The 72089-nt window shown below is 39.1% G+C and overlaps 4 protein-coding genes across 4 annotated transcripts; 2 read left to right on the forward strand and 2 right to left on the reverse strand.

The window, feature by feature from the left end:
- Positions 1-23353: 23353 nt before the first annotated feature.
- On the reverse strand, positions 23354-25244 carry LOC104235494 (uncharacterized). Its single transcript, XM_009789280.2, has 3 exons — positions 25047-25244; positions 24245-24571; positions 23354-23713 (listed from the first exon to the last, which is right to left on the reverse strand). Exons 1-3 carry the CDS (start codon positions 25114-25116, stop codon positions 23583-23585), a joined length of 528 nt encoding a protein of 175 aa, XP_009787582.1. The 5' UTR covers positions 25117-25244; the 3' UTR covers positions 23354-23582.
- A 2666-nt stretch (positions 25245-27910) lies between these two features.
- LOC104235493 (fructose-1,6-bisphosphatase, chloroplastic-like) lies at positions 27911-30624 on the forward strand. Its single transcript, XM_009789279.2, has 4 exons — positions 27911-28712; positions 29534-29758; positions 29852-30358; positions 30446-30624. The coding sequence occupies exons 1-4, from the start codon at positions 28275-28277 to the stop codon at positions 30515-30517; spliced, it is 1242 nt and encodes a 413-aa protein (XP_009787581.1). The 5' UTR covers positions 27911-28274; the 3' UTR covers positions 30518-30624.
- A 5994-nt stretch (positions 30625-36618) lies between these two features.
- Positions 36619-38864, forward strand: LOC104229474 (fructose-1,6-bisphosphatase, chloroplastic-like). The gene is made up of 4 exons (XM_009782128.2): positions 36619-37190; positions 37277-37501; positions 37972-38478; positions 38601-38864. Exons 1-4 carry the CDS (start codon positions 36747-36749, stop codon positions 38670-38672), a joined length of 1248 nt encoding a protein of 415 aa, XP_009780430.1. The 5' UTR covers positions 36619-36746; the 3' UTR covers positions 38673-38864.
- Positions 38714-42096, reverse strand: LOC104229475 (signaling mucin MSB2-like). The gene is made up of 6 exons (XM_009782129.2): positions 41880-42096; positions 41349-41550; positions 39417-40245; positions 39203-39309; positions 39053-39112; positions 38714-38949 (listed from the first exon to the last, which is right to left on the reverse strand). Exons 1-6 carry the CDS (start codon positions 42051-42053, stop codon positions 38921-38923), a joined length of 1401 nt encoding a protein of 466 aa, XP_009780431.1. The 5' UTR covers positions 42054-42096; the 3' UTR covers positions 38714-38920.
- Positions 42097-72089: the final 29993 nt, after the last annotated feature.

The raw sequence follows: 72089 nt of genomic DNA on the forward strand, positions 1-72089 counted from the left end.
TGCATTTTATCCTCTCCAAAACAGAACCTAAAACGTAGGGATTTCCTCTCAAACTACTCCCATCCATCTAGCCAATCATAATAACAATTTAGTCATCCTCAAGATAGAGAATACCATTGTAGCTTCGGAATCGTGAATTCTTCGGTGTTTCACTTTTCGTAGGAAAACTCCGCCTTGAAGTAATCTCGAATTTAAAGTAATTCTGGTCATACAAGGTATGATTTAACTTTCTCTTTGATCTTTGTAAACTTCTACCATAAGAATTCCTAAGAAATAGTTGAAACCTCTATAGAAATGTTCTTGATTTTTTTAAGAAACCTCTCTTAATATGACTTGATTGTTGGGGCTGTTCTATATGGTTTTATTGTGTTGTTTGGATCTGTGAAGACATGGATGGAATCGTGTCGATGAGAAGATGTAGTAAAGTAAAATTTTGGTGGTGTGTTGGGGGGAAATTAAACTACAAAAGATTCTACAAATTCATGGCCGCAAGTTGTTCGCGTAAATGTCTAAATGAAGAATTATATAAGATATGAGCTTGAATTTGATATTGAATGGTTCGTATTATGTAGGAAATCATTCCTAAGGCTTTCGAGGTCTCGGAAACCGTATATAACTCCATCGACAAGGTATGTAGGGCTTCCGCTATACTTTTCGGCATGACTAGAATTCGAATAAACGTTTATCAAATTGTTTTGTCGGATTCGAGTTATTTCACCTTCAACTTATAAAGATGCTTAGACCTGATCCTTTCTTATAGATTGCTTACTTCAGAGAATATCTATGAATTCTCGGTTTTCCTTGTTCCTTGTTTAAAAAGAACTCGAGCCTTTTTACTCGTTCTCCTTTCGACGTTCATATAAATCATGAATAAGTAACACTTACTTCAAAGGTACTCATAATACATAAATCTCTTGTTCTTAGTACTTGTTGGCTCATAGTTGAAAATTAAATATTTTAGCGACAACCATGATAGTCGGGGAATAATAATGATAGGCCACTTCGACTCTTCTTAGAATACGTCTTTTAAGGTTAATTTTGCATTGCACTTCTATAATTCATGATTTAATATATTTATGTATTTACTTTCATTACCGAGCCACACTATAGACGGCCGGGTATGACACCTATTGTGTAACCACTGATCAGTTGGGATTACCGAGTTTCATGTGGCCGGGTATGATTCTACCGAGCCTTATTATGGCTGGGTATGTTATGGATATTATAGCCCCACAGAGGGATTTATTATTATATAATGTGATATATTATAAGTAGCGATAGTGAGTGACTATTCCACGAGCATACATTTATATCCATGTTGAATTTTAGTTTCCTATCGAGCCTAGTTTCAGAATTCAAATTGTCTCTATATCTCTTCTCTTGTTAATTACATTTTTCATGTGACACTTGTCGCCCTACATATTCAGTACATATTGGGTACTGGCGCCTTTTTATGCTCTGTGTTCATGCCCACAGGTTTGGATAGACAGAGCGGCGTGCCTCCTCAGTAGGACCCCCAGGATCAGCGTTGGGTTTTGCACTCCACTTCTTCGGAGTTGCTGACTTGGAGTCCATAGGTACTGTTACAGATGTATATGTGTAGTTTTGGGCATGTCAGGGGCCTTGTCCCCGCCTGTTGAGATTGTCTTACACTCTTAGAGGCTTGCAGACTAGAGGTCATTGCATGTATATTTTTTTTTGTATGGCCCTATCGGACTTAATTGTACAAATTATATATATATATATATATATATATATATATATATATATATATATGTGTGTGTGTGTGTGTGTCATTTTTGGGCTCTTCTACCTACAAGTTATTATATTTCAGATCATATCTCATGGTTGGTTCGCTCGGGCATCGGGTGCCAGCCACACCTCCCAAGATTGGGGTGTGACAGATTCCTAGATTTAGTATTGTTTCGGGCGTTCTGAGGGTTCAAGCATGTGACGACCCGGCCAGTCGTCTCATGAGTTACCGCTTTGTTTCTCTATTTTTGCTTCTTTATGATTTTTTTTATCCGTGTTATGTGGTATCGGGTTGGGCGGATCAAATTGAGAATGATTTTGTAAGGTTTGAGACACTTAGTCTCTTTTAAGGAAGCTTAAGTTGAAAAAGTAAACCGGATGTTGACTTATGTGTAGAGGGATAGGATGTGAGTTCCGATGATTCGGTTAGCTTCGGGAGGTGATTTGGGACTTAGGAGCGCGATCGAAATGAGTTTTGGAAGTCCGGAGTAGATTTAGGCTTGAATTGGCGAAGTGGATTTTTAGTGATTTCCGGTTGGTAGGTGAAATTTTGATCTAGGGGTCGGAATGGAATTTCGAGAGTTGTAGTAGCTCCGCTGTGTCATTTGGGATATGCGTGAAAAATGTTAGGTCATTCGGACGTGGTTTGGTTGGGTTTTTATCAAAATCGGAATTCGGAAGATTTTTAGAAACTTAGCCTTGAATCCGATGTGTTTTAGTTGATTTTATGTTGTTTGAGGTGTTTTGAAGATTGGAACAAGTTTGAATAAGGTTTTGGGATGTGTTGGTGCCTTTGGTTGAGGTCCCGGGGGGACTCGGGTGGTTTATCGGGCCAATTCATGAAGTTAGAACCTGCAGAAAATTATAGGTCAGTGCTGCAGAAAAGAAACCTTCGTGTTCGCGAGAGGGTCCTCGTGTTCGCGAAGGGTCAGTCGAGGAAGGTGGAAGTTAAGCCTTCGCGTTCGCGATAAGGTCTCCGCGTTCGCGAATGGTTGGGCGTAGGTGCATCGTGTTCGCGGGTGTGTAGTCGCGTTCGCATAGAAGGAAAAGAGAGGCTGAGCTTCAGTAGAATTAACTCATCGCATTCGCGAAGGTTCGTCTGGGTAAAGCATCTCGTTCGCAAGGGTCTAATCGCAATCGTTTAAGAGGAAAATTGGTCAAAGTTAAGTTGTGCTTCGCGAACACGAGGCTTTGACCGCGTTCGCGGAGAAGGATTTGCAGGCTCGGGCAGAAGGTTTAAAAGGTCGTCTTGTCCGCGTTGGTCATTTTTGGAGATTTTTGAAGGAGATTGAAGAAGGATTCAAAGGGAAACATTTGGAGGTAAGAATTTTGGACTTAAAACTCAATTCTATTGTGAAATCTAACTAATAAATCATGGAATCTAAGCCCAAAATTGAGGAATTAGGGCTTGAGATTAATAGACTTTAAATGAGGATTTAAGGGGTCATTTGGACTCCGATTTCAGTGTTCTTGATATGTATAGACTCGTGGGAAGATAATGATTCCGGTGATGTGATTTTTATTGAGTTTTGAGACATGGTCCTGGGGGTCGGGTTGGGCCAATTTCAAGTTTTTTGGTATTATTTGATTGTTTTCGCTTGGGCTTCATTCCCTTAGCATGTTTTGACATCGTGATTCTGATTTTGGATAGATTCGACGTGAGTGGAGGCCGATTCGATGGGCAAAGGCATCGCGGAGTAGCATTTTCCCCGGTTTGAGGTAATTAACCATTGTAAATCTGGAACTGAGGGTACAAAACCCCGGTATTTGACTTGTTTTGATAAACCTGGTGATGCACATGCTAGGTGACAAGCGTGTGGGCATGCACCGGTAGAGATTGTGACTTGGTCCGTCTCGTAGCGACTATTAAGCCGTGCATTTGATTTGGAAATATTATATTATTCCGTATTTTGGATATTTATACTATATTATGGGTTGTATGCCATATTTGGGGCCTTGTGCCGACCTGTAGAAACCCTTAGGGGCATTTTGATTGTTTCTCCTCACTTTACTTGCTAAAAGTATGTCCTCAGTCATGTTTTACCTGTTTAAATGTTTAAAACTAGTTTTATCTTTCCACTTCTAAATGAGAGGACTATCTGGACTGAGTTCCTAATTTTCATTATTGTGCCCGAGAGGCTGTGAGGTTAATGACTGAGAGAGGTTGAGAACCTAGTTGTGAGGATATTTATATATATATATATATATATATATATATATATATATATATATATATATATATATATATATATATATATGAGTTATAGATCGGGCTGCACGCCGCAGTGATACTTATATGGATCGAGCTGCACGCCGCAGCGATATATATATTGGATCGGGTTGCGCACCGCAGCGATATGATACTTGGGCTGTAGGAGCCCCTCCGTAGTCTGTACACCCCCAGTGAGCGTAGTCGACTATAAATTATGGATCGGGCTACACGCCACAGCGGTTATTATGATTTCTATTATTACGAGATATTACAGAGACTGGGTGACGAGAGTTGAGTCACGAGTGACTGAGAGGCTGCCCGAGAGGCCATATTCTGAGTGATTCCTTGCCCAAGGAGGCCAGTTATGATGTTTTCACTGATTTCACTTTTCTTCTAAAGAAACCCCTGTTGGAAATATTGCTAAGTATATGATTTCAAGTGTTTAAACTGCAAATGTTGATTTTATGACGAAACTGATTTTAAACTGTAAAGTTGATCCGTTATTCTGTTGTTTATTCAGTTATATGATTCTGAACTGCTCGTCACTGCTTTCAGTCCTTATTTACCTTAGTTACTTACTGAGTTGGCGTACTCACGTTACTCCCTACACCTTGTGTGTAGATCCAGGTGCCCGAGTGGCCGAGTGAGGGTCTTCAGCTGATTCAGTATTTGCCGGAGATTTCCAGGTAGCTGCATGGCATTTGCAGCCCTGTTTTCTCCTACCTATCTTGTTATTTTTCCGCATTTTCTAGGCTTGTGATGTATTAGATGCTCAGACATGTATTAGAGGCTCTAGACTCGTGACACCAGATTATGGGGCTGTGTAGTTTCCTGTTTATTTAACTTCCGCATATTTATCTGTTGCTTCAAACGTTTATAATGAAATTTGGTATTTAAAACTTGTGTTAGGAAATGGTTTATTGTTAAAGGAAAAAGGATTGTGCTTAATTGATTGGTTGGCTTGCCTAGTAATGTGATAGGTGCCATCACGACCGGTATTTGGGGTCGTGACAGAGCAAGTCCGTTTTATGATTTCGAACTTGTCGGTATGTTTGGGCGGGACCCGGGGATCCCGAACATCAATCGGACGAGGCTCAGGTGAAGTTGGAAAATTTTGGAAGGAGCTGAAGCTCCAGGTATCTGTCATAACCACACCTGCGGTTGGTCAGTCGCAGATGCGAGACCGTAGAAGCGATCGAGCCCTCGCAGGTGCGGCCAAGGGGGAGGAGCCTAGGAACCGCAGATGCGCCTCCTTTTTCGCAGAAGCGGTCCTAGCCAGCCTAGCCCAACTTCGCATATGTGGACATTACCTTGCAGAAGCAATACCGCAGATGCGGTTCCCTAACCGTAGGTGCGAAAATCGCTGAAGGCAGTGCCTTCATTTAATACGGGAATGTGTCATTTTTGACATACTTCCTTCATTATTTGAGTGATTTGGGAGCTTTCAAAGAGGGGATTTCAACCTAGAATTGTGAGGTAAGTTATTTCTACTTAATGTGAGTTTACTACTTGGGTTTTAGGTTGATTAACACATAAAGATTAGTAAAAAATTATGGGATTAGAGTAAAACCTAGGATTTTGATAAAAACAAGATTTAACCACGAAATTTGTTATGGAATGAAGTAGAAATCATATATTCTTGATCCTTAGGTTATGGGTAACAACTTCCCTAAAAAATTCCGGAATCCGGGCACGTAGGACCAGGGAAGGATTTTAGGAAACTTGTATTTAGGGTTGGGGAATTACTTTAATAGTTAGAATACGAACTCTTGAGCTTGTATTGACTAGTTCTTACCTCGTTTAATCAATTTTGGATTGTTCGGCTCCAAATTGATGGTTTGAGCACGTTCTTGATATTGGAAGTAAGCTTTGAAGCAAGGTAAATCTCCTTTCTAACCTCGTAAGAGGGAAATTAACCCCTAAGTGAATCTAATAAATGTATGTGATTGTTTGTGGGGGCTACGTACGTACGTGGTGGCGAGAGTCCATGCGTAGCTACTATTATGCTAATTGTCAGGGTAGTTTAGGACCCGTGTCATGCCATACTTGCAAATATTCTTACATGTTAATGAGATCACATAGGACATGTTAGGGATTGGAAAAATACGTATGCACTTACTTGAGAACTTGTATGAATTTATTTGACTATGAATGCGCCTTTATGTGCCTTCTTGATAATAATTGTTATTTGTGGATCGGGCCGATCGCCTCGGTAGAAATAGATGCATCTATGGTTCGCGTCATTCGACCCTCTGGCAGTGCACAGTTTCTTTTATATTGGACTGGGCCGTACGACATCGGCATAATGTGCGCATGATACGTATGTGAAATCTTATCCATGACTTACTCTGTTAAATGCCTTGGAGTGCAACTATTATAAGACATGACTGAAACCGATATACTGTTCACTTTAAATTCTGAGCTTGTCATTATGTCCATGTTATCCATGCTTAGTGTAATCTTTAATTATTTTTTATATTGACCTTAGTAAGTGTCAAGTCGACCCCTCGTCACTACTTCTTCGAGGTTAGACTGGATACTTACTGGGTACATGTTGTTTATGTACTCATACTATGCTTCTGTACTTAATTGTACAGGATCTGAGGTAGGTGCATCTAGTTACCCATCTACTTAATTGTACTATGCTTTTGATCGAGATCTCATGGTGAGCTGCCCCCTCTTGAGTCGTTCAGCAGCATCCCGGAGTTCTCTTTTTTGTTATTATTGTGTATTGTATATCATGTTTCAGGCAGTAGGATAGTGATATTTTGTACATTCTACTAGTCGCCCCAGTACTTGTGACACTAATTACTGTCACACACATTGGTAGACTATTCTTTTAGGTTGTATATCTATTAATATAAGTTTCTAATTACCACTTGTTTTAAATTTAAGTTAAGAAAATGCTAGAATAGCTTTGGTAAAGTAAATGAGAACTCACTAATATCTTCGGGTTGGCTTGCCTAACAACGGTGTTGGACGCCATCATGACCTATAATGAAATTGGGTCGTGACAATTTTCATAATCTTAACTCATTATCAAAGGTTCACGCGCAACGCGCGTACTCTAATACTAGTTAATCTTGAAAAGGCTACAACTATAACACTTTTTCTTGAACTGAATGATACCTTGAGCAATATAGGCCATGCATAGCTTGAGAAGCTCAAATAAGTGAAACTGAAATACTTTAACATCCTGTTTGGCCATGAAATTTTTTTCACTTTATTTTTTGAAAAGTTTTCACTTTTTTTCGAAACCAGTGTTTGGCCATAAAATTTTCAATTTTCACTTGAAAATGAATTTTGAAATTTTTCAAAAATTTTGAAAAACTCCAAAATGCTGTTTTTCAAAATTTTCTCTCAGATCACTCACAAAAATTCAAAAACAACCCAAAATTATATTCATGTTCAAACACAACTCTAATTTTCAAATACCATTTTCACTTAAAAAAATTCTTTTTTACTTTTTTCGAAATTTTACAATTCTTATGTCCAAACGTCCACTAAGTTGTTTAAGATGAAAATCCAGCAGATGTGGAAAAATAAAGGTAAAGGATAAAAAAACGCCCTTAAAGTATACGATATTCACAACATTTGCCATCCGTTAATAGTTTGGCCCAGTCCTGCCCTTACCGCTACTTAGCTAGTGTTTGGTCACAGATTTCTAAATTTGTTTTGAAAAATCTGATTTGGGTGAAATTTGGTTTGAAGATGAAAATGTATTTGGACATCAGTTTTTAAAATATATTTCCCAAATTTATTTTGAAAAAACATGAAACATGAGATATGCCTACAAGTTTTAAAAACTATCACAAATACCCAACAACATCATTATCAATAACATTCATTATATTATCGCAAACAATAGTTCTGAACATAAATAACTTTGGTACAAAATTATTATTTTTATAGTGAACTACATGATACACTATCAGATGACCGAGAAGAAGAAGCAACATTGTTACAAAATAATAAATAGTGGGCTCTTTTATAAAATACAAAAGTTTGAAGCAATTTTTAAAACATATAATAATGATATTTTGGCCAAAAACCAGCTATTGAGCTGGTTTTGGGATTTAGGATTTTGCCAAAATGTATGCAAAATCTATTGCCAAATATGTGTTTGCCAAATAAAATCCAAATTTATTTTGGTAAAACATATGGCCAAACGGGTCCCAAATGTGCCATTATTTCATACGGAAACAAACCGAGCATAATTAAAAGATTAATTATGGCATATTTAAGCGTACACACATACGTTTAGGGAATATTTGGTCCAATTTAGTTCCAAACTACAAGTATGCAGCAAATTGTGAAGTTGCATTTATGAAGCAACTTGGCTAAACTATATAGTGAATTTTCTCACCAATTTAAGGCATCATGTAGACCATATTTTGTTCCCTTTTTAAGCACCTTATTAAATTAATAGTATGCATTTTACAAGTGGATGAACGAAGATATATAACCAATTAGGGTAAAAAGAACAAGAAACGGAGAAAGACTAAAGTGTAATTAATCAAACTTTAGTTTTGATATTAAACTAAAAAAAATCTTAGTTTTGACGAAAACTTAAAAATAAAAAAGGGAAGCACTTGATGGGTAATTGCATGAGAAGGATTTACCTAACATACATCAAAAAACATTCTTTACTCAAACTATTTGAGATGGAACTGAAATTACTCAAAATTGTCCAAAGTACAATACCCATAATCACAATTTAATATCAAAGTAAGTATGCTGACTATACACTAGATTAAGGATCTTTTAAGACATAGCGCTTGATTATACAGACAGAACAACCAAAACATGCAAAAGTCAGAATAGTGATGATAACAAATATAAAAGCCACTTCTAATCCACTTATATGCTTTGAAGTTGTGTCCTCGGATGTTGGACGAGGATCCTTGCGTTGTTCATTACAATTAGGAATGTCTTGTTGAAGATTATTGGAACTAAAATTAGGAGACGTCAATGTTGTGGGAATAGTGGTAATAGTAATATTTATATTTATAGTCATATTATTATTTGTGGATATTGTTGATGATAGGAGTTGTTTTGTGATGGAGAGGGCGGTGGAAGTGGAAGTTAGTAGTAGAATAACTACAACTAGTACTGTTATTTTGAGAAGAGAAGAGGGAGCTAAAGCCATTGTTTGTTGCACAAACAAATAGAAAGAAGCAGAGGAAAAATTGTTCTACTTTTACAACTAGAATCGTATTATTTGAGTCCGAAACCTAAATGCCAACTTTTTGGACTCAAAATACATTTTTACTGCCTAAAAAAAGATACTTTTTTATATGTAACGTGGTATTACACCGTGCTATATTTAACGGTGTTTCTGCCGTTAAAGTATAGCGCGATATAATATCGCGTTATATGTGTACCGCGCTATACCTGATTGTGGGCCCACCAATTAGTCTCATGTATCTAACTGACATAACTGTAATTCAAATATATACAGCGTAGTATTACACCGCGTTATACCTGTTTGTGGGCCCACCAATAAGTCTCCTAAGATTAACTGACATAACAATAATTCAAATGGGTATAGCGCGGTGTAATGCCGCGCTATACATCAAAAAAAATTCAGCCCCTCGAGCTAGGCATTGCCTTATTTAAAGGCGCTAGGATTTTATGAAAATCCATTCAAAAAATATTTTAACTTCCGTTGAAACTTTTCTTCTTGTTATCAAGCATTTTTATAATGTCTGAAGAGTCAAAAATAAGGGTTACATTATATTAGGGGAGTGAGGTTGTAGTGGAAATTCACGAGGCGCATGGAAGCGATCCGGCAGTTAGACGAAAGAGCCAATAATTGGCTGGTGGGACATGAGCTTCACAAGTGGACATTGCATGCTCATGGTGGCAGACGATAGGGAGCCCTGACTACAAATGTGTCGGAGTCATTCAACGGCTTATTGAAGTATGCACGTGTGTGTTGTCTTGTCGGTCTGAAAAGCTGACCGACTGCGAAAAAGCTGTTTTGTTTCAGAAAAATTAATATGTATAGCGCGGTTAAATACTACGTGTTGTGTGTTGTCTTGTCGGTCTGAAAAGTTGACCGACTGCGAAAAAGATGTTTCGTTCCAGAAAAAGTAAATATGTATAGCACGATTAAATACTACGTTTTGTGTGTTGTCTTGCCTATAAATAACGGGCGCATTCTAGTTATTTCCTGCGCCTAACAATAACCAATAGCAAATATTTCCATAAAAGCAAGGTTTTTTTTACGCTTTAACAAATGTCTGAACCCCTTTATATGTCAAGGTGCGAGTGCGGCAAAAAATGCATGATGCAAGACTGTTGGAATGATGGTGAAGTTGCACGCCGCTATTGGGCGTGTATGAAAAAGTATTATAGGGTTCTCGACGAACCTGTTTGCAATTTTGAGGTATGGATTGATGAACCCTGTCTGTAGGAATACTACAAAGAAAAGTTGCAGCATCTTCATTATTTGTGTTTGAAACAATGGAAAAGAGAGCGACAATCCAAACGAGAAGTTGCGGAGTTGAAGGAGAAACTCAAAGAGGTGGAAGAAGAAAAAAATAAGCTAGAAGAAAAATTTAAGTGGTTGGAGCAGAGAATACTAGGCGGTGGTGACTAAACAATGACATGTATGTCTTGAGCGTAGTAGTGTATCTTTATGTTTCCCGTGTCATGTGTTTTCATTAGTTGTACTGAATTTAAGTTATGTTACGTTTCTATATTTGTGTTTTTGTTGTACTGTTAAATAAAGAAGAAACGGAGTAATAAAAATATAATGCGTATATTATGTAAGCATAAAAATTATTATTATTATTTACATAATTTATTATTTACATAAAATACAAAAAAAAAAGAAATCAATGAGCCCCACAGCCTTTGTGCTTCAATGCACTTGTTGGCCTGAGGCGCATCCCCTCCTGCCCGGATACACTATCAGGATCATCCTCATCAAGTCACCTCTTTATATGAGGATGCGCTGCAGCATGATCGTCAGTTGGGCTGGCAGGGTCGGTAGAAGGGGTCGTCGGTCCATCATCAACCTACAAAACAATAAGTAAGCTCAGTATATGAAAATGTATATTAGTAATGTACGTGTTAAGTCAAAAACATTTTCTTACCATGGTCTCATCAGGCTCCTGAATATAAGCATTCGTGGTGTCCTCAGCATCGCACAAAGTGGCCTCGGTGACGGGCTGGGATGAAGCCTTAATAAGAAAATTAAAAATTAATTTATGGCAAATCATTGAGAAAAAAATAAATTAAAATTTAATAGTAATACAAACATACTTGCGCACGTGATAGATTCGTCGCACCTGACGACGAATAGCTAAAACTCAACCTGTGCCCACCATCCATGTATCGGGTCGGCCGATCCTTAGCTGCGGTCGATGGGCCTGGAAAGAGCTGCTCCCAACCTCCGGTGAATCTCATGCCCTTAATCAACAATGGATCTGATGGGGTCACCTGCGATGCTGGCAGCACCAGCTGAATGTTGTACGATGGCATGCTGCTGGGATGCTCGTCTGGATGAGGAATGTCACCCGGCAGATCAGCTCCAACCTCCTCATCAGGTGCCTCAACAGGTGCCTCAACGCCTCCTTGCTAGGTACCACCTCCTCGCCGGCCCCTACGACCCGATGGTGGTGCTCTGGCGTCACATAATCAATGTCGTGATCTAAGCGCTCACCCTCTTTGGCTCGCTGCACTGTCCCGAGAGCCAGCTCTGTCACCTGCCATCCATACTTAGCGACCGCAGGATCGCTGGCATTCTGCTGCATCTGTAGTCCCAACTGGTAGAATATATGATGACCAATAGCCTGCACAACATTTAAAATATTAATTACAGAACGCTATATCACAGTTATTAGTAAGAATTCCAAATAACATACTAGTAACTCGTGTCTCCTGGCGTATGGTCTGTACCGACCGTCAGCTTGATGAATGGGGTTTCCGATAAAAAATCAGGTAATGCGGCGGTACCAGGACGCATACATTTGAATAGTCGCCGCCTGGATCTGTGAAGGTGGGGGCGGAATCGGGTCCTCTCGCTGGTCCCAAGTATGGACATGTGCCTCTAGCCATGCTACAAATGCATTGTCCGCCCTCGAACGTTATCCCATTGATAATGTGTAGCCTGCCATGTAGGCCCCCTCGGTATAGTCTGCGGATGGCCAAACTGGCAAAGTACCCGCTCTGTGGCATGATGCTCCACAATATCGAGGCACATTAGCGGGATGAAAGTGCTCCAAATCAGTCGGCCGACCGAGTATAATCGGGCAGGCCACCTATCAAGTCGTCGATGTATGGCATCCAGATGAACTATCAAATAATAACATAAAAGTGACTATGCGCAACACAAGTGAATTTATAACAAGTAAGTTTAGGTACACATTTACTTGTGCACCTTCCAGTATATCCAACACATCCCTGACAAGGGGGAGATTATGATGAGCATCAATGGCTCGGTAATTTCCACGCCGGAGAACCCACCACTACCTTGAGGGAGAAATGAAGGTGCTACATCTGGAGGTAATAGTGGTAGAGGTGGCCGCAACTGCAGGATCCACTCCCAGGACCAAACCTAACATACAAGGTTGACGTAAAGTTTAAGAAAATTTTTGACTAGATAGAATTGAAAGTAATGAACGGAGTATTCGAATATGTTGTCACCTGTAGAAGTGGCAGAAAACTACATATGTCGCTCTGGGTGCCCATGCTCGCCCGACACATATGCCGTACGGGTAAGCGAGAACAGCAACACCCAAGCTGTACTGGGGGTAAATCATCTAGCTGTTGAAGATGATGTAGAACTCGCAAACTCACTAGATTTTTCGAAGTGTTCAGGAACAAGACACCCCTAAAAATAAGGAGCAGCACCAACCTCGTGTACCGTGAATATGTATATCATCTGTCTCGCCGATGATATCGGGGTGCAATATCTCCAAATGTTGTCTAATAGCTGTCAAAGCCATGCGACTGGCCCCTGAAGTTGTAGTCTCATCCTGCGGCCTAAAACCAGTGAACTGCTGCAGCAAATCCAAATACTGGGCACGTGACATAGATCTCATTTACTGAGGCAGTGCAACGGGCAGTCCATCAGCAGGTAACCCATATAAAACCTCAACATCTTGCAGCGTGATGGTGGCATCGCCAATGGGCAGGTGGAAAGTGTGTGTCTCCGGTCGCCACCGCTCTATCAAGGTCGTGATCATAGACCAGTCGAGTTGCATCCGCCCAATCTGAAAAATCCTATAGAAGCCCGTATCCAGCAGGTGCTGGACTACACGGGAATGGAAATATCTACCCCTCATAAAGTCCCACAAGTCATCCACTCTCCTGACGCGGAGAGTCTGGTCCAGTAACTCTCCCTCCCATACGTAGGCGGACCTATGATCGCCCTGTAACAGTAATAGCTCATCGGAGAAAGGTCCAGGATGCACAGGCGGCACGTCTATGTCGTCTACTATAAATTAAACAATATTAATTATGTGTTTATTTTGTAAATAATTAATATTTAATTATTTAATTGGGCAGAGTATATACCTATGGGTTCAATGCTCGATATTTGAGGCCTAGTAGCACCAACCTATCATGAATTCTTATGTGTGTCAATTTTAATTTTTTTCATTTAATTGTGTTTGTTTTGTAAATAATTAATATATAATTATTTAATTAGATAGAGTATATATCTATAGGTTCCAGGCTCGATATTTGAGGCCCAGTAGCACCAAGCTACACAGAAGAAATTTAATTATTTAATTGTACAGAGTATATATCTATGGGTTCCAGGCTCGATATTTGAGGCACAGTAGCACCAAGCTATCCTGAATTCTTTTGTGTGTCAATTTCAATACTCTTCATAATTTTATGTGTTTTATAAATTAATTAATTAATTTTAAATTAGACAGCATATATATCTATGGGTTCCAGGCTCGATATATGAGGCCCAGTAGCACCAAGCTTTCCTGAAGTCTTATGTGTGTCAATTTTAATATTTTTATAATTTTGTGTGTTTGTTTTGAAAATTAAATAATTAATTTTTAATTGGATATCATATATATCTATGGGTTTCATGCTCGATATTTGAGGCTCAGTAGCACCAAGCTTTCCTGAATTCTTATGTGTGTCAATTTTAATATTTTTAGAATTTTGTGTGTTTGTTTTGAAAATTAAATAATTAACTTTTAATTGGACAACGTATATATCTATGGGTTCGAGGCTCGATATTTGAGGCCCATTAGCACCAAGCTTTCCTGAATTCTTATGTATGTCAATTTCAATATTTTTAGAATTTTGTGTGTTTGTTTTGAAAATTAAATAATTAACTTTTAATTGGACAACGTATATATCTATGGGTTCCAGGCTCGATATTTGAGGCCCAGCAGCACCAAGCTTTCCTGAATTCTTATGTGTGCCAATTTCAATATTTTTAGAATTTTGTGTGTTTGTTTTGTTTTGTAAATAATTAATATTTAAATATTTAATTGGACAGAGTATATACCTATGGGTTCCATGCTCGATATTTGAGGCTCAGTAGCACCAAGCTATCCTGAATTCTTATGTGTGTCAATTTCAATATTTTTCATAATTCTGTGTATTTGTTTTATAAATTAAATAATTAATTTTTGTAAATTATAAGTAGATAGAGTTTGTGTCTAATCTATCAATATAGTAGATACTTAAACTACAGAGATTCTACGCTAAAAGGTTCTACATTTTACTGCGCTAAAAGGCTCTATATTTTACTACGTTAAAAGACTCTATATTTTACTACGCTAAAAGGGCACTAGTCTTTAAGCAAATAAATAATCTAAACTAAATAAAAATAACAAATATATTTTATTTTATTTTATTGGTTAAAAGGGATATAGTATTTATATGCTAGTTAACAAAAGGAACTACATCAGAGGCATTATTGGGGTATCGAAGAGACCCCATAGTTGTAATGTTATGCACGATTGTGTTTAAGTTACAACCCACAAAAGATCTAACTAGTACAGTTCCTAGGATGTCTGCCCAAAATACATCATTGACAAACATCTGAGGAATTGATAATGTCATAGACTTATTCAAAAATATTTCCTTTGCTGCTTCCTTGGTCAATGCATCAGCTACTATGTTCTGCTCCCGGTAGATGTGCCTCACTACCACGTTGTCCATCCTTTGGATGATTGACCTGCATTCACAAATTATAGGGTCATAAATCAAACTTCCATTTAAAAGCATATTGATTGTTTCAGCTGAATCAGTGTTTATTTCTAATGGAACTAAATTGTTTTGCTCCGCTAGTTGTAGACCCCGTATGAGCGACTGTACTTCTGCCCTAGTGTTTGTTGTGTGAGGGATATTATCCATGTAACCCAATATCCAGTCTCCATTTTGGTTCCTGAATACTCCTCTTGATCCTCTTATTCATAGGTTCCCCCTTGCTGCTCCATCTGTATTTAGTTTGTAAGAACCTCTGGTTGGTGGTTCCTATTTTAACAAGATCTGGTGAGTTACCTTTGTTGAGTCATTCTTTGTAAGAATAAGATATTCAATTGCTTTTGAGACTGTGTTTGTGGCATTGGTGTGCTCCTTCTTATCATTGAATAAATTGTTGTTTTCGGTTAACCAAATGTGCCATAAACAAAAGGGAATGAGGTTGTCCCAAAGGAATAGTTGTTGAAAGGGACATTTTTTATAGAGTTCCATGTTGATTTCCACTGGTGGCCATTGAAAATTGGAGAATTTCATTCCAGAAATAGACAGCATTAGGACATTCAAAGAAAATATGGGCAATGTCTTCCTGTCCATTGTTACAATAATGACATTGTGGGACACAGTTGATTCCAATAGACGGGAGGAAGCTCCTAGTTGGAAGTCTCTTATGGGTTAGGAGCCAGATGAAGTACTTGATTTTGTTGGGGGCTTGTAGTTTCCAGATCCATTTGAAGGAGTCTTCCTCACCAGAATGGAGGTTGGTGTCAGTCCCCCTTAGGAAAGAGTAAGCAAAACTATTTGAGAACTGGCCATTAGGAGTCAAACCCCATATAAGATTGTCATCCTTAGTTGTAACAAGGGGAATGAACACAGAGTTCACCAGGTTCATAATACGTGGAGGAAGGGTAATGGACAAAGCTGATGTGTCCCAATTCCCTAGGTTGTGGATTGAGCTAACCTTGGCGTCTAGGTCATTTTGGATTAATGGGCCCTCAATCATCTGTCTGATTGTTGGCTGATTAGGGATCCATGTATCATTTAAGAAACTAACCTATTTCCTTTGTGGACTACCCATCTACTTGTTTTGTTGCATATCTCCTAGCCCTTTAGGATGCCCAGCCAGATTGGAGATTTTGGGTGTCTAGGGTGTATAAATGTCCTAATTGATCTAGCATTATTATACATGTTGCAATGTTTGTGAATTAGAACTCTAGCCAATAGACTATTAGTATTCTTATAGGTCCTCCATGCAAGATTTGTGAGAGAAGCTTTGTTCTTGATACTAGCCTTTTGGAGCCCTAGCCCCCCCCCCAGCCTTGGTCTTAGTGACCACGTCCCACTTGATCAGATGTAACTTCTTCCTTTTAGGGGTGGTGCCCCAAAGAAAATTTCTTTGTATTTTATCAATCTGATTGGTAAGGCTTGGAATGTTGTTCAAAGAAGTTTTGGCCAGGACTGTTCTCCCAACCATGTTAAGGCATTTGGTTTTCCAACCAGCCAGCTTGGATTGCATGTTATCAATGATGAATTCAAAGTCTATAGATATTTGTTTTTTGTAAAGAATTGGGAATCCAAGGTATTTTCCAAAGGATGTTATGTGCCTAATGGACAAATAATTGGAGAGGTTCTGTATGGCATCCTGTGGAATGTTTGAAGAAAACAAGACTCTAGATTTGGTGAGATTGATTTTCTGTCCTGACTACTCATTAAAGTTCTACAATATTGAAAGAATGGTATTGCAGTTCCTGTCATTGGCTTTAGAAAAAGGGTAAGGTCATCCGCAAAGAAGAGGTGAGATATTTTTGGTTCGGACCTACTTATATTTATATGATGCCATTGGTCATGTAGGACTGCATTATCAATAGATCTTGATAGTCTTTCCATGCACATAATGAATAGGTAGGGAGACATAGGGTCTCCCTGCCTAATGCCTCTTGAGGGTTTGAAAGACTCTATTTTCCCCTATTGAAAAGAATGGAAATGGATGATGTACTGATGCATGACATGATGAGCTTGGATAAGCCTTGGGGAAAATTGAAAGCAGCTAGAGTGTCTCTAATAAAGGACCATTCTAGCCTATCAAAGGCCTTCTCTAGGTCAATTTTTAGGATCATGTTGCCACTTTTTCCCCTCATTTTTCTGAAGTGTGTGATATATTCTTGGACAATGATGGCATTATCACAGGCTCTCCTATTAGAAAGGAAGCTTGCTTGGCTTGGTCCAATGATATGGGGCAGAATAGGCTTTATTCTGTTCACAATGATTTTTGTGACTGACTTGTAAATGGTGTTACAAAGTCCAATGGGCCTAAAAAAAATTTAGCATTGAAGCTTGGGGGCATTTAGAGATTAGGCACAAGAGAGTTTGGTTCATGGTGCGATCCATAGAGCTTGTAGAGAAGCATTTTTGACAGAAGTTTGTGACAGAGTCCCCTACTATGTCCCAATACTTTTGGTAAAAGAAGGGGTGGAGGCCATCACGGCCAGGAGATTTGAAGGATTTATGGGAGAATATTGCCCTTTTAATCTCATTCGCATGAAGAGGTTTGTCCATAAAAGCTCTTTGGCTTTCAGATAGAATGGGTGACATGATGGAGTGGCTTGTGAAAGCCCCAGGGGCTTTAGTGTGGGATGTTGTGTATAGATCAGTGAAGAAATCCACAATTAATGTATGAATATCATTCTGGTCATGAAGCCAGTTTCCATTCTCCTCTTTAAGAGAGAGGATTCTATTCCTCCTCCTTCTTTTGAGGGTGGGTGTGTGAAAGAATCTGGTGCTAGCATCACCCTCATTTAGCCAGTTAATCCTAGACTTATGTTTCCAAAAGTCTTCTTCATTTTTGAGGATTAGGTTGAGTTCAGCATTTAACTTTGTTTCAAGGTATAACAGGTAACTCCTGAATTGGTAACTTGCTAGGATTCTCCTCTTTTGATGGAAGATGTTTCCAAAGACTTCCTGGTTCCACTTGGTAACTAGAGTCTTGAAGCTTTCAGTGGATTGAAGAAGGGTGGAATGGTTTGAGAATGCCCTATTGATGATGTTAGGTAAAGAAGGGTGGCTAGCCCACATTGACTCAAACCTGAAAGGCCTTAATAGTTTGTTGTTTGGGGGACCTACCAAGTTAATTTGTAAAGGGCAATGATCTGAGTGGGTCCTAGGAAGGTGCAGTATAGTAGCTTCAAGGTATTGTTCAATCCAGCCTTCATTTGCGAAGCAACTATCTATTCTTTCCAGGATTAGAGAGGTTTTGTTACTGTACCTTTTATTAGTCCAAGTGTATTTTCTTCCTTTATAGCCTAGGTATAGGAGGTTACACTCATTTATACAGGTCCAAAACAAGTTGTTGCGGCTCGGGATTATGGGATTGCCCCCAAATTTGCCCCTGGCCTTTAAGACTTCATTGAGGTTTCCTCCTATAAACCAGTTGATTTTTAGGTTTTTTGATATTGTGATTAGGTTCTCCCATAGGAGTCTCCTATTTGCTAAGATATTGTTAGCATAAATAGCAGAGAAGAGCCATGGAAGGTGGTTGGGACTTACCTTAACCATTGCATAGATGCCTTGAGGGGTAGTTGCCACTTCTTTAACTGTCACAAACTCCTCTTTCCACATAAACACTATACCCCCAAATAGCCCTACTGCCGGAGACTGAATGATCATATCGAACTAAAGTTGTTGAGCCAGATTCTGGTGGTCTGCCATCTTCATTTCAAGTAGGACAAGCATGGCAGGCTTGTGTATTTTCACCATTTCTAAATAGTGTCGTTTGAACTCGGCCTTTTTGTCACCCCTAACATTCCATATGATGTAGTTCACCATTGGAGTTGGGGGTGGTTGGTGAGGTCCCTCTTGAGGGCTCTTTTGTCCTTGCAGACCCATCATTTGAGGTGGGGGGACTTCCTCTTGAGACTCAGCACTGGAGTTAGGTTGAGAAGGGGTTTCTTCGGACCATGTGTTTGGGTTGAGACAAGGCTCATTCCACACTTGGTCATTATTCTGGGGCATAGGATCACTATTATCTCGTTGGTTTCTGTGTTGAACTCTATCGCTCTCACTAAGTCCAGAAGTAGTGAGTTCGTTCGTGGTGTGGCATAAGGTGTTTCCTCTTCCTCCGAGGCATTCTTGTTCTTGAGGATTTCCAGCGCTTTGGAGATTCCTTTCTTGATGTTCTGGAGAGGTAGGGAATTGCTCTTCCCTGTTGGAGCAGAAGATGATGGTTTATTTTGAGTTAGCTGGTCGATCATAATGAAGATCGGCTCCACTGAAGGATCCTCTTTCATCAGATCTGGGAAGAAAGGTAGGGTTTGGAAGCTTTGTAGAATGTGGTTGTTGAGAGCTTGAGGGTCCGTTAATGGGGAGTTGTTGTCGTTGTTGACTATCTATTGCCATAGGAGAGGTCCAAAGGCTGCCAGTGCTTTGATTGGTGCTTCCACTGTGACTCTGGCTAGGTGGGTTGGGTTTTGCACTATCAGGGTCACATTCTGATTGCCCAGGGTGAAATTTTAGGAGAGTCCCTAGCCTTGTAAAGCAACCTCCAACCAGGAGGTCGGTTGGTGGTCCAGTGGTGGTGGTAAGGAGGTGATGATGGTTGGTTGCATTTCATTTGCTATCTTTATGTTTCTTTGCCTTACTACGTTGGGTAACAAGTGGGGTGAACTTAAGGGATTGTCATTCCATCAGAACCCCTTTTGGTGTCAAATCTTTGTCAGTGGAAGGGTTACTGGATATCGGAACTGGGGGTGGGATGGTCATTAATTGGGGATCTAATGGAGGTGACGGTTGTAGTCTTTTCACCTGGAAATGGGGAGGTACTAGATAGGGAACTCGATTGTTTTTTATGACTGTTGATATTTCTCCATTAGAGGTCGTTTCAGAGTGCTGGTAGGGGAAGCGTAGGTGAGTATGTTTGGGTAGGGAATTGGGCTGACAGTTGTGCCCTTGTTGGAGTACCCGTTTGAGGAAAAGGGATCGGCCCCATTGGGTATTTTGCCACTCTTGAGAAGTGTGGTCTTGGGAGTTGGGATAGAGGTCCCTTGAACGCTGGGTTCATGATTGGGGTCGGTAAGGTCATCAGTAGGTGGCCTCGCTTTTCTTTTGGCACTTGTACTGGGTTGGGCCCGTGTGCCTGTTCTCTGACCTTGTTGGGTCAGACCTTGTGGGTTAGTGGTGGTTGTGTTATGCATTGGGCCATTGGGCCTTTTTTGTGTATTTTGTGCGGGGTTACTTTTTTTGAATTGTAACGCAAAGTTTGAGTTTGGAGAAATTTACCTGAGTTTGCATCAAACAAATTTACCTGTATCTCATCCTTCTGTGGAGCATGTTGTGGTTTGTTCATTCTACCATCATTTTTGTTTATTGTTTTTGCTAGTCCCTGCTTGCGTCTTCTTGGGAAGGTAACAGTTTTTCACTCATTTTCCTCCGATATGACTGCTTTCTTTTGATGAGCTTCCTGTGGTTCATGGGTTATTGTAGGTGTGGTGCCCTGTAGTTGTAAATTTGTCCAGTGTGCCCGATTCTGCCACAAATGGTGCATAGAGTACCCTCCCCTTCGTAGGTCACAGCCTGCTTATGGTCCCCTATTATTACCGATGTTTCTACTGGGGTTTCTAGTGGTACTTGAATACAAATACGGGCATATCTTCCCCTTAGAGTAGAGGATGTGTATTGGTCTATCTTGAGAAGTTTGCCCACTTTCCTACCAACTTTCTCTAGGATGTCCTGATCATAGAATTCTGTTGGTAATTGAGGGAGACAAATCCATATGGCAGTAGAAGTAAGAGTGGCTTCTTGAAGAACAAACTTTGGTTCTCATTTTCGTATAGATAGGAAATTTCCAGAGATGAACCAGGAGCCAAGGTGTAGAGCTCTAACCATACTTTCTTCTAAACTAAATTTAACTATGTAGAAGTCCCACCCTAGGTCAAGCAAGATTAACTGTTCAGATGGCTTCCATAGCTCGTTCAATTTAGATCGAAGGAGATGGTGAGACATCTTTCGCTTGAAAACTTTGATGATTACAGAGTAACGCCATGGAAGGTAAAGGCATTTTTTGTCATCTTGTGAAAGGGGAATTGAACCCTCAATGTGCTTCCCTTGTCAAGATCTGGATTTGGTTTTTGGTCGATCTCATAGTAATCAGTTTGGTTGCTCGCTGGTTTGTCCAAGAGCATTTCCTTATAGGAGTGATGAGGTAATTCTACCTCCATTTGGTTATGCTTATCTGGGGGTTCCGGTGGGAGTGGTGGTTTGATTAGTGGGGGATCCATGAACAACGATGGACAAAGACGAGAGTATTTTTAACTGCTAAAGAATTTCACCTTGGGAACGTCCCCTTTTTTCATTATGGCATTCTTTTACTCTCGCTTCCTCTCCCGATTTTCCATTTATCAGTGATCTAGGCATAGGTATCAATCCATTCTAGAATTCTTCTCATTACCTCTCATGGGAAAAAGATCCCACAAAGAAAAGAATTGTATAGTATGAAATAACATAAAAACTTATTTTTTTAAAAGAAAAAAACAAAAGATATGGATCCTCTATTCCAAATTTCCAATTATTTCTTTTTGACAGGAATCGATAAGAAATAAGAAATATTTCAAGGCGATTCGATTTCATACTAATGTAGTTGTATAGGAACTATTCCGATTTCGGCGAAGTTACAAATTCGAAGAACTCGAGAAATTTTGATCGAATCATGATACAAATTACAAAGAAGAAAAAAGACCGAATAATCATTCTATGATAAAAATAGAATAACAGCCAATTTTGTGTACATAACGGGTATACACTATACAATCAAATCTAAAAAAAAATTATGAATTTCTATTCTAATAGAGGGGTAGGTGTTTGTTGTTGAGAACTCCAAAACCGAAAAGTAATTTGAAAATTTTTCTGGTATGGAATCATAGTCTATATAATTAGAATTATGATTTAAGAGTATCCATTAACTATAGTCTAAAAGATATAGACCATCAATCAGTTGATTCGTTCTAATTCATTGAATTAATCCGTTATAAAAATATCAGAAAAAAAAGGGAACGTTGTTTTTGCAAACATGAATCGAATTTATTTGATTATGATATCTACTTTTAGGTGAGAGACTCTTTTATCGGCTTATACAAATATATTTTAATAACATAACATTCACAAAATTACATATAAAATAGTAAAAGAAATTTATGAACATTTTTACTCACAAAAAAATTATTTCTCAACTTTTAACTAGTTTTTTAAAACACTAATATCTTAATCCGGATAAAAATAACATACTAGTTTAATCGCAAACAAAACACAAAACAACATGAAAACACATTCAAGACAACTAATATGCATTATTATACGAGTTTCAACATAAACTAAATCAGAATACCTTGATTTATGTTTTTAGAAAAGTCGAAAAATTAAAATTTTGAGCCCAAAACGAAGAAATCACAACAATAGAAGGGTTGGGTTGGATGCAGGACCTATAATCTTATCTTTTTGTGTGACGGGTGGGGTCCACTCGGATTTTTTATGGAGAAAAGGAAGGGAGGGGGGACCGCTGTTGTTTTGTTTTAAAAATGGGGCTTGGCTTCTGTTTCTGTCGTGGGAAGAAGAAGGGCATTTTATTTAAGAGGTATAATGCGGTGTAATACCGCGCTATATATAATGCGGTATTATACCACGCTATACATAACGCGGTAGTAAACCGCGCTATATTTTAACTGCAGAAACACCGTTAAAGTATAGCGCGGTATAATACCGCGTTATATATAGAAAAGTATCTTTTTTTTTTTGACAGTAGAAACGTATTTTGAGTCAAAAAATTGATATTTAGGTTTGGGACTCCGTATTACTATTTGTATATACAGAGGAGGAGACATGACAACAATAGGATTTTTTATTGTTTGTGTAATATTAGGATTTGGTTCTTTAATTCCCTTTTCTTTCTTGTTTTCGGGAAAAATTTTATTTTGTGTCTCATACAACTGACACAAGTTGTATGAGGCAACTTTTTTTGTGTCACAGTTTTGTGGACCCAAAAAATTGGGGTCCACAAATTTGTGAAACAAAAATGAGTCTCATACAACTAGTGTAAGTTGTATGAGACACAAAATAAAACTTCTTCATTTTCGGCTTCCTATTGGCACTAAAATTAGTACTAATATGGTAATTTTATTACCACAAACTTTGCAAGTACAAAGAACTTGAAACAAGAGATAATTAATGCAATCCAAATAGAAGAATATTTAATTCAAGTTGTGTTGGAAAAAGAATTTCACGGAACAATTTTCAACAAATCCAAGGGAATTAGAAACAAATCAAAATTCCCCCACATCCCTCTTTCATTGTAGAAAAATACAACATTAATGATAATACTTGTTTTTTAAAGGAACAAAAAAATTGTATGCAGTATATGTTGTAGTATTAATTTTTCAGATGTATAAGTAAATTAGAAAGAAACTGGGGAAGGAGCTGGAGCATCAGCTACATCTTCGAGTGCAGCTCCGTTGCTTGAGAGCTCAATCATAGCACGGTGTGGGTTGGTTCTCTGTTTGTTGCATAAATCTGGCAAATATACTCCTGCACAATTCCAACATACAAAATAACATTATTGTAGGAAAGAGTCCACTCATAAGGGTGCAAGTTTAGTTATTATTGTAACCCTAGAACAACAATTACTAGCGATTCCGACTTCATGTTATAGCCTGTAATCCCAACTGAGGACAGGTTCTTGGAGTTAGCTCACCCTTGCGGGGTCGCGATCCTTTGTTCCGGCTATTGTGGCTATTGTGTCACCTAGGGCATATGGGGCATGATGATTTGACGTCATCCTCATCTTCCTCCGACTTATCACCTACGGTCTGCTCAGGGTTCCGAAATAAGTACATACTGTGTACAACTAAACAGAGGCAGAGCCAGGATTTCAAGTTTATTGGTTCGGAATGCTAATCTTTCTAAGTTATTGGGTTCTAAATTAAATATTTATAAGTATTCAATAATTTTTTAAAGACAAATATAGAGTTTGAACCAAAGCTACTGGGTTAGGTCTTCCTGGCACTTTAGCTCCGCTTCTGCAACTAAATATAGTGAATAAAATGGTAATGTTGGTACCTTCTCCAGCAGCCAAGTTGAAGTAAAGGTCAACAATGTTAGCACATTTTTGGTAACAAGCAGGGGAGCAAAGCTTAAAGGTGAATTGAGAATCAAGCAAAGCATCAGAAGAAATCCCAACAGAGTTCCTGTCACATCCACAAGCATCAACACATTCATCTGTCTCAATATGTTCCTTCATGTTTCCAACAATAACCTCAGATGTCTTGCATTGATATTCCACCTTCCCATCTTCCCCTGCTGAATTCTCCAACAAACACCTCTTCCCTGATGTCGCGATCGCGAAACCACACACATTTGTTGGCAAATCCTCACAAATGAAATTCCCTGACATTATTAAACACACCAACAAAGCAAATGATCAAAATCTATTATTTACGATACATATACTTGTTACATTAAATCCACACGTTGTGGACTGGACACTGGCCGAGCCAGAAATTCTAAGAAGAGGATTGATTTTTAAGAATTGTACAAGAATATATGTCACCCATATGATAAAACTTCTGACTTAAAGTAATTCTTGAACCATCTTTGTTATTACACAAGAAGATTTTCTTAAGTCGAGGGGATACAACAATTTATTTGTGTACAAAACAATTTGTTATAACCCTATTTATGCAGTATAATTTTTTCGATGAATGAGATTTAATTAAACCCTCCAGATCATGTCGCTCCGCCCTTGATTTTGAGATGAAAAACTACTCTGGATATTGCAAATGAAAACATGCATTTGACATATTCAAAGAAGCGATGGAAATATTGCGTGAAAAGGGAAGAAGATTAGATATACAATACGTACCCAAAGTGCCTTGGAGAAAAAGGGCGCTAGCAAAGAAAATAATCATGGAATATTTCAACGTGGAAGCCATTTCTATTTTATTTCCTTTTCCTTTTGGGAGATTTCCCTTTTTTTTCTTTTGGCTATTTGTTTGTGGACGAACTCGAGGAAAATATTAATGGAGTTAGGAAATATATATGGGGTTTTTGAGATGAAGGTGAATGGAGCTAGGGGTTTCTTGAATTTATATAAGGAAGTTGAGGAGGAAGAGGAGAAAAAAGCGGTATGAGATTTAGAATATTTGGTTAAATTCCTAGTTGTTTGTTTGATTTTTTTATTTTCTGAATATTATTGATCTTCTTTTATTTTTTAAATTTTCATCTTATAAGGCATATACTCTGCTAAATTTTGACGAATTCTTCGAATTTGGTGTGCACGAATAGAAGGGAAGGATCTTTTGTAGAAGTTAGTGGAGCCCACGCGTTTGTTTCTGTCATTTATTTGATTTAGTTTTATTCTTTATCACTAAAGAATTAATTGTTTCGTTGAATTTCTTGTTGTTTGTAGTAAGTTTACTTCTTGCCTTCTAAGTGTAGTTGACGCCTAACAAGTAGTACGTGTTTTTTGTCTGCTAATTGAAGTTTCAAACTCTAGAAGTTGTCAATGAAAATCATATTTCAGATTCTCATACTTTCCTAATTTATATTTCAATTAATTAAGTTGCTGGTTTCCCACTAAAAGGTTAACGAAATTTCCATATCTTTACTATGAACCAAATAATATTTACGTGCATGCTTCGATTAGAAACTTCAATCGAGAGTAGATTTTGATAAAAGAGCTTGTCTATTTATGAATTTTTTTTTTTTTTTTTTTGGGGGGGGGGGTGATTAAAAATTAAGCGTATTACATTTGCTATTATTAGAAAGTTAAAGTGGAAGTGAATTTTTTCTCCTAACAATTAATATCCATAATTAGAGTGAATTTTCTCTCCTACAATTAATATGATATGTCAACAATTAATTAATGGACACAATTTATGCACCTAGCTAGTTTGGTTAATCATAAGCAATCTTAAGCCCCGCCAGATTTAGGGCTCATTTGGTACGACAAACAAGGGATAATTAATATTCGAATTAAATTTGATATGAGTTTATCTTACATTTGATTAGGATATAATTGCGGTATAACTAATCCTGAAATTAGTTATTCCGGGATTGTAGTGTTATTATCCCTATGAAAGGGTGGGATAACATCCTGGGATAATTAATTTTGGGATTACTTGTTTCCCAACCAAACGACCCCTTAAAGTACTAAGTGGGAGTTCAACTGAATCGATTCTGTTAAGTTCAAAAACTACAAATTTAAAAGTAAAAATATAGTAGTAAATTATGTTTTAATCGCATAATTCTAAATAATCTCTCAGTTTAATAGAAAGAATCTGAATTCATTAACTATAATATTCTGATGTAAGTGTGTGAACGTGAAAAGTCACAAACTTCTGTGGAAAAAATAGGAGCAACAAGTTAACGAGTTGTATTTTATTTTGGATAAAAAATTATGAAGAGAATGGACAATGGACACGCTAGGGATGTTACCGAAAAGATACTTCTGAATAAGGCAAGTCAATTCCATTTATTAATGTCTTATTCTTGTTTAGCAAGTTGATTTTTTTCAATTTTTATAAATGGAGTATAGTCTTATAAGTAGTACATTAAGATTTCCTTGTAATGTGCATATGTCACCGGTCAAAAAGTCACAATTTTCACTACACATTTTATGCAATAAATTATTTTTTAATCATTTATCTTCAAACGGAATTTCATATTCTGAGGTAGACTCAAGATTCAATGGTCGCGGGTACCATCACATTCAATATAAGTTTATTACTGTCAGAAAGATTGGTACAGGCCCCTCTCCCTATAGTGCGCGTTTGCCTCTGATAATATCACCTACATATTACTTTAATATCACCTACATATTACTTTCTTTTTAAACGTCTTTGGGAAGTTTTAGCGTGGGAAGAGAAGTTAAACAACTTGTCTAAAAACTCATAATTGGAATCACTTGACCTGATAGGGGTGGGAAATTTTTTTATATTAATGATGTATATAACTTAAATTTATACAATAAATATTACTCTATTGTTTATGATATAGGAGCCAAGAAAGAAGTCTTAAAGTAATTATAATAAACCTAATCTAGATTCAAATTCTCAAACGAACACTAGACTCAAGTATGGCCTACACGTCTTAGCTTTTTCTATTCTCCCATATTTGTCAATAAATTCTTTAGAAAACTCAATTGCACAATTATTAGACATGATCAAAAGTGGATTCAGAATTTTAAGTTAGTAAATACATCATATATTACATACTCACTATTCTTAGTATAGTGATCGTTCGTATATATATATATATATAATTCGAACTGAAAACAATATTATACTAGGCGAATAGACCTTTGCCATTACACTCCAAGGTGTAGAAGTTTGTCATGGACCATTATAAAATATGGATAATGGTATCCAAAAACCCAAGTTATTATATTGGATTTATTCTGCAGCCTAAGATCAGAGAGATGTGAATTCTGAACTCAGCTCAAACGCTTAACCACGAATGCCAGGATAAGTGGGACCCTCTTAATTACCAGCCTTACACTTTATCCCACATTTGCCAACTTTAAATTGAGAGAGAATAACAATCAATTATAAATTAGTAAGTATATTACTCGTTAGCTTCAATTTTATATTGTATTTTCTTCCTTTCCCGTTTCAAAAAAAAAAAAAAAAAAACTTTTCTGTACTTAAAAAAAAATTAACTTTAAATTTTTCATCGAAATGGTTTGATCACAAGTTCTCTAAGTATACATGATATATATCAAAAGTTTTTCTTTCTTCTCTAAACTTCGTGTCAAATTAAATTCTGTTTATGAAATAAAAAGTATGGAGTATAATAAACAAAAGTATTTTAATAGGCGATAGAGGAGACCAAATAATTGAAATTAAGATTAGTTGTTATTAGCACGTTTTAGGTAGGTAGGTAGGTTAATGTTTAGTAGTAAATCTTTTAGTATGATTAACTAGTGAGAAATGAAACAAAATATAGACAGAATGAATATTCAATATTCACACGCACAGTATTAGTTTTGAATTGAGAGACAGTTGGTGTAGTAAAGGATGAGAAAGAAATTTTTGTGATCACAAATCACTAAGGCAAAAATCAAAAGTAAAGCAAAATTAGTAAATTACCAATGGCGGTTTCAACTACCACAGCGCCAACTTCAAACTTTAGCTTCTCTAGCTTTCATTCCATTTCTCGCCTGTCTCTTTTTCAACTATATGCTCTACATAAAAAGACTTCATTTTTGTACACCAAAAACAGCATAAAGAGAAGCTGTGGACATAGAGGAGTGAGGTGCATGGTCATTGATAGAGGTGCAACAGAGGCTATAAAAACCAAGAAACAGAATGGATATAAGCTGCAGACATTGACTAGCTGGTTGTTGATGCAAGAACAAGATGGGGTTATTGATTCTGAACTTACTATTGTTATTTCAAGTACTTCTATGGCTTGTAAGCAGATTGCTTCTCTGGTTCAGAGAGCTGGCATTTCAAAACTTACTGGAGGTCAAGGTGCTGTTAATGTTCAAGGAGAGGACCAAAAGAAGCTTGATGTTGTCTCTAATGAGGTTTATAACTCATTCTTCTAGTGCTTTTTTTCAGTATAACCATTCGAATCAGGCGCGGAGCTAGTAGCTGACATACGGGTTCGGCCGAACCCAGTAGCTTTAGTTCAAAAATTAAAAACCTACTTACTAACACCTGATGTCGCTATTCTAAAATTTAGAACCCATAAAGTGCAAGTCCTAGCTATACCACTGATTCAAATTATTCAGTATCTGAGTTCACTGGCATAACTAATCTGGATTCACGCTGAATAGTCCACTAAGTAGTAAAGTGTTCCCTACTGAAATGTTGTTCATTTTTAAGGCTCGAACTCGAGATTTCTACGTTAAGAGTGAAAGGGATTCCAACAATCCCATAATACCTCGGTGGTAACTCATTCTTGTAGTTAGTATACCTAACTAGGACTTTCACTACCTCCGAATCAATATGATCATCTTCTGTTGTGGATCATCAGATTAACAAACTTTTGTGTTTCTAATTTATTTGACCCTCAGAAGAATGACACAAGAGCGGAAAAGGTAATCCTAACATTCAAAACAATGATATTGATGTGTCAAAAATGGATGAATGCTAATACTTTAAAAGGGAGTCAATAATTATGTGTATAGTGAACTTGCTATTTCTGGCATAAGATTTGTTTAGCACATTACTTATCAAGGAACAAAATTTATGTATTTGTTTATTTACTTGTCGCTTTAGGGGTTCGAGGTTTCTGCATCAAGAAGTAAGTTAACTTAGAAAGATTCGGGATAAATGTCTGGAGTGTTACTTGTATGGCATTATTGAGCTGGTTATTGAAGGTTGATGTAAATGGCTTGAACAGGTATTCTCTAATTGTCTAAGGTCAAGTGGACGGATAGGGATTATAGCGTCAGAGGAAGAAGACGTACCAGTGGCAGTAGAGGAGAGTTACTATGGAAACTACATTGTCGTATTTGATCCTCTTGATGGATCATCAAATGTTGATGCTGCTGTATCTACTGGCTCTATCTTCGGAATATACAGTCCAAATGATGATTGCCTCGTCGATCTTGAAGATACTACCATGGTACTATACGGACTATTTATCCTTTCTAGTTACGAATTGTGTTAGAACGATAGTTAAAATAGTTAACTATCGAATACCTGTCCAAAATTGCAGCTTGACAATGTGGAGCAAAGGTGCATAGTGAATGTGTGCCAACCAGGGAATAACCTTTTAGCAGCAGGCTACTGCATGTACTCGAGCTCTGTGATTTTTGTGCTCACGTTGGGAAAAGGAGTCTTTTCTTTCACCTTGGATCCAATGTTTGGAGAATTCATTCTAACTCAAGAAAACATCCAAATACCAAAAGCTGGAAAGATCTATGCGTTCAACGAAGGAAACTACCAGCTATGGGATGACAGGTTGAAGAAGTACATCGATCGCTTGAAGGAACCCGGTCCTAATTGTAAGCCTTATTCGGCTAGGTACATTGGCAGTTTGGTTGGTGATTTTCATAGGACACTTTTATATGGTGGTATTTATGGCTACCCGCGAGACAAAAAGAGCAGGAACGGGAAGTTGAGGCTTTTGTATGAATGCGCGCCCATGAGCTTTATTGTAGAACAAGCTGGTGGCAAAGGATCAGATGGCCAACAAAGAATTCTTGATATTCAACCAGTTGAGGTGAGAACAAACTAATTGTTACATTTGCTGTTAACAAGCAAAATAGGTTAGTAGTTAATTTGGTTTCTTTTGTTTCTGTCTTTCCAGATACATCAAAGAGTTCCATTGTTTATTGGAAGCACAGAAGAAGTTGAAAAATTGGAGAAGTACTTGTCTTAATCTTAATGCAGATGTCTTAGTGACTTTTTCAACCTCTTTAATATTGTAAGCACCAAAAGCTGTAAATTTGTATATTAATTCAAATAAAAGCTGTAAATTTGTATATAGCACAAATGCCTGAATAATTATAGGCTCTTGAAAAGCTATAGAGTGATTCAATTCACTATACAATTGGAATTGAGAATGTGTTCATATGCAATATATCTTTTTTTCTTAACATATGGTTCGGAGAAGGGCCGCAACCAAAGAGGTAATAATATAAACAGACTACCCTAATGCAGGCATTAGTAGCTGTTGGGAATAAACCTCGTAAATATAGTATTCACGGTATTAGTGATAAACCGCAGAACACTAAGTTATGGTTAAATCAGCAAGAATAGAAATGCAGCAATAATGACACCAAGATTTTACGTGGAAACCCTTCTGAATAAGAGAAAAAACCACGGCCAAGAAGAACAACTAATATCACTATAGCGAGGAATTTTACATTGTGTAGTAACGAGTAAAAAATACTCCTAAGACCACTACACCCTCAAAAGAAATAAACACTCTTTTGCTTTTTTCCACCTCACTACAATATCTCTCACACTCTATTTTTCTTCACAAACTATTTTCTTATAGTTTATGGAATACCTTGCTCTCTCTTTTCTCTCTTTGTTGGTGTGTCGAAATGAGAGTTAAAGCTCTCCTTTTATAGCTAAAACCTCACTCTCTAAAGCCTACAATATTTGACAATTTACACACCCTTTTCATAATTTCAACAAGGTTGGCTACCAAACCAAACCAAGTCAATAAAATTGGCTACCAAATTATACAAATTCAACAAGGTTGGCTAACAAACCAAACCAAGTCAACAAAATTGGCTACCAAATCATTTGAATGAGATGGACACCATATCAATCTCCCCCTCCAATCTCACTCATCTAGAGGAGGTAGCACTATCTTCTAGTTTGAGTGCATGCCGACAAGTTCTTTGCATAGCTCGAACTTGTCTCTTGGTACCACCTTGGTCAACATATCTGCAGGATTTTCACTCGTGTGAATCTTTTTGACTTGAAGTGATTCGTTCTCCACTTGCTCACGAATCCAATGATATCTGACGTCAATGTGTTTTGTTCTCGCATGGTACATGGAGTTTTTGCTCAGGTCTATTGCACTCTGAACTGTCGCAATAGACAACATACTCCATCTGTCGCAATCCAAGTTCTTGAAGAAATCTCTTGAGCCATATCATCTCTTTGCCAGCTTCAGTAACCGCAATATACTCCGCTTCAGTTGTAGATAGTGCGACACACTTCTGCAACTTCGACTGCCATGATATAGCTCCCCCTGAAAAAGTAAACAAATATCCAGTAGTGGATTTTCTGTTATCAAGGTCACCTGCCATATCAGAATCTGTATAGCCCTTCAAAATTGGATTTGATCCTCCAAAACATAAGCATTCACGTGAGCTTCCTCTTAGATACCTGAGTATCCACTTTACAGCTTCCCAATGCTCTTTTCCTGGATTTTCGAGAAATCTGCTAACAACACCGACTGCATGAGCAATATCTGGTCGAGTGCATACCATTGCATACATCAAACTTCCAACGGCAGAGGAATAAGGAATCTTGGCCATTCTCTCTTTTTCCTCCGTTGTTGTTGGACACATCTTCTTGCTCAACTTCAGATGACCAGGAAGAGGTGTGCGAACCAACTTAGCACTTTTCATATTGAAGCGCTCCAGTACACGTTCTATGTACTTCTCCTGTGACAAGTAAAGCTTCCTTTCGTTTCTCGAACGAGTAATTCTCATGCCCAAAATCTGCTTAGCATGACCCAAGTCTTTCATTGCAAAAGACTTATTCAACTTGTTTCTTCAACTCGTCAATCTTAGAAGAATTCCTGCCCACAATCAACATATCATCCACATATAGCAAGAGGATGATAAAATCGTCATCAGAAAATCTTTGTACAAACACACAGTGATCTGAAGAAGTCTTCTTGTAGCCTTGCTCCCCCATAACAGACTCAAACTTCTTGTACCACTGTCTGGGAGCTTACTTCAATCCATATAGACTCTTCTTAAGTTTGCATACAAGATTTTCTTTACCTTTTGCCTTGAAGATTTCAGGTTGTTCCATATAAATCTCCTCTTCTAAGTCACCGTGAAGAAAAGCAGTCTTCACATCCATCTGCTCAATCTCCAAATCAAGACTGGCAGTCAAACCAAGAACTATCCGAATGGAGGACATTTTTACAACAGGAGAAAATATTTCGTCAAAGTCAATACCTTTCCTTTGACAAAATCCCTTGACAACCAATCTAGCTTTGTATTTGGGCTTCAAACTATGTTCTTCAGCTTTAACTTTGAACACCCACTTGTTCTTCAAAGCTCTCATGCCCTTAGGCAATTTCACCAACTCATAAGTATGGTTCTCATGCAGAGATTTCATCTCATCTTGCATGGCTTCAATCCATTGATCCTTGTGCTCATCTTCTATGGCCTCCGCATAACATTCAGGCTCTCCCCCATCAGTGGGTAATACATATTCATTGGGTGAATAACGGAAGGAAGGAGTACGAGGTCTAGAAGACCTCCTGAGTGGAATATCTAACTCGTCCACAGCTTCGTGCGTAGGAGCATCTACCTCATCAACATTAGCATTGTTATCCCTATCACCATCAATATGTTGATCTGGAATATGGTTCTGGGCATCACCATCATCATTGAGCCCACCAGTGTCATCCCCATTTGTATGAGGAACTTGATCAAGATTAACTAAACCTTCAGAACTTGAAGATTTTAACTTCTCCGCTTTGTTAATATCTTCAATGGTTTGATCCTCCACGAAGATAACATCACGGCTTCTCACAACCTTCTTCTCAATTGGATCATATAGCCTGTAACCAAACTCATCAAGGCCATAACCAATGAAGATGCATTGTCTTGTCTTGGCAGTTAACTTTGACCTCTCATCTTTAGGCACATGTACAAAAGCTTTGCAACCAAACACTTTCAAGTGGTCATAGGAGACATCCTTGTCATACCAAACTTTGTTTAGAACATCACTTTGCAAAGCAACCGTAGGGGATAGATTAATAACATGTGCGGCGGTCAACAAAGCCTCACCCCAAAAGGAATTTGGCAACTTTGCTTCAGAAAGCAAACATCTGACTCTTTCCATCAATGTCCTGTTCATCCTTTCTGCTAAACCATTAAGCTGAGGAGTCTTAGGAGGAGTCTTTTGGTGTCTGATACCCTGTTGTTTGCAGTATTCGTTAAACGGTCCACAATATTCACCACCGTTATCAGTACGAATACACTTCAGCTTCTTTCCAGTTTCTCTTTCAACTGAAGCCTGAAACTGCTTAAAGACACCCAACACTTGGTCTTTAGTCTTCAAGATGTAGACCCAAAGTTTCCTTGAACAATCATCAATAAAGGTAGCAAAATAAAGTGCACCACCCAAAGTTTTTGTCTTCATTGGACCACATAAATCTGAATGCACCAACTCAAGCAACTCTGTCTTTCTTGAAGGAGGATGAAACTGGAAAGAAACTCTTTTTTGTTTTCCAGCCAAGCAGTGCTCACATTTTTCTAATTTTGCACTTTCAAAATTTGACAAAAATTTCTTCTTTGCAAGAATATTTAGTCCTTTTTCGCTAATGTGGCTAAGCCTCTTATGTCATAACGTTGAAGAGTTATGGCTCTCAACGGCATTCACCATATCAACACAGGTAGAGGCCGTAGTCCAGTATAGACCACGACGCTTTTCCCCACGAGCCACAATCATGGAGCCCTTAGTGAGCTTCCACTTTCCAGCACCATTGGTACTGACATATCCCTCATCATCCAAAACACCAACAGAGATCAAGTGCAAACGAACATCAGGTGCATGCTTTACATTGTTTAAAACTAGTTTAGTTCCAATACTAGTTTCCAAACAAATCGTTCCAACACCAGCCACTCTAGATACAGTCTCATTACCCATACTCAGAGTTCCAAAGTCACCCTGAGTATATGATGAGAAAAATTCCTTCCTTGATGTCACATGAGATGCGGCACCACTGTCCACAACCTAGCTTGACTCATCATAAGCAATATTTATCAGATCCGCATCAAGGACTGTAACAAGATCTTCTGTAGTGACAGTGGCCACACGATTGTCATCTTCTTTCTGTTCTTCCTTGTCTCTATTCTCCTTTTTCAAAATCCGGCAGAAATTCTTTGTGTGCCTTTTCTTCCCGCAATGATAACACTCAATATCTTTAAGTCTGCTTCTGGATTTGCTTCTATTATGTTCTCTATTTTGAGAACCCCGATTCTTGCTTCTCCCCTAGAGTCAGTCACCAAGACATCTGATGAGGAGGAACCCTGAGATTTTCTTCTCATCTCTTCATTTAGAAGGCTGCTCTTGGCAAGATCCATAGAGATCACACCATCCGGAGCAGAATTTGATAATGAAGTTCTAAGAATTTCCCAAGAATCTGGTAGGGAACCAAGTAGAAACAAGCCTTGAATTTCTTCATCAAATTTAATGCCCATAGCAGATAACTGGTTCATGATCCCCTGAAAATTATTCAGATGATCTGTCATCGCGGAACCATCGTGGTATTTTAAACCCAACATCTGCTTTATCAGAAACATCTTGTTGTTTCCAGTTTTCCGAGCATACAAACTTTCAAGGGTCCGAGCATGTGTCTCCCCAGAAATATGGTTCAAAACATTATCGTCAACCCACTGTCTAATAAAGCCGCAAACCTGCCTGTGTAACAGATTCCACTCTTCATCTGATTTATTATCAGGCTTTACAGTGGCGAAGACAGGTTGATGAAAATTCTTGACATAGAGTAAATCTTCCATTTTGCCCTTCCAAATGGCATAATTTGTGTCATTCAAGGTAACCATTCTACTAGTGTTGGCTTCCATCGTTTATCACAAATACAAATTCTATTTATTAGGAGACCAAAGTAATTCTTTTCTGATGTGGAAGTTCAGACTGTGCTGCAACCACAGAGCATACTCAGATAGAACATTGGCTCTGATACCACTTGTTGGGAATAAACCCCGTAAAAATAGTATTCACGGTATTAGTGATAAACGCAGAACACTAAGTTATGGTTAAATCAGCAAGAATAGAAATGCACCAATAATGACACCAAAATTTTACGTGGAAACCCTTCTGAATAAGGGAAAAAAACACGGCCAAGAAGAGCAATTGATATCACTATAGCGAGGAATTTTACACTGTGTAGTAACGAGTAAAAAATACTCCTAAGACCACTACACTCTCAAAAGAAATAAACACTCTTTTGTTTTTTTCCACCTCACTACAATATCTCTCACACTCTATTTTTCTTCACAAACTATTTTCTTATAGTTTATGGAATACCTTGCTCTCTCTTTTCTCTCTTTGTTGGTGTGTCGAAATAAGAGTTAAAGCTCTCCTTTTATAGCTAAAACCTCACTCTCTAAAGCCTACAATATTTGACAATTTACACATTTTTTTCACAATTTCAACAAGGTTGGCTACCAAACCAAACCAAGTCAATAAAATTGGCTACCAAATTATACAAATTCAACAAGGTTGGCTACCAAACCAAACCAAGTCAACAAAATTGGCTACCAAATCATTTGAATGAGATGGACACCATATCAGTAGCTGCCAACACGGCTCGAACCCCTAACACACGGGTTGCATGGAGACAACTTTATCATTGCTCCAAGGTTTCCCTTTCAATAGACTAAGAAGTGTTACCAAATTTTGGCTTTAATGACAATGTTAGAATATGAGCTTCCAACACAATTTAAAACAATGAATTAAGTTAACTCAAACCCTTTACTAAATTTTGAGATACTCCTTTAGGATTGAATCCATCTTTCTATTTGTATTTGAAATGATGGACTTCTGCTATTGCTTCTTCTTTGAACTATGCATTACAATTTACAACCATAAAAACATGAAAATTTGATTTTCAAAGTTTCCTTTTTAAGTCCAAAGAATTCATTCTTCCCTTTGCAATAAAAGCATTTAGAAGTGAAATCAACTTTCTGTTGGGGTTGTAGGGACACCATTTTCATCCCTTAGATTTTCAGCCGCATATCTTTTGATCTTCAAACAAGTTGCTCTTTACTTTTTGGAACTTTAGATATTATCGTGACAAATCATGTTCCCACAATTGTCAAAAATGAGAAGATAAGCTGGCTATCCAATAGTCAATTCAGAGAGACAGAGAGAAGAAAGAAATGGCTGAAGCTATTCCAAGATTTACTTGGAACACCAAATTCTCAAACTCTTCTTCCATTTCTCGTCTCTCTCCTAATTTCCATCTCCTTTCCACCAATACCAAGAGATCACAACAGCTAAGTAATGGCAATTTCAGTTCTCATTCCAATTCAAGAATTCAATGCGAAGCAGCAAGCTTGGATGGAGCAAAAACAGCCCCAACACAGATCAAGAAACCAATAAACCGATATGAAATGGTTAACTTGACAACATGGCTGTTGCGGCAAGAACAAGCAGGCAACATTGATGCAGAATTAGCCATAGTTCTTTCGAGCATATCGTTAGCCTGCAAGCAAATTGCTTCACTTTTACAAAGGTCAAGTATTGTTAACCTTACTGGAGCTCAAGGCACTGTTAATATCCAAGGTGAAGATCAGAAAAAACTTGATGTTGTATCCAATGAGGTTTGTTGCTTTTTTACCTCCCAACAATTAGATTATTTTGATTTTAGTGTAGTGATCAGCTAAAAATGTTGTTTGTGCTGTTGTAGTTATTCTGCAATTGTCTAAGATCAAGTGGAAGGACAGGAATTATAGCATCAGAGGAAGAAGATGTACCAGTTGCAGTTGAAGAAACTTACTCTGGAAATTACATTGTGGTGTTTGACCCCATTGATGGATCTGCTAATATAGATATTGCCTTAACCACTGGATCAATATTTGGAATTTATGGTCCAGATCAAGTATGCCTTGTAGACATGGATGATGATTCCACGGTAATTCTCTCGCAATTTTAACATGAAACTTATGTATAATTACAACTATGCTTCAAACCCAAGCAAGTTGGTATCGGCTATATGAATCATCATTGTTCATATCGCTCCATTTAAACTCATCTCAGCTCAATATTGTATATAAAAAAAACAGAACTAATTATGAAAAGCATAGAAAGTTGAAGGGGAGGCCATGGTTCAAGCCATGCAAGCCGTCATTAATGCTTGCATTAGGGTAGGCTGTCTATATCACACTGCTATGGGTGCATTCTTCCTAGGATCCTGCATGAACGGGGATGCTTTGTGTACCGAGCTGCTCCTTTTTTTTATGAAAAGCACAAAAAGTTATTTATATTTTCTACCGACATCTAAAAAGAAACCTGAATCACCCAGAAAAACAAGTCTTCTTACTTAATACAAGGAGCTTTCGATTTAATTTGCATCTCATGATCCAGTAATTCTTGGATTTTCAGATTGACCAAGCCAGGGAAAAGTGTATCGTTAGCGTTTGTCAGCCAGGGAGCAATTTAGTAGCAGCAGGATATTGTCTTTATTCAAGTTCAGTGGTTTTCACACTCTCAGTTGGAAATGGAGTACATGCATTTACTTTAGATCCAGCATATGGAGAATTTGTTTTGACACATGAAGATATCAAAATACCAAAGGCTGGAAGAATCTATTCCTTTAATGAGGGAAATTATGATCTATGGGATGAGAAATTGCAGAATTATCTTGACCACTTAAGACAACCAGGTCCGAATGGCAAGCCATATTCAGGCCGTTACATTGGTTGTCTTGTGGGTGAAATCCACAGAATGTTGTTGTATGGCGGTATTTATGGTAATCCTAAGAACAAGAACGCCAAGAATGGGAACTTGAGGCTCTTGTATGAATGTGCTCCAATGAGCTATATCATAGAACAAGCCGGTGGCAAAGCAACAGATGGCACCCAAAGGATACTGGATATCATGCCTGAGCAGGTAAATTTGAGATCCTCTATTCGTAAATTATGTAATATAATGATAAAGAATGGTTCAAGCATCATAGTAGTGTATTTTTCTTCATTAGTCTATAAGACCTTAATTACTTTTCTTTGTTGCAGATACATCAACGAACGCCTATTTTTATTGGAAGCCCAGAAGAAATTGAGAAGCTGGAAAAGTACCTTGCCTGAGAGCTATCCAATTTGATTTCATCCGACAAGATGCAAGTTATGTACAATAGATATTTTAGTGTATCAAACACACAAAATGTACCTAGAGGCTTCTCTGTTACTCAAATCCATTACTAATGAAAGAATAGTGACTCTTAAAAAGGTCATTCTATTGGGTTTCATGAATCAAGTCAGCTGTGATGAATTCTAGCATATCAGCTTCCATATCCATCTGTCAAAGAATTTAGTCACTTTCTTGCATACGTGTTCTAATCTCTCGAGCTTCTGTTACTCTTAACTGCAAAGGCAATAAAGATATAGAATCGATTAGTCTTGTAGACTCTACTAGCTGTTTATACAAAATAAAAGGTAAAGCTGAAAGTGAAGCAACTACCACTTACCAGGACTTACAAGCTGGACACGCTTGGTTACAGATTTCACAGTTTTCACAGTATCTGAACCTGAAGAATCAATGACAAAAGTGAAAACCATTAATATCACTTTCACAGAAAAGATCACATGCAATTGCATAGTCAAGAATTCCCTTTTACCTAGTAAACTTGTATCTTTCTCTGAAAAGACTTCAGTAACTGTCGATGAAATCTGTGATGTAATCTGGTTTGCATCATTGTTGACATTTCCAGACTCATAAGGTGACCTGTGCATTAAACATTAGAAGAAAACTTAGATTTGTACCTTAACTGGCATTATATTATGGATGCAACAAGAAACCTTTCTTCATATACAAAAAGCAAGAATTTTTACCCTGAAAATGAATCTGGAGAAAAGTCCAGTTTGTCCTGGCAAGAATAATCAATCCCTTGTCCATCAATGTCAAAATCACGCAGCAGTTCAGAAAAACTAAAATTTGCACCCAGAGCATCTAAGTTAGGAAAATCCAAGTCAAAAATATCTCCTTCCTTCTCAGATTCAGATGTTGAAATCATGTCAGGAATTTGTGGCATATCTGAACTACTTGGAATGTCTGAGGCATCAAAATCCAGCCTACCTTTTACTTGATCTCTCTTCATAGGCCTCTTCAGGTTTGCTTTAACCGGTGAGGAAGTCGAAACACATTGATTTCTTTCTATGGAATAGTATGATATTTGTTTGGTGGGGGTCACTTGAATTGTCTCTGAAGAGATAATCATGCGGTTAGTCGACATTAGATGAGAGGGAGTAGCTTCTTTGCTGAAAGTTGCTGTCGAACAAATTTCTGGTGGAGAGATAGCTTTATCAATTTGGGATGAAGATTCTATTGGAGGTGTCTCAGGACCAGAAGAATTAGTTACAAGCGGCTGAATGGGGTAGTTCACCAAACACTCGTCAATGTTAAATCCTTGGATTGGTGACTTTTTTGGTTCATCAATGGGATCTGATAACTGAACTGCAGAGCTCTTCATAACATTGTTGTACTGATTGGTGGGTGACCGAGTACGAGATTTCTTGGCAGCTGTGGAAGCATATGAAACATCCTTGGACCCTTTTCTTTTTGAAGTTGTTGGGATGGAAGTTGGATAAGAAAATTTCATGGCATCTGCAGCAGTATTCGAAGGCACTGGTGCTGGCATAAGAGCTGAACCAGAACAATAACCTGATAAATTTTACAAAATAGAAGTCAGTTCCAGAAAGTATGTAATACTATGGATCTAAGGAATTGATTGTTTCCTGATTATTGCAGTTAATGAATAATTTTGGCATTCATAACATGGAATAGCACATCTTTCAGGGGCAAAAAGCAATGGATTGTTATTGTATCCTAGGAATGATGCGAATTCAATCAATCCTGTCTGATTAATAATGGTGCTATATACCAATCTTTTTTTCAAGGACCTGTGCGTTTATCTGCGAATATATGTCCACTCCGCAACAACAATACAAGTGTGAAAACCTCCTTTTGTATTATTTGTTGGAATAGATAATACATATATGATCAGATGCATATGTAGTTAAGGGCTGCATAGAGTTGGACACAGAATTCCTAATTCAAATTGGAATGTACTGAACTTTATTGAGAAGCCAACTTTAGTGAGTAAGACATCAGATAAGTCAGCCTATTATTGCAATGTACTAATTTGACCATCACATCAATGTACATAAAACTCTGGTTGACTCAAAGAGTTAAAAGAAGAAGAAAATCAAACTTGAAGTTCATCAGTCACAAAGGTATTACCACCAAAGACAATAGGAAAGATCAAGTTAAGTGCGCCTATAACATCGTCATTGAAGTAATACACAGATAAAAGTGTGATATTATCCAAAGGTTTAAACGATCTATAAATGTAAGGTTGTCCATATATCATATAGCTCCAGTGATACCAAAATTGGGAATGTGAGACTCAAGGTGGCATATCTTAAGGTCTCAAGGACTGATGCTATAACGTTATGTTTGCTCAGGCGGTGCCACAGTTGGAAATTTGGGACCAGAAAAGTGTTTCCCAAGTGTATATATGTTGAAAAATTACATAAACCGAGACCTTGAAGCTACAACAAATTATGTAGTGCTCTAACGGTGTGAAAAGGAATTATTTTTGCTGGATGCAAACATTGTAGGCAAAATCTTGGAGCTACTAGCTCCCACCTGTTAAGTAAACCACTATAACACTATTGAGAAAAATATAACAAACAGATAAGCAAGTATGTATAAGGCTTTGGGGAGGATAGTTAGAAATAGATGTAAAAAGACAGAATTGAAACCTGTTGATTTGGGCATTGAAGAATCAGGAATTGAGGGAGGTGGTGTCACATTTGCACTTGCATTATAAGTGTTCATAACACCTTGCATCCCCCTTAGCAAATTCTGAACCTGCATTTTCTCTTGCTCCAAAAACACTTTCTGCTCTTTCAAACATATGTACTCATCCAACATTGCTCCTAAACTCAATAAACTCCTCGGCGCCTGTTCAAAAATAATAAAACATAAAAAACAAAAATAATTCAATGATTCATGGAATCTAAAATGTACACCTAACACTATATTTAATAGAATTTAAGTTTTGTGCATTGACCATATAAAATTTATTTACACAACAGGTCAATTATTGGATCATTAAGGTAAATCTCTTAATAACTAATGCATCTCCAATAAGTAATCTGGGGAAAATGGTAAGAACATACAATCTTAGGTTAAAATTCCTTGATAGTGCAAAAAACAAAACAAAAAATAAAGTGTCAACGTATATAACTTAAATCCATAGAGAAATGTGCGAAAAAATGTGAAACGGTTACCTCATGGATGGGAGATTTAGAGAGTAGATGTGAAGCTTCGGAGCGAAAAGTGGAGCGGGTTTCAGTGAAATGGTTATCAGAAAGGTAACGATCGACGATGAAAGCAATTTGGACAGGAGTAACTTTGCCTTTCCCTATGTTTTCAGCTCTTCTTGATTTGCTTTGTTTCGCCATTTTCACTTTCTGCAGATCGTAAGAAGCAGAGATTGGGGAAATGAAATATGTGAGGAAATTGGGAGGGAAAGTATATATATATGTTGGAGTTGTGAATGAGAAGGAGGGAAAGAATGGGAGAACGTGGAGGATATGACAATAAGCGCGGGACTATTTGAAAAGTGGTAAAATACAAAAGGGCGGTAAAATAACAAAAGAGTAATTTATTGTTAGAGCCTACGAGGTAGACATAAATATAGGTGAAATTTTCATATTAGCTGGTCTCCTCACATTTGTTAAACTATTTACAATCATTTTAGGGATCTTTACAAAAATAATTGACCATATTAATTACGTATTACTTTTTTTTAGCCATATACATAAATTTTACATTGATTATACATATATAATACATAATTATGCATATATTATACACTCATTGCCTATTTTTTGTTTAAGTGATAAGGCGGGCCGCTTTTTTGGGTTAATTCTTCATCATTTTTAATAATAAGATGTTGTAATAAAATTAAGTGGACGTTTGGACATAAGAATTATAAAATTCGGGAAAAAGGTGAAATTTTTTTTCAAGGAAAAAATGATATTTGAAAATTAGAGTTGTGTTTTGACATGAATATAATTTTGGGTTATTTTTTAACTTTTGTGAGTGATTTGAAGTGAATTTTCTTTGAAAAAAAAGCTTTTTGAAGTATTTTCAATATTCGAAAAATTCTGAAATTCATCTTCAAGCTAAATTAAAATTGTTATGGCCATTCGCTAACGTGTCCATCGCTAACGTGTCCATCCAGAAGCTCGATCAGCTTTTGATTAAAAGATGAGGGGGGTACCCCAATCGGTTGGTTTTGCAGTGATTAGGATTGATTTTGGAAAGAGATGACTAATTTTCAGGTCATTACTTAACCTAGGTTTAAGAAGGGAGGGTTGGTTAGAGAGAAGAAAAGAGACGAAAAGTGTGTTTTGGTCGGTCTACTGATTAAAAGAGGGGGGACCCCAATCGGTTGGGGTTTATTTTTGCACCCTTGACGTGTAACAGTCCCATTGGTCATTTGCTGACTAGATGGACACGTTAGCGAATGTGTAATACACACACATAGGGTCAAGGGTAAAATGTGTTTATTAGTTAAGGGTTTCACGAGTTTAAGTGTTTAAATGGGAAAGTCCAAAGTTTGTGTATCGGCTTTTAAAAGCCTTACAAATTTAAGTGGTCAGAAAGCCATCACACCTTCTAAAAACTATCACAAATACCTAACAGTACCATTATCAACAACATTCATTATATTATCGCAAACCATAATCCTGAATAGAAATAAATTTGGTATTAGATGACCGAGAAGATGAAGCAAAATTATTACAAAATAATAAATGGCGGCTCTTTAATAACTAAAAAAGTTTGGGGCAATTTTTAAAAAATATAATAGTAATATTTTGGCCCAAAACCAGCTTAATGGGATTTGGGATTTGAGATTTTTCTAAAATGTAGGTAAAATATATGGCCATAACACTAATCAAAAGTTGATCGAGCTTCATTTGGTCTGAGCTTTTGATTTCAGTCACGTTATAGAACCCTTAACTAATAAACCAACCGACTTTCCCATTTAAACACTCAAACTCGTGAAACCCTTAACTAATAAATACATTTTACCCTTGGCCCTACGCGCATGTATTACACATTCGCTAATGTGTCCATCCAGTTAGCAAATGACCAATGGGACTGTTACACGTCAAGGGCGCGAAAATAAACCCCAACCGATTGGGGTCCCCCCCACACACACACACCAAAACACACTTTTCGTCTCTTTTCCTCTCTCTAACCAACCTTCCCCTCTTAAACCTAGGTTAAGTAATGGCCTGGAAATTAGTCATCTCTTTCCAAAATTAATCGTAATCACTGCAAAACTAACAAATTGGGGTCCCCTCCCCCTCTTTTAATCGAAAGCTGATCGAGCTTTGTTTGGTCTGAGCTTTCGATTTCAGTCACATTATAGAATCTGAAGGTTAGTTTGTTTTTTTTATGTCGTTTTCTGTTTTGTCATCTAATTTCTTATGAAATAGTGTGGGTAATGTGTGATAATCAAAGCTATTTTTGTCTGCATGTGTAAGCACGTGATTTTTGCCCTATATGAGAATTACTCCCAAAAAATTCAAAAATAAAATAATTTTTCTTGGTGTGCAATTTTTGTGATATTTTGTGATATTTTGTGTAACTATTTGTATGTTTGTCTATGCATGTTTATTTGTTAAATTAATAAAAAATACAAAATATGTCGCATTTTTGCATGTAGGATTTAATTCTACAATTGTTAGTAATTAAATTTGTTTACAAAAATTAAAAATTACAAAAATAGGCATCTTTTGCATTTTTAGCATTTAATGTCCAAATGAACAATTTTATGCTTAATTGTGCGTTAATTGTTATTGGAAGTTAATTTGCGCTTTTATAACTTAATTTAGTTCTTAATAATAATTTAAGTACTTTTATAATTTAGTTTTAGAAAAATAAAAGAAGAAAAGAGAACAAAAATACAAAGAAAAATCGGATTGGGCCACTTCTTCAATTTCAAACCACAGGCCCAAATAATTGCCCAACTTTCCCCATGACCCGGTCCGTTTCAAACCGGGTCGACCCGGTCCGCTCCATTAACCCAACACCCCATCTTCATTTTTGTCCAACACAAAACAAAACCAAAAAAATAAAAAATAAAAGGTGAATTATCACTATTAATAGTTTTATTTTTTGTTTTTTTTATATATAAAAAAAATCCGAAAATATTTTATTTTATTTTTATTTTTATTTTTTATTTTTTATTTTTTTTAAAAAAATATATATAATAATTTCGGGAATGATTTAAAAAAAAATAATGAAAAGGGAAGTATTGAATAAAATAAAATATAAAAGTAAAAATAGGTGAAATTCTCTTCTTCTTTTTTAAAAAAAAAGTAAAAGAATGTAGAAAATTTAAAAAAATAAAAAGTTTTGTGGAAATTTTTAAAAAAATTAAAAGTAAAATAAGGTTGGAATTAAAAAATAAATATAAAGGTATCTGAAAATTTAAAAAATTTAAAGTAATTGAAAGTAGCATTTTTAAAAGAAAAAGAAAAGATAGTGGTTTGTTTTTTAAAGAAAAGTTAAATAAAGTGAGATTCTCTTTTAAAAAAATAAAAAGTGGGATTTTAAATAAGATAAAGTAATTAAAGTTGGAATTTTAAAAATAAAAGTAAATAAAGGTGAGATTTCTTTTTCTAAAAAAATAAAAGCAATTTGTAAGTGGGATTTCTTTTAATTAAAAAAATAATAAAATAATAAAAAACAAATCTGAAAATTTCGAAAATTTTGCTATAAATAGAAGAGAAAATTTAGGAAGAAGGGTGGAAAAAAAGAGAGGAAAAACTAGATAGAGAGAAGAAAAAAAGAGGGGGCGGAGTGAGAAGTATACACCCGATATACATTCTGGATACACTGAATATACAGGGGCAGAATTCATTTTGGAGAGTTTTGAAGTTGAAAAAGAATAGTTACTGTTTCATTGCCTCGCTTAAGATCTGAAATAGTCAGAACCTTCCTGCCTTTTACTTCTTCTCTATACTTGGAGTCGTTTATAGTCTCCTGGGTTTTCTACTATTCCTACTGTGTTTTTTCCAATTAAAGGACAATCGAAAGAGGATTTATTTATTTATTTCAGAGTCGCCACTTGGGAGATTTAGGGTGTCCCAAGTCACCAATTTTAATCCCGAATCGAGGAAAAGAATGACTCCATATTACAGTCTGCGTACCAGAAATCTAGATAAGGAATTCTGTTAACTCGGGAGAAGGTGTTAGGCATTCCCGAGTTCCGTGGTTCTAGCACGGTCGCTCAACTGTTATATTCGGCTTGATTATCTGATTTTATACAAATGTGAACTTATGTGCCAATTTTATCTTTTAACCGCTTTTATCATTCAATGTTATTTTTATAGGACTTGCAACGTCGTGAAAACATATCTCGAACCACGTTACATCAATGCACCCGTGGTTATTGACATATTTCGACTCAGTTGAGATTTGGATTTGGGCCACATAAATGTGCACCCGAATTTAGGGAGATATCATTATTAAAGTCGCGCTTAAAGCAACTAGCGCATTATTATTTTGGGGTAGGGCCGTGAAATTTGCTAAACGGCCCATCCCGGAATCTAAGTATTTAATACATATATTTGGTGAGGGCCCCACAATTTGTCCCTTTTATTTGGTGAGGCTCGCCTCATTTTTATTATTATTATTATCATTTTTTAAGAATTTACAACGTTATGGAAATGCGTCTCAGACCACGTCACAATCAATGTACCCGTGATTAGAAACACATTTCGACTCCGTTGAGACTTGGATTTGGGTCACATAAATGTGCACCCGAGTTAAGAAGGTAACATTATTAAATACGCGCTTAAAGCAACTAGCGTATTGTTATTTTGGGAAAGGCCGTGAAATTCGCTAAGCGGCCTGTCCCGAATTCTAAGAATTTTAATAGGGTTCCTATTATTCCTAACTTTGCTAACGTATTGTTATTGTTATTAAACCCAACTTCCATTACTAACAAATGAGAAATAAGGTTTAAACGCTAGTAGTCATGATTTTTTTCATTCAGACGTTCACATACCCATTACAACGAGAGTACATAATATATGCGAGCACATATGTTCGCAACAAATCACCGGATGTCAAATTGCTCCCTTAATAAACACAAATATATACATAGAAGTAGACATTCTCGTAAAAGAAAAACTTAAGTTCACAATATGTTCTCACATTTACTTTAAGCATATGCAGTAACTAATCATAAGATGAACATTTTTAACAAAAAAAAACGAAAATTGCATTGTTGACATTCATCTTAAACCATAATATGCGAATCAAACGAAATGAAACAAAGGACGAAGAACACTAACATTCGAACCTCGACAAACCTAGAAAGACAAATAGCGCCCCCGACGGAACTCAAACCGGATCTCACTGAACAACGACGGAACCTCGGACAAACACCTCGACGTACCGGACCTCGACGAACCAAAGCCGACCTCGATGGAAATAAAAAACTCGGACCCGCAAGTGCTAACAATCTGACATGTTCGCTGCTACTGACCTTTCTCGACCCAGCAGCTTGGTGCGAAAAGATGAAGCAGGAGGGGTCGAGGGACAGTGACGGGGTAGAAGAACACAGCAACAGCTGCCTACGTTCCGACGAGGGGGGGTGACGACGAGGTATGCTGGATTTTTGGCTCAGCAGGTGGTTTTGGGGTAGGGTTTGGTTAGGTTCAGGCGTTGGGGGGGAACTGGTTGCGACGTGATGACCGGACGCTGTGGGTGGTGTTTTTGGAGTACATTGACAACGAGGGGGGGAGCTGGTGGTCGACGGACGTGGGGTGGTGGCGTTTTGGAGTTTGGACGTGAGAGGGTGGCGATGAAAGGTTGCAGGGCTTCAAACGTTGGGGGGTGCGACTGGAGGTGGAGAAGTCTGTTTGGTGGTGGTGTTAGGGTGGTGTTTGGGGCAGTGGTCGACGGAGGGAGCTCGCAACGGCAACAATGGCGGTTTGTTGATGGTGGTTGGACGTGGAGGTGACGGGTTGCTTCAATGGAGGGAGCATTAGGGTTTTGTTCTTCTCCTTTTGGAGAAGATGAACAGTGGTCGACGATGGTTTTTCTGGTTTTCGTCGATGGAGAGGAAGCTGTTGGTCGAGGGTCGTTTTTTCTTTTTTCCCCAGTAGGTTTTCTTTCTTTCTTCTTTGTGAAGAAGAAAGATGAACAGTTGTTTTTCTTCCAAATTTTTCAAAGTCTCCCTTTTCCAAGTCTTTTCCCGTGCATTTGTATGGGTTTGCCCAGAAAAATGAGCCCCATGCGTGGTGGGGTTCGGGGGAATGAAACGTAGCTGCCTGAAACAATGGCTCACTGATCGTTCTTTGCAAAGGGGCTGATGTTGGTCCCACAAAAATGGGAATATTGGGTGTTGGGAGAGGTTGATGGGGTGGTGGAGCTTGGGAATCTTGAGGGCTTCTTTCTTGATGATAAAGGGGATTTGGGCGGCTTGTAGAAGGGCCAGAATGAGGGTATTCCGGCATGTGCCCCAGTGTTTCAGGGCTCTTTTGTGTTTTGGCTATGGCTAGCTGCATTGCATTCATCTCTAGTCCCATCCTTTCAATCTTTTCCATCGCTTCTTTTAGCAACTGGCTCATCGGCCTCTCTTCCTCATTACTATTCTCTGAAGTAGTCATGCTTATTGCTACCGGTCCTTTGGATCTGGTTTGGTAAGGGTGTGTATCCAGAATTCTTTAACAACTAACTGTCTTCATCAGACAACAACAAACTTCGTTAGCGTTAGAGTTTAACGGATTTAATCTTAACACATAGAGGATGCAATGCTCCTAGGCAGTTAACCGTTTCTACATGCTTTGCTTTAAACAACATGCGTCATCCCGGTTTGCTCATTTATCCCCTTTTCTTGTTTTTTTTTTCCTTTTTTTTTTAATTTTATATTTTCTTTTCCTTCTTCATTAAAAGCGGTAGAATCTTATGGGGATTGCCTACGTATCACGTCCCCGCGCGAATCAGACCAGGCGTAGTTCTGCCTTAAAGTAAAGAAACACAAAATTCTTGTGAAATCGTTAAATTCATTCTCAAAATTTTGCTATTACAAATTACTTCAAGCAAGGAATAGCAATAGTACAGACTCCACAGTTCTTAACCCGTTTTGACTAAAAGAAAAGAAAACAACATATGGAAAAGCAACAAAGCCAAATAAACAAGACTCAACCAAAGATTAATTTTCCAACTTAGGGGCCCGCGAGGCATCATTCGGCCTTTCCGCGGCCCTTGGTGTGAGGTCCCTCTGCAGGCTTTTCAACTCATTCATGATTCGGTGGACGCAACCCATGATGGAAACAAGGAGGGTCTTCCGAGGCATTTGCTCGCATGCCAGGCATCTCATGTAGATGTAATGCCCAATCTCGTCGATCCTTCCTCGAATGTTGTCCCTTTCTGCGAACAACTGCCTTATCTGTCGGTTCTTCAATCCTAGTGTTTGCGCATTGTTGGCAAGCTGATCCTGGAACATCTCCATTTGTCTTTCCATTCTGGTCATTGCATCGTAACATCGCCTTCTGTCGGCTTGGGCATCTCGTGTTTGCTTGAAGATCCTCTCTTGAAGAGAGGCATTCGTTTCCCTTAATGTCCCGATGCTCAGTTCATAATCCCTTATGACTTGTTGCAGGCGCTGCCTCCGGGCCATTGTACCCTTTGCCCACTTGGTCCGCAATCTTGCTGTGCTAGCCTTGGCTCTTTCCAAATCTTCCTGGCATTCCGCAACCTGATCCTTTAACCCTGCTATCAATCTTTTATCCGCCCGGCTTCTCAGCTGGTTATCAGCCTCCTTTTTCATCCTCCGGATCTGAGCTTTGAGGATCTCGCCTTCTCTGATTAATCTGTTCTTTTCTCCCTTGTGGGCAGCAGACTGTAATTGGCATTCAAACCTCATATCCTGAACTTGTTGCTTCAGTTTGCCTGTTTCGGCAAGATATTCCCGCTCTTTGGCCAACCAGCCCCACTGCTCTTGTGAAGATTTGGCAAATTCTTGCAGGTGAGGTCTTTTGGTCGGTCTTCCAGATGATGTCTCCCCTTTGTACCAGGCCTGATACCCGGGCGAAACTTCCCCTTTTGCCCGATTCATTACACAAGTATTTGCTTCTAAGTATTGACATTGGCTCCAAATTTGGCGAACCCTTGCTTCAGGAAACTGGCCGTCGGGACTGATCTCAATCACCTGGGTGCTTAGATCCTCGTCTTTCGGCACTATCTGACACCTCCCAAGTTGCCTTAAAACCCGATGCGGCGCGTATGGTTGAATGCTCTTAAGTCCCATTAAGAGAAAATGGGGCCTGGCTGCTGGCATGTATATGACTTCGTCGATCGGTAACCATCCTAGCGCCCACTGTATTTGACTGGCGTTGAGGGTATGGAAATATGAGGTCCATGCTGTGACTCCTTCCGGTAGGTAGGTCTCATTAACTCTGGTATAGAACTCCTCTATGCAGGTCTTTTCAGCGGATCCATGGCTCAGAAACTGGGCTCGGTGACATAGGTGTTCGGTCATCCACATTTGCAACAACAAATTGCAACCCTCGAAAAAGCTTCCTCCGGCTTTGCAAGACGTGAGAGCCCGGAACATATCAGATACTATCATGGGCGCCAACGTACTATCTCTCTGTGTGAGCAACGTACTGACGACCCCTGCTATCTTTATGTCAATATTCCCGTCTTTTCTTGGGAATACTAGTAGTCCTAAGAAAGTTATCATGAAAGCAATCCGTCTATGTTCTTCCCACTTTTGACGATTACTTTTGCTGCACAACTGGTTTTCTGGCTTGTCGAATCCTCCTATGTGACCATATCTTTGATATATGAAACTCATGCTGCAAAAACCTTTTGCCAAGTCAGGGTTATGAATTGTTCTGACTATCTTTAAGGAGTCCAGAAACCGGTGTATTGCTACAGCTCTTGGAGCAATCAGATATTTGTGCCTCAAAGGAGTCTCAGCGCTGCCGATATACCCTGCTATTTCTTCTAAAGTTGGGGTAAGTTCAAAATCCGAGAAATGGAAGACATTGTGCGCAGGATCCCAGTGGGGGACTAGTGCCCTTATGATATCTCCTCGTGGCCTGATATCCAACAAACTCGTGAGGCCTTTCAGATACTTCTTGATTTCGTCATGCCCTTCTTTGCCTAAATCATTCCACCAGAGCCGCAATTGGAGGGGGATTTTATTCATGATTGAAAAGGGTTCATTTGGAGTCGTGCTCATTCTGCACATTTATTAATAAGATTTTAACAAACGAAACTTATTCTGATAAAAACAAAAATATATACGATTTTTCTCAAAAGGATTTCTGAACACGACCTCTCAGCACTTCATGAACGAAGATTTTTAAGGTTGTGTGAGGGAAAAAAAACGAGGTGGCCGTCTGTACCAAGGCACCCTTCCGGAGTTCCTTTCGGGAACATTTGGCCATTTTTGACATAAGCGGCATCACCCGGACTTGTTTATGACTCTTTTATCATTTTTCAAAAATAGAAAATTCAACATTGCAAACACGGCCTTTCGATGCCTCGGGGACGAAGATTTTTAAGGCTATGTGGGTCGACTGGACCAAAAAAATGACCCAAGGGTGGCTGTTTATGCAAAGTCAGCCTTCCGGCGTCCCATTCGGGAACATTCGGCTATTTATGACAAAACAACATCACCAGAATTAAAATTTGACATATACTTTTTGTTATTTATTTATTTTTGGCTTTTTTAGCAAAAGGTGGGGTTGGACCCGATGAGGGTTGCCTACGTATCTCACATCCGTTGAGAATCAAACCCGCGTAGTTTGGGCAATCAAGGATAAGTAGATGAACTAATCTTTTTTTTTTAATTATTATTATCTTTGTGAAAGAACTACTTTAAAAGAAGAAAGGAAGTATTGATTTTCTTTTTTTTTTTAAAAAGAAAGACTTCTAAGATATATTTTTGAATTTTCATTTGTTTTTTTTTCTCTTATTCTAAAAAGAAAATATTTTTGGAATTCTACTTTTAATAAATAAAATGCTTCTAAAAAAAATATTTTTTGAATTTTGAATTTTCTTTTCAATATTTAAAGAAGAGGGAAAATATTTTCGGATTCTTTTTATTATATATATATATACGTTTTTTTTTAATAATTAAAAAAAACTTTCTAAAGAAGTCAATAACGGAAAATATTTTTGGATTTTTATTTCGAAAATTGGGAGTCTAAAAGAACTTTTCTAGACTTTGCAAGACAAACATTTTTGCAACAAATAAAGATATATTTACATTTTAGGAAATAATGAAAACGTTTGGATTTATATATATATATATATTTGCAACTAATAACAAACTATTTATATATATATATATATATATCTGCAACTAATAACAAACTATTTTTTTAAAAAAAAACAAACTATTTTTTTTATTTTTTTATTTTTATTTTGGCATTTTCATAAACAAATAAATAAATAAAAACCCATTTCAAAACAGGACTCTTTTTTTTTTTCATTTTTATGGCAAGACAAACTATTTTTCCTAATTTTTTTTTTTTTTGAAAAACAAGACAAAGCCACTACTCTTTTTTCTATTTTTCCCTTGCTTTTAATAAAACAAACTAATAAGACACTTTTTCATTTTCTCAAAATTTCGGCAGAGTTTTGACAGTATTTGTGTATTAGGTTTTTTTTTCAAAAATAAACAATCAATTCCCTAACCGCTATTTCTTTTTTTCAATTTCACAATATTCATAATATTCAAACACCGGTCAGCGAGACAAAATAAATGCACGGAAAACAAATAAGATGCGTCAGGATGGTCTATTATTTTCAGGTTGCTTGTCCTAGACGGACCCAACCCCTGTGTTGAGTCCCCTAAGTAAAATGCACATGATGCAAATAAACGTTCCTACTAGGGATCCGGCATGAAGTCACGTTATTCTATGTTCAAAACCTGGGTCGGTGTTCTAGACAGTGTACCCGAGCGGACAACTCGAGCTGAGGAAGGAGCTCCTTTCCGGGAACCAAAAGGCCAGCCGGCTTAGAAACTTTCCGAGCCTCTTTTATTTAGGGTATGACACTAACAGAATAGGGAGTCTCAACCAGTAAGCACATCCCCGGAGGTAAGAAGAGAAAGGTTTCGGCACAATTTATATACAGTTCAAATAATATTAAAGCGGTAAAAGCATCACTTAGCACATTGAGCCCAAACATATAATAAAATCAGATAATAAATAAAGCCAAATAGTAACAATTATCCTAAGCTCGAATTCTTAACCCTGAACCAGTGGTTCTAGGTAATAGTGATCCCCAGCAGAGTCGCCAGTGCTGTCACACCTCCTTTTTCCGCACCCGATGGGGCGCAAGGGAGTTTTTTCCAATTAAAGGACAATCGAAAGGGGATTTATTTATTTATTTCAGAGTCGCCACTTGGGAGATTTAGGGTGTCCCAAGTCACCAATTTTAATCCCGAATCGAGGAAAAGAATGACTCCATATTACAGTCTGCGTACCAGAAATCTAGATAAGGAATTCTGTTAACTCGGGAGAAGGTGTTAGGCATTCCCGAGTTCCGTGGTTCTAGCACGGTCGCTCAACTGTTATATTCGGCTTGATTATCTGATTTTATACAAATGTGAACTTATGTGCCAATTTTATCTTTTAACCGCTTTTATCATTCAATGTTATTTTTATAGGACTTGCAACGTCGTGAAAACATATCTCGAACCACGTTACATCAATGCACCCGTGGTTATTGACATATTTCGACTCAGTTGAGATTTGGATTTGGGCCACATAAATGTGCACCCGAATTTAGGGAGATATCATTATTAAAGTCGCGCCTAAAGCAACTAGCGCATTATTATTTTGGGGTAGGGCCGTGAAATTTGCTAAACGGCCCGTCCCGGAATCTAAGTATTTAATACATATATTTTGTGAGGGCCCCGCAATTTGTCCCTTATATTTGGCGAGGCTCGCCTCATTTTTATTATTATTATTATTATTTTTAAGAATTTACAACGTTATGGAAATGCGTCTCAGACCACGTCACAATCAATATACCCGTGATTAGAACCACATTTCAACTCCGGTGAGACTTGGATTTGGGTCACATAAATGTGCACCCGAGTTAAGAAGGTAACATTATTAAATACGCGCTTAAAGCAACTAACGTATTGTTATTTTGGAAAGACCGTGAAATTCGCTAAGCGGCCTGTCCCGAATTCTAAGAATTTTAATAGGGTTCCTATTATTCCTAACTTTGCTAACGTATTGTTATTGTTATTAAACCCAACTTCCATTACTAACAAATGAGAAATAAGGTTTAAACGCTAGTAGTCATGATTTTTTTTCATTCAGACGTTCACATACCCATTACAACGAGAGTACATAATATATGCGAGCACATATGTTCGCAACAAATCACCGGATGTCAAATTGCTCCCTTAATAAACACAAATATATGCATAGAAGTAGACATTCTCGTAAAAGAAAAACTTAAGTTCACAATATGTTCTCACATTTACTTTAAGCATATGCAGTAACTAATCATAAGATGAACATTTTTAACAAAAAAAAATGAAAATTGCATTGTTGACATTCATCTTAAACCATAATATGTGAATCGAATGAAATGAAACAAAGGACGAAGAACACTAACCTTCGAACCTCGACAAACCTAGAACGACAAATAGCGCCCCCGACGGAACTCAAACCGGATCTCACTGAACAACGACGGAACCTCGGACAAACACCTCGACGTACCGGACCTCGACGAACCAAAACCGACCTCGATGGAAATAGAAAACTCGGACCCGCAAGTGCTAACAATCTGACATGTTCGCTGCTACTGACCTTTCTCGACCCAGCAGCTTGGTGCGAAAAGATGAAGCAGGAGGGGTCGAGGGACAGTGACGGGGTAGAAGAACACAGCAACAGCTGCCTACGTTCCGACGAGGGGGGTGACGACGAGGTTTGCTGGATTTTTGGCTCGGCAGGTGGTTTTGGGGTAGGGTTTGGTTAGGTTCAGGTGTTGGGGGGGAACTGGTTGCGACATGATGTTCGGACGCTGTGGGTGGTGTTTTTGGAGTACATTGACAACGGGGGGAGTGGGGGGGGAGCTGGTGGTCGACGGACGTGGGGTGGTGGAGTTTTGGAGTTTGGACGTGAGAGGGTGGCGACGAAAGGTTGCAGGGCTTCAAACGTTGTGGGGGTGCGACTGGAGGTGGAGAAGTCTGTTTGGTGGTGGTGTTAGGGTGGTGTTTGGGGCAGTGGTCGACGGAGGGAGCTCGCAACGGCAACAATGGCGGTTTGTTGATGGTGGTTGGACGTGGAGGTGACGGGTTGCTTCAATGGAGGGAGCGTTAGGGTTTTGTTCTTCTCCTTTTGGAGAAGATGAACAGTGGTCGACGATGGTTTTTCTGGTTTTCGTAGATGAAGAGGAAGCTGTTGGTCTAGGGTCGTTTTTTCTTTTTTCCCCAGTAGGTTTTCTTTCTTTCTTCTTTATGAAGAAGAAAGATGAACAATTGTTTTTCTTCCAAATTTTTCAAAGTCTCCCTTTTCCAAGTCTTTCCCCGTGCATTTGTATGGGTTTGCCCAGAAAAATGAGCCCCACACGTGGTGGGGTTCGAGACTTATGTCCCCCACGCGTGGTGGGGTTCCCCATGTGTCCTGGACTCGGTTTATTATGGGCTAGGTCCGAAAATTAGGCCTAAAACCGGGTAGTTTGAACCCGAATATTATTCTTTTGCCCGGACCCGAGAAATAGGAACACGTTGCTTAACTAGTCCTATGTAAGCAAAATAACTACCAAAAATAAGACTAGTATTCAAACAAAACTATATCTTTTTAAATATTTTTTCAAGATTTAAAATAGCTACAAAATATTAATAAAACTATTTTTGTAATTTTCGTTTTTTAAATATTAAGATAAAATATGAAGCAATATTTTTTGTATTTTTCAAAGTTAAAATGACTATAGAATATTAATAAAACTATTTTTTTTTTGTAATTTTCGTTTTTTTAATAAAGACAAAAATATAAAGTAATATTTTTTGTATTTTTCCAAAATTAAAACGACTATAAAACATTAATAGAATTATATATATTTTTTTTGTAATTTTCGAATTTATATAAAGTACCAAAATAAAGTACAATTTTTTTTTGTATTTTTCAAGTTTATGAGAAATACATAAACTAAAATTATATATATATTTTTGTGATTTTTCTTTTTGCAACGAAATAAAGTAAAATAGTTAAAATGACTATATTGGACCCAATTACATATTTATGCTAAAAAAATGTGAAAATCCTCGGGGAGGGTCAAAAATCACGTGCTTACAATAGTCTCCTGGGTTTTCTGCTATTCCTACTGTTACTGGTCTATTCCTGTGTTGCTGGACTGTCGTTGCTGTGCTGCATTGTTACTACTGTTGCTGCTTCTCATCTTCATCTTCTCTTGTTTTCCAATACCAGGTACACGAATGTAATACTAGTTATTGCAAGCTAAAAATGTGGAAGCATGAATACATATGAAGAATCGAATTTTGAAGTTTTAATTTCGCTTTTTCTCTGTTCCTTTTATTGATTGTATTTAGGCTATTTTATGTATTATTGAATAATAATTGGAATAAGAGAAAATAACATAAGTTAGTCTTTAATGAATCGGCTTGGCAAAACGGGTTAATTCACTAGCTATGAAGGTTCTAAGATTATCAACAGTAGGTTAATCGTGAACAAGTAGTTAAACTTAGCTAAGGCATGAATTTGAACTAAATTTCGTGAATTAGGTATTAAGGCATGATTTGAGTTCAAACAAAATTAGAAGAACATTTAAGTCTAATAAACTTTCTATTAAGCTTTAGTAATTATGGTTAAATCCAGTTTCAAATGGTTGTGAATAATTAATTCCAATAGTTTTTTTTATATATAACAATGTGAGCTTCAATCTAACTATATTTGATTCTTTTGAATATTAGTTGTCGAATTTTTATTTTATTTATAATTTCGATTTTTTTTTTGTAAAATTCATGTTCATCAATATTTGTATTAATATAGCAATTAGTATGCCATGCTTTCTTAAATAAAAAAAAAGCTCGTAATTAATTAGGATTTTCTTTCTTTATTTTAGAGACTAATTTTAATAGAAAAGATGTAGTCTCTTTAGGATTTGTCCATTTAAAATAAATGAGATGAGATGAGCCTAGTAAAATGTCTAGATTGCGGGGCCCTCACAAATATATGTGTTAATTACTTAGAACCCGGGATCGGCCGCTTAGCGAACTTCACGGCCTTTTCTCAAAATAACCCTGCGCTAGTCGCTTTAGGCGCGTATTTAATAATGTTATCTCCTTAAACTCGGGTGCACATTTATGTGACCCAAATCCAAATCTCAACGAAATCGAAATGTGTCTCTAATCACGGGTACATTGATTGTGACGTGGTCTGAGATGTATTTCCATGACATTGCAAATTCTTTTTAATAATGAATGAGACGAGCCTCGACAAACAAAAAATGCACAAGCTGCGGGGCCCTCTAAATGTATATATTAAAATACTTAGAATTCGAGGACAGGCCGTTTAGCGAATTTTACGGCCTTCCCCAAAATAACAAGACGCTAGTTGCTTTAGGCGCGCCTTTAATAATTTATTTTCCTTAACTCGGGTGCACATTTATGTGACCCAAATCCAAATCTCAACCGAGTCGAGATATGCCAAACAACTACGGGTGCATTGATGTAACGTGGTTCGAGATATGTTTCCACGACGTTGCAATTCTCGTAAAATAATAACAATAAGTAAGAAAGCGGTAAAAAGATAAAATTTTGCACATAAGTTCATATTTGTATAAAATCAGATAATCAAGCCGAATATAACAGTTGAGCGACCGTGCTAGAACCACGGAACTCGGGAATGCCTAACACCTTCTCTCGGGTTAACAGAATTCCTTATCCGGATTTCTGGTACGCAGACTGTAATATGGAGTCATTCTTTTCCTCGATTCGGGATTAAAATTGGTGACTTGGGACACCCTAAATCTCCCAAGTGGCGACTCTGAAATAAATAAACAAATCCCGTTTCGATTGTCCTTTATTTGGAAAAACTCCCCTGTACCCTCGCGGGGACGGAAAAAGGAGGTGTGACAGTTCTGGCGACTCTGCTGGGGATGAATGGCCCAGAACCACTGGTTCAGGGTTAGAAATTCGAGCTTGGAATAATTGTTCTATTTGGCTTTATTTATTATCTGATATTCTTATATGTGGTTCATGTGCAAAATGATGTGTGTTACCACTTTGATATTATTTGACTGTATATATAAACTGCGCCGAAACCTTTCTCTTCTTACCTTCAGGGAGAAGCTCACTGGTCGAGACTCCCTATTCTGTTAGTGTCATACCCAAGTATAAAGAGGCTTGGATAAGTTACAAAGCCGGACGACCCCGCGGGTCCCCGGTACGTAGCCCCCTCCTCAACTCGAGTTGTCCGCTCGTGTAAGCCAGGTCTAGAACAAAACCTAGTTTGAAGCTTAGTAAAACATAACTTCATGCCGGATCCCTAGTAGGAAAGCGCTTATTTGCATCACGTTGCATTTGACTTAGGGGGCTCAACACAGGGGTTGGGCCCGTCTAGGAATAGCAACCTGGAACAAATAAAAAGACCATCATGTGGCATTTTGTTTGTTATCGCATTAATTTGCTTCAAATTTGCATGTTGACCAGCAGGTGGTAACGGGAATTTTGAAAAATAAATAAATAAATAAAAAGGAAAAAAAATGAAAAAAGGAATTTCAAAATTTCTCGCTTAAAAGGCAGTGTCCAAATATTTATGAAAAACCGTGATAAATTTCTTACCTGAACTACGTCGGTTTGATTCCCACCAGATGTGGGATACGTAGGTAACCCTTATCGGGTCCAACTCCCCGATTTTGTTTTACCAATAATTATATATATATATATATACCCATGTATGTATATACACATATTATTTCTTTCAAAAAAAATGTTTGGAGTCAAAATAAAAAAAAAATCCTTGTCTAAAATCACCTTAATAAATGTGCAGAATGAGCACAAGTAGGAGTTCATCTGAGGCCATTATAAACAAAGTTCCTCTGGGCTTACGCATGTGGTGGAACAACTTGGGAGGATCAGGGCAAGATACAGTCAAAATATACTTGGAAAATTTGGTTGGATTGCTGGACATCGATCCACGAGGGGACGTTATCAGGGCTCTAATTTCATTTTGGGACTCGGCTCACAACGTATTTCACTTCTCAGATTTCGAACTCACCCCGACACTGGAGGAGTTGGCAGGGTACATTGGATGTCCTAACATCCCTATGAAAGAGCAGTATCTCATTGCACCAAGGACCGTAACCATACACAAATTCCTGGACATCGTAAAGATCCGCAGAACGGTACATAACCCAGAGTTATCAAAAGGGTTTTGTAGTTTTGCATTTCTGTACGACAGGTACGGTCATCTGGGAGGGTTCAACAATCCCGAGAATAAGATTTGCAGTGGGGAAAGCCGTTTGAAATGGGAATGGCATAGATGTATTTCTTTCATGATAGCCTTTCTAGGTTTTCTGGTGTTCCCTAGAAAGGATGGGAAAATTAACATACAAATCGCTGCGGTCGTCAGCACTTTGCTCAAGCAAGAAAACAACACTCTAGCACCAATGATAATAGCAGATATTTTCCGCGCACTCACTATTTGCAAAATCGGAGGGGTTTTCTTCGAAGGATATAACATACTACTGCAAATGTGGATGATAGAGCATCTATGTCATCGCCCTCAATTGCTGAAATATGGGTCATCACAAAAGACTTGTATAGAAGAGTTTCCCACCAGGATCGACGGTTTCAGATTACTGGAAGGGGTCGCCGAATGGGTCACACTACTGCGCTCTATTTCAGCAAACCAGATAGAGTGGGCATTCGAATGGCTACCCATAGAGGAAGTCATAGACATGTCAGCCACCAAATCTTATTTACTGTTGATGGGTCTCCAAAGTATCCATCCCTACGCACCATGCAGAGTATTGAGACAGTTGGGACGATACCAAATAATCCCAAAAGAAGAGGATCTCAGTAGTCAGGTGATCGAAATCGGGCATGGTGGGCAGTTCCCTGAGGCGGTCGTTCGGCGAATCTGGAATGAATGTCAAACCCTGAAGGTAGATACTTGTGTACGATACAGGGCCAAGGGCGAAGTGTCGCCAAAATACCTCACGTGGTACCGAAGAGAGCTTGAGCACCAGAGACCAACTAATAGAGCTCACATCCAATGCTTTGAGGAATCTTCACAGGCAGAGTGGGGCTGGTTAAAAGGGAAGAAGGTTACCGGGCTGAAATCGGGAAGCTAAAACAACAAGTCGAGAGGCTTATATTTGAGAACAACGTGCAAGTCGCCTCGGAGCAGGGCGAAAAGAACAAGCTAGCCCAAGAGAACCAGACACTAAAGGCCCGCCTACGCCAAGCCAGCAAAAGTAACATTGACCGACAGAAACGTCGCTCCGACGAAAGGTTGATAGCAAGTTTGAAAAATCAGGTCGTCCAAAGCCAAGAAGAATTAGAACAATCAGAAGCTCGCGTAGCAAGGATGAAGGTCAGATGGGCAAAATGCACAATGGCCCGGAGGCAGCGTCTGCAACAGGTCATAAGGGATTATGAAATGAGCATCGGGATATTAAGGGAAACGAACTCCACTCTACATGATCGGATCATCAAACAAGCACGAGATGCCCAGGTCGACAGAAGACATTGTTACGATGCAATGGCCTGCATGGAAAGACAAATGGAGTTGTTCCAGGAACGACTTGCCGACAATGCTCAGGCATTGGGATTGAAGAACTGACAAATCAGGCAATTGTTCATTGAAAGGGACAACATTCAAGGAAGGATCGACGAAATTGGGCATTACATCTACATGAAATGCCTAGCATGTGAGCAAATACCTCGGAAGACCCTCCTTGTTTCCATCATGGGCTGCATCCACCGGATTATGAACGAGTTGAAGAGCTTGCAGAGGGACCTCACACCAAGGGCCGCGGAAAGGCCGAATGATGCCTCGCGGGCCCCTAAGTTGAAAAATTAATCTTTGGTCGAATCCCGTTTATTTGTCTTTGTGGCTGTCCCATATGTTGTTTTCTTTTCTTTCAGCCAAATCAATTTAAAAACTGTGGAGTCTGTACTGTTGTTATTCTTTTGTTTGAAGTAATTTGTAATAGCAAATTTTGATGATGAATTCAATGATTCCAAAAAAGAATTTTGTGTGTCTTTACTTTGTGGCAGAACTACGCCTGGTCTGATTCACGCGGGGACGTGATACGTAGGCAATCCACATAAGATTCGACCGCCTTTAATAAAGAAAGAAAAAGAAAAATAATAAATACAAGAATAAAATAAAATACAAGGTTTCCCAAAGTGCTTTAAAAGGACAAATGAGCAAGCTGGGATGACGCATGTTGTTTGAAGCAAAGCATGTTAGAAACGGTTAACTGCCTAGGAGCATTGCATCCTTGATGTGTTGTTATCAAATCTGTTAAGCTCTAACGCTAACAAAGTTTGTTGTTGTCTGCATCCAGACAGTTAGTTGTTAAAGAATTCTGGCAACACACCCTTACCAAACCAGATCCAAAGGACCAGTAGCAACAAGCATGACTACTTCAGAGAATAGTACCGAGGGAGAAAGGCCGATGAGCCAGTTGTTAAAAGAAGCGATGGAAAAGATTGAAAGGATGGGACTAAAGATGAATGCAATGCAGTTAGCTTTAGCCAAAGCACAAAAGAACCCTGATCCACTGGGGCACATGCCGAAATACCATCACTCCGGCCCTTCAACAAGCCTCACAAATCCCCGTTATCATCAAGAAAGAAGCCCTCACGATTCCCAAGCTCCACCACCGCATCAACCTCTCCCAACACCAAATGTTCCCACTTTTGCGGGACCCACATCAGCCACCCTGCAGAGAACGGCCAGCGAGCCATTGTTTCAGGCTCCCAATATGCAATACTATCCCCCTGAGCCTACATTCCATGCCCCCGAACCACATGCCTACAATCCACATTTGGAGGTACCGGCAGAAATTGAAAAGCCGGTTAAAGCCCCAGAACAAGATGAGGTATTGAGGAAATTCAAAAGCCTGGAGCAGTCCTTCAGGAACCTGTACGGATTGGGAAACCAGGTCAGCGTGGCCTACAAAGATCTATGCCCTTTCCCGGATGTCCAACTCCCGGCTGGGTTCAAGATGCCTAAGTTTGATTTATATGAAGGGCACGGTGATCCCATGGCGCATTTGCGGGGATTCTGTAGCAAAATGAGAGGGGCAGTGGCAAAGATGAGCTGCTGATAGCTTATTTCGGCCAAAGTCTGAGCGGATCGGCACTAGAATGGTATACAAGGCAGGATTCCAGTAGATGGTACACTTGGGATGATCTGGCGCAGGCTTTCGCAGGTCATTTCCAACACAATCTCGAGATAGTCCCTGACCGTCTCACATTATTGAAGACCGTGAAGAATCCCGGGGAAAGTTTTCACGAGTACGGGTTCCGCTGGAGAGAACAAGTAGCTAGAGTGGATCCTCCCATGAGAGAGGGAGAAATGGTGGACTACTTCTTGCAAACACTGGATCCAACCTACTTTGGTCACTTGGTGACGACGGTTGGAAAATCCTTCAACGAGGTAGTAAAGATAGGGGTCATGATAGAGGAGGGTCTGAGGTCTGACAAAATCCTGAATTACTCGGCACTCAAGGCCACAACCCAGGCTATTCAGAGCGGCACGGGAGGTGCGCTGGGAAGAAGGAAGAAAGAAGAAATTGCCACGATTGAGGCAAGCAGTTGGCCCAGGTCTGGCAAACCCCACTACAACCAACCCAGGCCCCACAGGCCAAACTACCCATACAGCCCAACACAACACTATTACCCACCTCGAGAACCACATTTCTCCATACACCAAGCCCAGACATACACTCAGCCTCCTGTTCGCCCGCAATGGCGCGCGCCGGCTCCCCAGAACACATATGCACCACCACAAAACACCTATCCTCCACCGAGGGCATATAGAAACCCTCCAGGGGCAGGTTTTCAGGGAAATCCGGATGCTAGGAATGACAAGTTGCGGAAACACAGAACTTTCACCGAGTTGGGAGAAACCTACACCGCTTTGTTCCACAAATTGAGGCAATTGGGTTTGGTTAGTCCTGTCCAGACTCGAGAACCAAATCCCCCACCCCAGAATTTGGACCGATCAGTAAGCTGTGAGTACTGCTCAGGGATGCTGGGGCATGATACCGAAAAGTGTTGGAAGTTGAGGCATGCCATACAGGATCTTATTGATACCAATAAGATCGAGGTCCAGACACCAGAGGCTCCTAACATCAACCAGAACCCACTGCCATCGCACCATGACACTCACATGATTGAGTTGGTGTATGAGGGAGGAGAGTTGAGAAAACCCTCACAAACAGTGATGATGATCCAGGCCGCTCCAAAAAAAGGACCGACCAGTGGAGGAACGGGGGTACAGTCCCAGGGAGAAGGCATCAAGCCGGTAGTGATATTGGGAAAGAGCCCGTCCACCATAACAAGCAAACCCGAGCCAAACAAGTTGGTAATATCAGGGGCTCCGCCCACACCTGCGGTTGTGTGGAAAGGGGTATATAGGGAACTGGTCACCATAAAGCCTATAGTTCAGCTGCCGATGATTGATAGCAAGTCTGTGCCTTGGAAATACGAGAAGGCAGTGGTGATGTACAAAGGAAAACAAGTGGAGGAAGTTAGTTGTGAAGCGTAAGGGCTGACTCGATCAGGTCGGTGTTTTGCTCCGGTGGAGCTGATAAGAACCAACCCCGCTACAACCAAGAAACCTGTGTCCGAAGAAGAGGCTGAGGAGTTCTTGAGGAAGATGAAAGTATAGGACTACTCCATGGTCGAACAGCTGTGGAAAACACCGGCCCAAATCTCGCTGCTGTCATTACTAATCCATTCTGAGGAGCATCGTCGGGCCCTGATGAAAATATTAAACGAAGCTCATGTACCCAACGAGATTTCTGTAAACCACCTGGAAACCATTGCCAACAAGATTTTCGAGGTGAATAGGGTAACATTCTCAGATGATGATCTGCCAGTGGAAGGTACGGAGCACAATAAAGCTCTCTACCTAACTGTCAAATGTGAAAACTCGGTAGTTGCTCGGGTATTGGTGGATAACGGTTTGAGTGCCAGTATTTGTCCATTATCCACTCTGAACCAGTTAAAGATCGACCACGGAAGAATCCACAAGAATAGCATCTGTGTCCGGGGATTTGACGGGAATGGAACAGCCACTATGGGGGATGTTGTACTTGAATTGACCATCAGTCCGGTCCAGTTTACCATGGAATTCCAGGTATTAGAAGCCACAGTATCTTATAACATGCTGCTAGGACGACCATGGATCCACGCAGACAAAGCAGTGCCTTCCACCCTACATCAGATGGTCAAGTTCAAGTGGGATAGACAAGAGGTCGTACTACACGGTGAGGACACGTCATGTACCATGGGTGGCGCCATTGTGCCATTCATAGAGACCGATGATGACAAAGGTCCTTGGGTCTACCAGATTTTCGATACAATGTCGGCAAACAAGATTTCTGAGGGTGAGATCCTTCAGTACCCTAGGGTAGCTTCCGCAACAATCATGATAGTCTCGGAAATGCTGGGCAACGGGTTCGTGCCGGGAAAAGGCCTGGGAGTTGAGCTTCAGGGGATTGTCAAACCTGTCTCCCTGCCCAAGAACTTGGAAAATTCGGTTTGGGGTTCAAACCAACCGCGGCAGATAGGAAGCAAGCGCGAAAAATGAAGAAGAGAGTTTGGTTTCTGCCCAAGCCGGTGCCACGTCTCTCAAGGTCTTTTGTCAAAGCAAGCGCCAAGGGGCCGCCAGTCCCAAATATTCTAGGACTATTGATTGGTATGGATGGGGACCTGAATCAGAGTTTCGAGAGGCTATTCGCTGATGTCAGTATGGTAGAAGCTGGAGAGAGTTCCAGTAGAGCGGAGATACAATTTGTGGGGCCTGAGGCCAAGACCAACAATTGGATGGTTACTTCTCTTCCTGTCCGAGGGGAGTCTTGGTAGTAGGCTTTGATTTATGTTTTTTATTTGTTTTGTTTTGTTCGGATTATTCCAGGGTGTAATCCAAATTTTACTTTTGTTTTGTAAAAGTGTGAACCCTTTTATCCCGCAAGTTTAACAAAGTTCTCTTTTTTTTGTCTTATTTTAATTTTGTCTTGTTCTTTTTCTTTCTGAACAGTTCTCTTTTTACTGGTTCTAATGACATGGCATGCACAACAAATCTTCGACCTAGTCTAATAAATCAATCTGAATCCGACTTAATGATACAAGAGGTCGTTTGTGACGATGAATCTGAATATGACGAAGATAAAGCCTTCGAAGAGATAAACCGAGAACTGTGCCAATTTGAAGAAAAACTCAAACCTAACCTAAATGAAACTGAGGCTGTGAATCAGGGAAGAATTGATCAAAACCCTCGTGGAATTCAAAGATATTTTTGCATGGTCATATGATGATATGCCGGGATTAAGCACCAATTTAGTGGTTTACAAATTGCCCACTGACCCGGCATACCCTCTGATCAAGCAAAAGCTAAGGAAATTTAAAACAAAAATGAGTGTAAAGATCAAAGAATAGGTGATTAAGCAGTTGCAGTCGAAGGTCGTTCGGGTCACTCGATATCCCGAGTGGTTGGCCAATGTGGTACCAGTTCCAAAGAAGGATGGGAAAATCAGGGTGTGCGTCGACTATCGCAACCTCAACAAAGCAAGTCCCAAGGACAATTTTCCATTGCCCAACATCCATATCTTGATCGATAATTGCGCTGGGCGCGAGATCAGATCCTTTGTGGATTGCTATGCGGGTTATCATCAGATCCTAATGGACGAGGAAGATGCGGAAAAGACAGCATTTATCACGCCATGGGGAACTTACTACTATCGCGTAATGCCGTTCGGACTGAAGAATGCCGGGGCAATGTACATGCGAGCAATGACTGCTGTGTTTCATGACATGATACACAAAGAAATTGAGGTGTACGTAGATGATGTGATCATAAAGTCTTGGCATCATGAAGACCATGTAGCAGACCTAAGGAGATTCATCCAAAGACTCCGAAGGTATGATATCAAGCTTAACCCAGCCAAATGCGCATTCGGGGTTCCATCAGGAAAGCTGTTAGGATTCATCGTCAGTCGACGGGGTATTGAGCTGGACCCATCTAAGATCGAATCCATCCGAGATTTGCCACCGCCAAAGAATAAAACAGAGGTAATGAGTCTGTTGGGTAGACTCAATTACATCAGCAGGTTCATCGCTCAACTCACAGCAACTTGTGAGCCCATATTTCGGCTGCTAAAAAAGGATGTTGCGGTAAGTTGGACGGCAGAGTGTCAAGAGGCTTTCGACTAAATCAAAGGGTATCTGTCTAATCCACCCGTGTTGGTCCCGCCTAAGCCAGGGAAGCCCTTAATTCTTTATCTGACGGTCCTGGAAAATTCATTTGGTTGTGTACTGGGGCAACACGATGACACAGGAAGGAAGGAGCAGGCCATTTACTATCTTAGCAAGAAATTCACAGTATATGAGGTCAAGTACACTCAACTCGAGAAAACATGTTGCGCCCTAACTTGGGTAGCTCAGAAGTTGAAACACTACCTGTCCTCGTATACTACTTATCTCATATCCCGTTTGGACCCATTGAAGTATATCTTTCAGAAACCTATGCCCACAGGGAGGTTGGCAAAATGGCAAATTCTGCTCACAGAGTTCGATATCGTCTATGTGACGAGGACAGCCATGAAAGCCCAAGCGCTGGCCGACCATTTGGCAGAGAATCCCGTTGATGAAAAATATGAGACTTTAAGAACGTATTTTCCTGACGAAGAAGTGATGCATACAAGCGAGCTGGCATTACCCGAGGAACCGGGTTGGAAGCTTTTCTTCGATGGAGCTGCAAACGCAAAAGGGGTTGGAATAGGAGCAGTACTCATTTCTGAAACAGGACGCCATTATCCTGTTACAGCTCAACTACGCTTCTATTGCACCAATAATATGGCCGAGTATGAAGCTTGCATTTTAGGTCTGCGATTGGCTGCGGACATGGATGTCAAAGACGTTTTGGTCTTGGGAGACTCGGACCTCTTGGTACATCAGATTCAGGGCAAATGGGAAACACGGGACTTGAAACTCATACCTTATCGACAATGCTTGCACGATCTGAGCAAGCAATTTCGATCGGTGAAATTCAAACATATCCCGAGAGTTCATAACGAGGTTGCGGATGCATTGGCCACCTTAGCATCAATGTTGCACCACCCTGACAAAATGTATGTTGACCCTCTGCACATCCAGGTTCGTGATCAGCACGCTTATTGCAACGCGGTGGAAGATGAAGCAGATGGCGAGCCTTGGTTTCATGATATCAAGGAGTACCTCAGAATGGGGATATATCCGGAACAGGCCACTGGAGACCAAAAAAGAGCCCTTCGGCGTTTGTCGAATGGTTTCTTCCTCAGCGGAGGAGTTTTGTACAAAAGAACCTCGAATTTGGGATTGTTAAGATGTATAGACGCCAGTCAAGCTACGACGGTCATGGCAGAGGTACATGCTGGAGTTTGCGGGCCGCATATGAGTGGATATGTATTGGCAAGGAAGATCCTTCGATCATGGTATTATTGGCTTACCATGGAGCATGACTGTATCTCTTTCGTGAGAAAATGCCATCAGTGTCAGATACATGGAGATCTGATTCATTATCCGCCAACAGAGTTACATACGATTTCAGCACCCTGGCCGTTTGTTGCATGGGGCATGGATGTCATTGGACCTATCGAGCCGGCAGCATCCAACGGCCATAGGTTTATTCTGGTAACCATTGACTACTTCACCAAATGGGTTGAGGCTAAAACCTTCAAGTCGGTAACTAAAAAGGTAGTGGTGGATTTTGTGCACTCCCATATCATCTGCAGATTTGGGATCTCAAAAGTAATCATCACGGATAACGGTGCAAATCTTAACAGCAGCCTGATGAGAGAGGTATGCCAACAATTCAAGATTACACACCGCAATTCCACCCCATATCGTCCCAAGGCGAATGGAGCGGTCGAAGCAGCCAATAAGAACATCAAGAAGATACTGCGGAAGATGGTGGAAGGGTCCAGACAATGGCACGAGAGATTACCCTTTGCTTTGTTGGGTTATCGCACTACCGTCCGGACTTCCATAGGTGCAACTCCTTATTTGTTGGTGTACGGAACTGAGGCCGTAATACCAGCGGAGGTCGAAATTCCGTCCCTCCGGATTGTCGCTGAAGCCGAAATTGATGATGATGAATGGGTCAAAGATCGACTAGAACAGTTGAGCTTGATAGACGAGAAAAGATTGGCAGCAATGTGCCATGGTCAGCTATATCAGAAGAGAATGGCAAGGGCATACAATAAGAAGGTACGCCCCAGGAAGTTTGAAATAGGGCAGGAGGTATTGAAGAAGATCCTCCCACATCAGGTCGAGGCAAAAGGCAAGTTCGCCCCAAATTGGCAAGGGCCTTATATCGTGACCAGAGTATTGTCCAACGATGCTTTGTGTTTGACGGATATTGAGGAAAGATGTGTTGGCATGGCTATCAATTCGGATATAGTCAAGAGATATTATGTGTAATTTCTTTGATTATGGCAATTATTGGTTCGTTTGTTTGTACTTGGTACTTATTGGATAATGAAATGACGGAGGCAATTCTTTCTTCTATCCAAACACTTTTTACCCTTGTTTCCCCCTTTTGAGCCTTAAGTTATTCTTTCATATCCCTCTTTTGGAATCACTAATGAAAAAAAATATAAAAAGAAAAAAAAAAGAGAAGGAAAAAGAAAATTGTAAAAGAAAATGAAAAAGAAGAAGATAAAATCACAAGAAAAACAAAACCGTGGGAACTACGTTTGACCTGATTCCTCAAAGAGGATACGTAGGCGCCTCACGGCTCGGTCATAGTGTGCATAGTGTACATAGTGTGCATAGTGTACATAGTGTGCATAATAGGCACAATGTGCGTAACGCACGTAGCTCAACATAGTGTAAAAAATAAAATCCCCCAAGCAAGAAAACTGGGGCAGAGGTTATGTTTTGAAGTTCCAACAAAGGTTTGATTCCAAAAGTTGTAGAGGATCACCCATCAAAATTATTTCATTTTTTTGATAGCCTTTCTTTTAGCCCCACACCAAAACCAACATCGACGTCCAAAAGACCTCCCGATCAATATCCAAGAGGTGCCAAGCCAGGCAAATAAAGCAGAGAATAATACACTGATCCCCGGCGAAGAAGAGGATCATAAAACTGGAAATGAATTGATAGTCCAAAGGAATCTCCAAAAGAGAGGGTCATATCGACAACACTCCAATTCTCCGTTGAAGAAATAAAATGAGAGAGTCTTGGCGGTGAAAACCTTCGCAGGCACCACAAGGCGACGAAAGATGAGAGATATAAAACGAGAGAGTCTTATCGGTGAAAACCTTCACAGGCACCATAAGGCACCGGGAGCTGAGAGAAAAGAGAGAGTCTCATTAGTGAAAACCCCTCGAAGGGCACTATGAGGCGACAAGACAGATCAACAAAAGGGTCCGCGTTCGCAAAGAAATGGACACCCATTTATCCCCAGCAAGTAAGGTCATCAGGCAAGTTGATTGATACAAATAGACTGGTTCAGGAATCTACAGTGCATGTCATGATCACAAAGACCAGTCATGTCTTCCAGATAAGTTCTTCTCTTTTCCTTTTTCCACCAAGTATTGGTTCAGAGAGATTTTCCTCCTTTTCTATCTTTTTCATTTTTCTTGCTAAGAATTCGTTTTGAAAAATATTTTTCAAAGTTTACTACCAGAGGCCGAAGGGGTACAAAAGCAAAATACGAAAGGATAGTCCAAGAGCCGAGGCAATAGGACAAAAGGCATCGGCTGCAAAACCAAAGGACGAATTGTGTAGAAAGAAAGGTGACGTAAAGAGAGCGGAAAATGACGGGCGAAGAACTTGTGGACCAAGTTCGGAGAAGGTTTCCCCGCACAATGTTGATAAATCCCGGACCCAAATCCGAAGTGGTCAGACGCCACAAGAAAGGGAAATCAATCCGGTGCAAGATATCCCCAGGCAATGCAATTCTATGCCTTGCCATTCTGGGAGGAAATAAAACTCCTAAAGGAGTGGTTTCGGGAGGGAAGCGGACTCCCACAGTTTGATTCTGTAAAGAGAAAAGCAGAAAAGGGGGAAAACCATCCCCATCAGACAGGTCACCCCCAACAAGCAACTTTGTCCCCCAACCAGTGGTGGGGGCACAGAGCAAGAAAAGAAAACCGGAAAATTAACACTAGGATTAAAACTAACAAAGTCCTTTTGTCTGCTTCAGGAAAATAAAGGTTGATGATGGCGGAAGGACGCGATGCCAGAAAGGTCACCAAAACTGGGGCAGAAAATTTTCTGTCGTTGTCAAAAATTTTCTCGGAGGAACGAGGAAACAAATTCAAATATTTTCTGTCTTTTCATTTCAAATTCTAGGTCGCCCACCAGTATAATGCGGGAATACATTTTTGTTCTAGGTCGCCCACCAGTATAATGCGGGAATACATTTCTGTTCTAGGTCGCCCACCAGTATAATGCGGGAATACATTTCTGTCTTTTCATTTCAAATTCTAGGTCGCCCACCAGTATAATGCGGGAATACATTTTTGTTCTAGGTCGCCCACCAGTATAATGCGGGAATACATTTCTATTCTAGGTCGCCCACCAGTATAATGCGGGAATACATTTTTGTTCTAGGTCGCCCACCAGTATAATGCGGGAATACATTTTATGTCTCTTCATTTGTATTCTAGGTCGCCCACCAGTATAATGCGGGAATACATTTCTGTTCTAGGTCGCCCACCAGTATAATGCGGTAATACATTTCTGTTCTAGGTCGCCCAACAGTATAATGCGGGAATATATTTTTGTTCTAGGTCGCCCACCAGTATAATGCGGGAATACATTTTCTGTCTTTTCATTTCTATTCTAGGTCGCCCACCAGTATAATGCGGGAATACATTTCTGTTCTAGGTCGCCCACCAGTATAATGCGGGAATACATTTCTGTTCTAGGTCGCCCAACAGTATAATGCGGGAATATATTTTTGTTCTAGGTCGCCCACCAGTATAATGCGGGAATACATTTTCTGTCTTTTCATTTCTGTTCTAGGTCGCCCACCAGTATAATGCGAGAATACATTTTCTGTCTTTTCATTTCTATTCTAGGTCGCCCACCAGTATAATGTGGGAATACATTTCTATTCTAGGTCGCCCACCAGTATAATGCGGGAATACATTTCTGTTCTAGGTCGCCCACCAGTATAATGCGGGAATACATTTTTTTCTAGGTCGCCCACCAGTATAATGCGGAAATACATTTTTGTTCTAGGTCGCCCACCAGTATAATACGGGAATACATTTCTGTCTTGTCTTTTCATGTTCTAGGTCGCCCACCAGTATAATGCGGAAATACATTTTCTGTCTTTTCATTTATGTTCTAGGTCGCCCACCAGTATAATGCGGGAATACATTTCTATCTTTTCATTTCTGTTCTAGGTCGCCCACCAGTATAATGCGGGCATACATTTCATATTTTTGCATTCAGGCACCCACCTGTATAACGAGAGGAATACTTTTGAGTCTTATAATGCAGATCTTGAAATCAGTAACCCACCGGAAGGTAGAAGGTTACAACAGGAATCCCCAGCAGGAAACAATAAAAATCCCCAGCACCGGAAAGCAGAAGGTTGCAATAAGAGGTCCCAGCACAAGTTCAAGCGCATGAGTCAAAAGGAAGAAAAGACGCGTCTTGAAAGAAGCAGCCCATGAACATTAAATTATGCCCAGCATAACAGATCTGATGAAGAGAGTCGTATCCCCAGAGGAACCGCCAAAAAGCTTAATGAAGGAAGCCATGTCCCCAGCGGACCGAACAAAATGATGAAAATTGGTATTCAGAAAAGCAAAGGGCCAGTGTCATCCCCAAATTCATGGAAGAAAAGCACCGGAAGAAACACAAGCCGACAAGAAAGCAAGGCAACAAGAACAAGTTGCAGTCTAGCCTAGCTTCTTGTTTTCTTTTAAGCACGGTGTAACAAAGAGATCGGTAAGCAGTGGTAATAGCATGCAACAACAGTAACATTGCAGTCCCACGGTAGTCCCAGCTACCAAAACTTCCCGAACTACATTGACCTGATTCCTGTTTAGCCCAGGATATGTAGGAAACCTTTGAAGCAAAGGTTCGGTCAAATCTTTTTCAAAAAAATGCTTCACACGGAGTACTCGGATGGGCAAAAATCGCTCGCTTTATCTTTGCACGAAAACCCTTCGTGTCTTCGGGCAAAGAGGGGCAGCTGTAAGCACGTGATTTTTGCCCT

Source organism: Nicotiana sylvestris, chromosome 12 (assembly GCF_000393655.2).
Source record: "Nicotiana sylvestris chromosome 12, ASM39365v2, whole genome shotgun sequence".
Lineage (NCBI taxonomy): Eukaryota > Viridiplantae > Streptophyta > Magnoliopsida > Solanales > Solanaceae > Nicotiana > Nicotiana sylvestris.

Coding starts and splice junctions, on each gene's coding strand:
- LOC104235494 (XM_009789280.2), bottom strand. CDS start 25,116: ATGGCTTCCACGTTGAAATATTCCATGATTATTTTCTTTGCTAGCGCC. Junction 24,572..25,046: donor TTTTCTCCAAGGCACTTTGG/GTACGTATTGTA, acceptor TAATAATGTCAG/GGAATTTCATTTGTGAGGAT. Junction 23,714..24,244: donor CAACTTGGCTGCTGGAGAAG/GTACCAACATTA, acceptor GGAATTGTGCAG/GAGTATATTTGCCAGATTTA.
- LOC104235493 (XM_009789279.2), top strand. CDS start 28,275: ATGGCGGTTTCAACTACCACAGCGCCAACTTCAAACTTTAGCTTCTCT. Junction 28,713..29,533: donor TTGATGTTGTCTCTAATGAG/GTTTATAACTCA, acceptor TGGCTTGAACAG/GTATTCTCTAATTGTCTAAG. Junction 30,359..30,445: donor TTGATATTCAACCAGTTGAG/GTGAGAACAAAC, acceptor CTGTCTTTCCAG/ATACATCAAAGAGTTCCATT.
- LOC104229474 (XM_009782128.2), top strand. CDS start 36,747: ATGGCTGAAGCTATTCCAAGATTTACTTGGAACACCAAATTCTCAAAC. Junction 37,502..37,971: donor ACATGGATGATGATTCCACG/GTAATTCTCTCG, acceptor TTGGATTTTCAG/ATTGACCAAGCCAGGGAAAA. Junction 38,479..38,600: donor TGGATATCATGCCTGAGCAG/GTAAATTTGAGA, acceptor TCTTTGTTGCAG/ATACATCAACGAACGCCTAT.
- LOC104229475 (XM_009782129.2), bottom strand. CDS start 42,053: ATGGCGAAACAAAGCAAATCAAGAAGAGCTGAAAACATAGGGAAAGGC. Junction 41,551..41,879: donor CTAAATCTCCCATCCATGAG/GTAACCGTTTCA, acceptor ATTTTTGAACAG/GCGCCGAGGAGTTTATTGAG. Junction 38,950..39,052: donor TGTCCAGCTTGTAAGTCCTG/GTAAGTGGTAGT, acceptor TTGCCTTTGCAG/TTAAGAGTAACAGAAGCTCG.